A 54,376-nucleotide genomic window follows, 5' to 3' on the forward strand; every position below is an offset into this window, starting at 1 on the left:
TAGCTTTCACACAGCAAATGACCAGAATGTGTATACGTTTGGTCTCAAATCCCAGTTTATCCTCGAAAATAAGCCTTGAATGATGCCTGCCACATCTGTTACTCAACTTAATGAGAGTCAGCCTAGGCTTTTTTCGGACAAGTAATTCTCCAGCCAGTGGTTGGGCTTCTGGCTGGAAGACCGTCCACCTGAGTCTGAACCCCTCACCTGGCCATCATAGCCAATGGCACACCAGGCAGTGACCCTCCTCTTCCGTCTACAGGCACCATGTGGATGGGGTTTTCCAGACTGCTTGGAATAAGGCAATGCCTTGGGTGGAAGAGGCAGAGCTCTGATTCACACTGAAGACTTCAAAGCAATTGGTATGCTTGTTTTCACCTGCAGTTGGTGGTCTCCTTGGTGGTCATTCAGTGGTGCCTGAATGGCTTCTGAAGGGCTCAGGAGGGACACACAGTGGGAGGAGGGGGAGATTTTTGTCAGTTTTTAAGGATTTATTCTAAGGAAGGGATGAGGAAAGCTCTCTATAAATCAAATTACATGGTACATGAGCTGTGTGTCATCAGCACGCCTCAGATCTGTCGGGACGTTCCAGTGAAGCAAGCAGGACTTCCTGTGCGTCTCTTACCTAACAAACTATATCGCTTGTGTTACCCACCACAGCATGGGTGCCAGCCCTTCAGGAGGCCACTTACTCTGCAGGTTCTTTGTCATAGAAACATGGGGAAATAACTCCTAAAACTAACCCCCAAACTTCGTTTATCTTGACCATCGCACAAAAAACCTGCTTATGTACTGCTGGAAGCGGGGTAACAGCACGCAGGTAGCCCAGGCTATTGTAACGTTCAATTAGTGCTCGCTTACACAGTGCCTTGAATAATTCACATGAAAAGTTGACATTATTATTATTATTGTTATTATTAAGCTAACAGTATATTCTCTGTGGAGCCCATGAAGAGGAGCTGACGCACAAACAGCACATACAGTAGCAACTGCATCTGAACAGTGCCCCAGGAGTTATAAAGGAAAAAATTACCTTAATAATGGTTCCTCTGCTGTGGTGGGATTTTCCTCTCTTTAATTATAGTTGCTGTTTTCATTTGAAATTGATTAAGTGTTTTAGAATGTCAAACAGAATTGGTCCTTTTCAAAAGAACACTCAAGAGAGCCAGCCCCAGCTAGGAACATAGCATTTTTCTTTCTTTTAAAGGGACTTCTTGGAGTCTCTTTCTTCCCAAATGGGAGGAAAAGGACTGGATTTGGTGCTCTCCCTATCACCTCATGACTTTTTAATCATAAGGAGAGGTGGATGCCTGTGCCATGGCACTGTCTGAAGAGTGTAATACCTCACCAGAGGGCTACACTAAGGGGAATCCATCATGCTGATTTCAGTTATGTGCATTAGATGGAAGAAGCAAGAAGAACTGGCAGGCGTAGCTATGTGTGGAAGTTACTTGCGTACTTACCTGAAATCTCTAGTCCAGAGGGTGGGGTATGTACCACTTCCGCAGTGGAGGAGGGAGCTCATGCACTGCATAGTTTTCAAGAGATTTTAAGAGTTATAACGCTATTATATGATATATGAGAGTTAAATTAAAGACTTCATGTGTCTATTACTCTCAGCAACATTTCGGTATTTCTCTTCCACTTCTGTACATGTGGGTCATAACAGTTTCCAGCAGTGCTGCTCAGAAGTAGCTATTGCACAGTTTTGGTAGTGTCATAATTACATCGTTTTTCTACCAGTTTCATTATGAATTGATACTGTCAGGGCATTACAAACCTTTTACACAATCACGGTTTATCATCATCAAAAGAGGTCCTTCTGTTGGGAAGGTTGATGCTTTTGCAGTTTCTGCTTTAACACTTCTGCTGCCCTCTGGTGTCTTGGATATCCTGAACGAGGAATCTCCTCAGAGAAACACCCATGGTTAGGAGAGAAACAATTACAGAGCAGGCTTGTACCTGACGAGAGTAGAAAAGAGAGGAAAGCAGAGAAGTACTTTCCAGAGCACCTCCACAAGGAAGTTCCTTGATTTCTCTAGGAAGAGGGAGAAACTGGGAGGACACAACACCTAAGTTTTCCCATTGCAGCAGTCCTGTGCTCCCTCCCTGAGGGTGGCATGGTCAACGGATGGGAATATGCATGAAGACTGTTGCCTTACAGAATTCCTCTTGCAGATATTTCCAGCAATTCAATCTTTAGTCATTTCACTCAGCATTTTCGATCAGTTTCAAAACAAACTAACAACAATAGCAACTTTCTTCCCTTGGCAAAAAGAACACAAACCAGAGAAACAGCAGCATTCCTTTCTACCCATTTCACCCTCCACAGCTGTAGTCAGCCTGGTTTGCTATGATAGGTTTCCTGTGGTATTACTTGCAGCATAGCTGTAGTTTGGGTTTATTTTTCCCCAGGAAACACCAGTGTAATTATTTTGAAAATTAGATTTGTTGGAGTATTTTCAGTGTCCTGTCATTCACACAGTTTAGTTGACTAAAACCTTGCTGAAGCGAATAGAGATGTTCCTGGTCCAAGTCAGACTCTGGCCTAGAAAAAAGTAAAAAAGAAGATGCCATGTTCCGAAAAGTAGAGTGACATTTAAAGAAGATGAGATAACCAACTAAAATACTTGTACGCTTATTTTAAAGACAAAAACACTATCTTGGAAAAAAAATAGTGCATGACTATTTCTAATATGACTTCAAAGTGTCTTTGAATTTGAAAAAATCCAGGCTGCCACTGCAATCTTGGCAAGAATACTTAAAGGTTAGCATATCCTCACTGAGGCACCACAATGGTATCCAGAAATACATTTCAGACCACTGGAATGTCTTTGGTCATAACATTGCATCAGAGTTACATAATTATGATCGCAACAATGATCTTTTGTTGTTAACATTTATGACATTTCATAATTGATGTGGCGATGACATTTTACTGACATAATACATTGAGCTTGTCTTGCAGAGTAAGGTACAAAGACCTCTTCAGCATTCATTTAGGGCTATAAAGTAGCTTTAGGAAGGGTCACCACCAGGCATGTTAGGGTTCTTTACTTTCCTAAATACAATGTGCTGCAAAAGCTGCCATTGATACCAAGCCTCTGACTGGTTTTGTTTGTATTAAGGGAAGTACAAACACAGAACAAACAAGGTGGTCTATGCCCTTGAGAGTGTCTTTCTTTTATTGCAATCATTTCCCTTCCGTGTTTGTCACTCTGATAGTGCTCCACTGTGCTGGGGCATGTGAACCTGACTGACAACTGGCAACAAACACATGAAAAGATTATGTAAAAAGATAAGTGGGCCAGGTTATTTCCATTGCCCAGGATAGATAAAAGGCAGAAACTAAACAACTAACACTGAATAATGGCTTTTGAGGTAGGGTTTTTTTTCAGTTGCTTAAGTTTAATGACCAAAGGTGGTGATAGTAGTAAAAGCAAACACACACCTATAATCTAGCCGTGCCCACTTAAATTTAGCTAAAAGTAATTTTATAGTATGTGGGCTGATTGTCAGAGAGTAAGCATTCACAGTTTCTGCTGAGTTTACTTGGAGGCTGCAATTGCTCAACATCTCTTAAAACATCCATCTGCAAGGTGTCCTGCAAGGTAAAGCACGTATTCTGCTGAAAGGTTTTGACTAAAGAGGACTCCAAGAATCTCTGGGTTTCAGTATATCTGTGTTAAGCTACTGTTGCTACTGGCATCAGGATTAACCAGGTAGGCACATGCCTGGGGCAGAGCCACGTGGAGTTCAGATGCTTATAGACCAACACTTTGAAATGGTACTTTCCCACTGAGTGTGTGTGATCTTCTCAAGCAAAATGGATAGCAGGTAAGGAAAAGATGTAATTTCACCCACTTTCTATAGCTACTTTACTACTGGAAGGGCAAAAGACTGCAAGATAAAGTGTTTTGCCCATGGTGGTGATGTGGCAAGTCTGTGGCAGAGCAGTGAAACACATCTCTGTGTCCTGAACCCAGGCAAAGTGCTTTAACTGCAAGAGCAACCTTCATACTGCAATTAAGTGATTAATTTTAATCTTGTAGCTGGTATAAATAGAGCTACATACATACTGGGTTTAGTACAATTTAGGCAGCTCATATATGTGATTTTTCACATCAGGCTGGACTATCTGTAAGATTAACACTTGTACTTTAATGTTAGCCCCCTGCTTCCAGCTGGAGTGTGGACAGAGATGCAGGTCAAACAGCAGGAGCTAGCTTTCTGGTGCTCCAAGGCTTTGCAACTCATTGCCAGCAGTTGCTGCTGAAACTGTGTATGACTCCTCACTGCTCCCTGAAACATCCTACACACAGTAGCAGCTCATGTGCGATTTTGTTGTTTGGGGCTTTTAGGCCACACCTGACAGGGAAGTGTTAAGTGCAAGCTCAGTCAAGCTGCCAGCTCCAAAGCAAAAAATAAATGCTAAGTAGACTTCAGATATGAGAGCAGAGGTGAAAGAAGGATGTGTCCACAGTCCATGTGACAGGGGGCTTGGTTCCTATGAAATGATCCTTCCCTTGTCTGGCTCAGCATCCTCCCTGCTCACTGCTGTATGCATAGCTGTAATTTGAGGCTCTGGGTCCTCCCAGGGCCCCAGACAGAGCTGGAAGCTGAGAAGGCTGCAAAGGGTCCAAGACAGAAGAGGCTACAGACAGGATAAGATGGAAACAACAAGCAGCAGGCAGCAGCAGGGAAGCAGCACTGGAAACCCCTTGCAGTGGTGAAAGAAGGAAACCCTCTGACACTGCTGCTGGAAGACTGGCTGTGTGGAAGAGCTGTGCTGGGGCAGGGAGGAGCTGTGGAGGCTGGGTCCTGCATGGGTGCTGAGCCGTCAAACAAGAGCTGGGACACTCAGTCGACCCACTGTCCATGTCCAGCAGCTTCACAGCCCCAGGGCACCCCCAGGCTGAGGCAGGGCTCTTGGTGGGAGCTCCACATTCAAGCTCTAAATAAGCTAAAACTCAAGGCTAAACTCTCCTGCACTCCTTTTCCCTTGACTTGCATGGGACCTTTTCTCTTTGCGATCCCATCTTCCAGCCTGATGGAAGTAGTGGGAAATCAGCCCCCATTCCACAGGTTCAGGAACCTTCCCGTGGTCAGGCCAAAAGACAGAAGGCTGTTGCCCTTGGCTTTATGTCTGCTGGGGTTGCCATGAGGTGTTCCCACCTGGGCAAGATCTGTCGGTTATTCTCCAGCCAGTGCAGAGGCCCTCACTGGCGACTGGATGTCTGCCCCCATGCCTGGCCAGGGGGACAAGCTGCGAGGGTGGGAAGGTAATTCAGCCTTGTTCCTTTTGGCCTGACCTTCACCAGCGTCCTATTGCTTTTTACAGATGTGCCAAAGGAAGCAGAGGTGCCCCAGCAGTGCAGCTGTGGGCGACGTGGACACGTGCCCAACAGGAAGTAGCCTGAGACAATGGAATTCATTGCACACGTATGTTCTTTGTTGATGGCTGTGCTAGAAACAGTGACCCACATGTGGCAGTTCTGATGTCCCCTCACTCCAGCCTCTGCTCCCCTCCCCTCAATTGTGAGTGACTCATGCAGAAAGCTACACATTCTTCCCCAGCGACAAAATGAATTAACGGCCTCACTCACCTTTCTTCTATATCAGTGCATTAGTGCCTGAGATCCACTGTGCTCTCACTGCAGCTTAAAATGGAAAGGCTATTGCTTTCCCAGTGTCCCAAGTAATTGCTTCATCTGCTTATGCCTGCCTGTACCTCTGCTAGGCAAGGCAATATGCACAGGCTCCTTTGAAGAGGGTATTAATGGTGTTTATCTACTGCATACTGAAAAATCAGGAGCTTCTCCCCTCCCCCTTTTGCTCACTCTGAAAGAAAACAGAAACAAAATAAAAGTCGCGTTTGCAGCACAGTGCCACTGTTACTGTGATTCTATGGGGAAAACCTCATATATCCACCTATTGTCTGAGCCACTACTAAGAGACCTTCATGAATGAGCAAGTTACGAAAACAGGTATCCTTCCTTAGAGATTAATGTGATTATTTGCGTCTGATATTTCCTGCTCTACAGCACAGATTGTTTGTGCCGATGGACAACTGAGAAATATGGCTTTCCACATGGGGGGAAGGACTGTTGCAACACACCTTTATTGTCCTCCTCTGGAACATCATATTAAATTTGTTTTCCATCCATTCCTGTAAATACATTTCCTATAATTGCTATTATGTCAGATGCACTGTAACCCGTCCCCTCCTACGTCAGCTGCATTGTTGTAACCCCCTCTCCGATGTCAGGAAAACTGTAATCCTCCTCTTGCGTTACAGAGGAGCTGCATCTCTGACATTCAATTGCATTCACCCAAAGTCAGACAGAGCAGGGGCAGAGAACAAAACACTAGTTTCTGGACCATGAATTTAACGAGTTCTATGGCTTTTTGGGCATGCACGTGGGTGCTTGAAAGTAAGGTCAAATGCACTTTACACACTCAGGAGATGGCTTTCTCCAGTCACAGACCAGACAAAGGTTACTGTCGGTGCCAAACAGAAGAAGCTCAACAGAATTTCTGCATGGCATTGAATAATGCATCATGCATTCTTACACACTGGTTCTGCATGTAAGCTGTGGTAAAGGGGAAAACAAGAAATAATATTTCAGAGCTCCAAGGGTTAGCAAAATTCTTGCTTCATAAGCCCCAACTGATGAAATTACTCCAATGAAGAAGGAATCGGGGAGGTGGGTTGGCTCACAGTTTGTGAGTGGGACACCAAGGCAGTCTATTTTCAAATGTGTACATGCATGTTATGCTTCAGTCCCAGCGGCTGAGCAAGAGCTCAGTTTGTGAGTGGGACACCAAGGCAGTCTATTTTCAAATGTGTACATGCATGTTATGCTTCAGTCCCAGCAGCTGAGCAAGAGCCTATGAGCAATAATACATGCAAGGCAAATTTCTTACCTTCAATTCTTGGCACAAACCAAACCTGAGTTTCCAGAGAAGCAAGTACAGGGCATATGTTACCAGAGAAGCAAGTACAGGGCATATGTTATCTAAATATATGTGATCACGGATGACAAGAAACATGGAAGAATTTTTTTGGATGGAGTTGTTAGTTAACATCCTGGAAAAATCTTTCACAAGATAGATAGATACTGACAAGACAACTCAAACCCAGATGGTTTTTCTATGATATTTCAGAAGAGCTTTGAGTTTGGGGTGAAGTAAGCAGTTTGTGCTACTGGAGAAGATTGATTGTGATGCCTCAAACAGGAAACCAGATGTTTGTAATTCAGCTAGAACTACTCCTCTTGTTATGCAGCTGATATAACCAGAGAGCCCAAAGCTTTGTGCTCGCATTCAGCAGGATGTGTTATCTTCAAAGTCTTGATGTTGCATGTTCTAGATCAGTTTCTGGGTTGGCTCAAACTGTTTATTTTCTGTCAATAGAGATCACCTCTCAGAAGTTCAGTGATCTAGCTTTTCTTTCTCTGCTCAGTTTATGCTTTTCTGTTTGGCAAATGGTTCCCTGGTCTTGTAGTACATACTGGGAGAAAAACTTTACAATTAGATCTGCAACTACTAATCTTGCTGGTTAAGATAGACAGTGTCTTTGTTTAAAGGCATGCCCTTGTAGAAGGTTTGATCATTATGTGAATATAGCAAGATCATATTCTATAGGTATTTTAAAGAACAACACTACTAGATGCATAAAACATAGAGGTCAGACTGGGAAGAGATCTAAACAGCAATTCTTACTGCAAGCAAGGGTGAGAAAGTTGGGAGCTGAACTCAACTGAAGCTTCTGGTCACATAGATGCCTGAATAGGAGCTGAGCTTTGTGGTATGGATTCTTCCAGTCAGCGTGATCCTACTTCGGTAAGTCACTTATGTCAGCATGGGTTTTAGAGCTGAAAGCCTCTAAATTCTGTCATTCATAATAGAAAGAGGAAGAGCATGAAGAAGGAGAACAAAATGGGTATTGATTTGCACTGGGTTCCAGTACAAAACCCCTTCTGGCTGGTCAGTGTGTGGAAGTGCCTATGCACTGCTCTGTAGCTGCAAATGGTGCATCCTGCCAAGGGTAATGGTCTGGGACTGTGGTAATTGCATGTATCTTGCTTCACTGTGTGTCAATAAAAAACAATGTGATGGGCAAACCTTTCCACAGACTCATTCATTATTGACAATAAGAGATACTAGATAAGAAAGTCAATATATTTTCATCTTCGTTGCCTTGACAGCATGGAATTATTCTGGTGGTTTTTCCTATCAAATGCAATCTGACCTGGGATTTGAGGCTTTAACCTATTAGTGATACTGATAATACTTTCCTTGATCGAAAAAGTAAATTTCTCACCTTTGAAATCAAAGTGCTGAGCCCTAAAGGAATATGTGCCTTCTCTGGTAGTCTTAGAAGGTGCTTCTGATGCTTTTGGGAAGCGAAATAAGCTGCCTTACAGAACACACATTGAAATGGATAAACACAAGCTTGCAGTGTAGGATGGACAATGAACGGGAGAGAGCAACACTCATCATCACAAGTAGGATGGGGCTGTGGTGAGAACATCTATTACCACATCGTTGCAAGACAGAAAGGTATTATGAAGAAGCCTACAACAGACTCCTCTGTTTTCAGAATCTCTCTTTTTCTCTCTCTCTCTTTTTCATAAACAGGAGACTTGTTAAATAACACAGCAGCCACATGAGCATTTAGAGAGAGTGTACTAATGCAGCAGCCTTTATGAAAAGGAAATATTGGTTTGGGAGTCAAGGGTTAGAAAAAAATGCCAAGACCAAACCCACAGAATGCTCAAGGAGTATTAAAAGCATGAACGGCAGTACAGTTCACCAGGACATCCAATGCCGGTCACTGGAACAATTCACTGAGGAATTTCCAGTGATAATGAACTCCCAAGACTCTATGTCCAGTCTCAAAAACAGACAGAAAGACAGTTTCTGTTGAACACATTGCTAATGGCAAACTGTTTGCCCAGCATTGGATAGCAGAGTGGGGATATGTGGCTCATCACCCGTGAAGAACCTGGGACTTGGGATCTGACTGCTCACTACATCATGAGGAAAATGTGGGAATGCCTGAAGGTGAATTGAAGGAGGTTATCACTGAAGCTTGGATGGTGGAAACATAGTGATAGGAAACAGCAATACTGAACTGGCACTGCAGATTGGGGGGTGTCACAGGCTCCTGAGAAGAGTGATACCTGCAAAAATTTGATGCCAGCCATCAGAGAGACAATTATCAAGGAGAGGGCCTATTTCTGGTGATGGAAGTGCGCCTTTTCCTGACAAATGAGTCAGGGACCCACAAGAATTCTGTAAGACAGGCTGCTCCACCTGGAAGCTGCATCTGGAATCACCAGCAGCTCTCTTTACCCAGGGCTTCACTCTGAGGCCTGCCATTGTGTGTATAATGTGTGTGTGCATCTGGAGGAGGAATCTCCTCTAAATCACCTTGAGCTGCATGCATGGAGGCAACACGCCCAACGCTTGGCATTACCTACCCCTAGCAGACTGCTGTGACCCAGGACAGAGGGTGAACCATGAGGAGACAGGTGCAGATGCCCTTTGTATGGTGGATGTCCACATTTTGATGGTTCACATTTCCATTTGGAATGAGCTCTCAGAGGATATGTTCTTGCCAACTGCATGGTCACAGCATCACGTCCTGACACAGAGGGACCAGCAGTTTTGTGCTGCCCTGGCAAATGTCACTGGAAAGGACAGGGAAACTTTGCAGAAATACCACTTGCGTAGGCTGCTGGCCTTTACGGTCTCGTTGGTGAATCGTTTTACATAAAAGCCATTAGTGGACACAGTAGAAGCTCAGCGAGTCATAAAACAGTTGTCCTTATAAACCCAAGGCAAAAAAGGCCTGGAGTAATGACAGCAACTTTTTGTCACTGGAGTAGTATGAAAAAGCTAGGGACTCCTGCTGAATACACAGCAAAGAATATGCCAGAGCAGGGAGCAGCCAAGCACTCCTGGGGAAAAAAGGATAGTGGAAACATAGTGATAGGAAACAGCAATACTGAACAGGCGCTTCAAACCCACTGCTTCTCAGACCATGGGTACCAACCATCCCCCTGCCAGATGGGAAAGTCTGAGGAGGGACAGAATCAGGCACGCAAGCCTTGACCCTTCCCTTGCTGCATGCTGCTTCTGCAGGCTCCATTTACTTGCTGCCAAGGTCAAGTGTGGGAAGGTTTATATACCTTGCCAGCTCCTTCTCCCAGGAAAAGCCCTGGTCTCTTGCCTTCCACTATTGGATCTCTTGACACTAGAGGTCTTTGGGCAGTATATAAGCTGCATGCCTGAGGCAGGAGGGACTCCACACTCTCCTTCACAGCTTTTAAAGCCAGCTCCGGATGTCCATACAGAAGCCAGGCTTGCTTTGTGTCCTGTCCTCCATCCTTCCTGGCCCTGGGGGCAGCCCAAGGGGAAGGGTTGCTCCCAGGGTTCCCAAATGGCTCAGTTTCATCTCCCAGTGGTTCCCAGTGGCAGTCGATTATCCTTGAAAGCCCTCACAGCTGTCGAGTCTTTCATTTGCTCTGGAGCCAGGATAACTGGTGTGCTCCAGGTCCAAAATAGTTTAAGACAACTGCATCCTGTCCATCTAAAAGTCACCCTGCAGGTTCTTGCAGACAGCCCCCAGCAGCTGCTTAGTGTTTATGCACACTGTTTAACAGCTGTATTTTGGAAAGGGAGAAGGGATTCCTGTAACGTGTGCAGTTATCTCAACTGCCTTGGAAAGAAACAGCACACTGTCTGTCCCGGCTTGACTGAAAATGCCCTCAGCCAGTGTTAACTGTGCCAAAACCATAATTACCTCATCTTCCTTGTTCTTCTGGGCTGAGAGCTGTTTTTTATAGGGGATAATAGCAGTGCTGCTTCTTTTCCTAACAACCTCCTGTGAGATGCTTCTGATGTCTCTGTCTTGAATTCGCAAGTGCAAGAAAAAGAAATCCCCTACCTGCTCTGTAACCACCTGGCACAGAGGCAGGATATTCTGCCTGCTTTGAGGCAGATCAGCTTTTGGCTGCAGCATCACCTGATGTTGAGAGGTAATGGAAGAAGGTGCACGCTGCCAATACAAGACAGATTGTGGTGGTGTGGTCTTCCGTTTCCAAAGCTGCAGTGCTTTTCTGCGTAAGCAACCCCACACAGTCAGTAGATCGGTGCATCCTCATTATTCACCCTGCAAAAAAAATGAAGCCTCTGCAAAATTTGGATGAGTGTGTACAAAGGATTTGGACAAGCTCTGGTAGCGCTCCAGGTACCCCACAGAGTGGACATGGTGAGTCTGGCAGGGTTGACTGCCCACCCACTAGGTTAGATTTTCTGCTCAGCGACCAGCATTAAGGTTTGACTTTAATTAACAAGAAAAGGGGGAAAAAAAAAAGGAAGCCTTTGCATCATAGGCATTTTCTTCTCTCTAACGGCTGTGATCCAGCATTCACCTTCCTCCTCTACTCGCTCCTGGGGAAAGACCCTTTTTATCAAACAGTTGTGTCAGCACAAAGATGCATTTGCCAGATCAGTAAACAGCAGTGACATATGAAGCTGCAAACAGGCTGAACTTCTGTTTCAATGACTAGAGAGTTTGAGCAAATGCAAGTAAAGGAAGGTATTTGACCCTCGGCTCCTACCATCAACCCCAAGATCAAGGGTCTTGTTGACTCAAGAGACCAACCTATCAAGAGATCAACAAGAGATCTGTGAGTAGGAACATCCTTTTTCCTCCACACCATGAAGGAGTAAGTCATGAAGGAGACTGATTCACGATGAAGATTTCTCTGACATACTGTCTTTGCAGAAGGAACAAGCCCCTCAGTCCTAGGTTGCGTGGAGGAGCCCGATGCAGTAAATGAGCCACAGATAGTTACTTATGGTAACCTGCATTAGTAAGTGAAGGAGGGCACACAGACCTGCTTGTCTATGCTGCCTAACTGCTAGCTCATTCTGTGGGTCTGTTTGAGCTGCTCCAACCAGCTGTCTCCAACACAAGTTTGCTCAGAAAAGGCCTAACCCTGCACAATGGAAAAGTGAGTGAACAAGTGCTACACAGGGTTGGTCTGTAGGCTGGGGATATTTTGACTAGCAGGATGTGAGTTTTCAGGATCTGGCCCTTGGGATCTGATGCACAGCCCAGTGAGCATACACACTAATTCAACAGGCCCAGGACAAACAATTCTGACTTCCCCGCTCCTGCATATGAGGCATTTTTAATGTCTACATTGTGTTGAACAGTGAAAATGAATGCTTTCCTAATAATTGTTCTCAGGGAGAAGTGGCATTATAGTCAAGGCATCCTTCAGAAACGCTATGAGTCAGAGGAGAGGTAATTCCAAGACAATCTTGCTGTTAGCTGGGGTCCAAGCTATGAAGATTTTGCGCAGCTCTGAGCAAACAGAGCAAACAGAGATCCTAGTAGGACTGTAATTTTGAGTCTGTCATCCTTTATTTTCCCTTTTTCTGTGAAGATGTGTCTGTTCTGAACCCCACGCCAGGCTTATTGCATTGCCTGTGTTTGCAGGGGTAGAAGTACCCTTTGGATATGTGGCTTGCATCATTAGTCACAGCCTTTGATCCTTCTGCTCCCATTTCCTCTGTGCCAAAAGCCCAATATCTTTCTTTTTGACACCACTCTGCAGGGCTCAGTCCTTTCACTGCTGCACTGAACAGCACTGCAATGTTTTCAATAGGTCCTCAGGAATCCAGTGACCCAGCTGCAGCCCAAAATATTCTTGTACATATGTGTTAATAACATCCAAACACTGCTGAGCAATAAAATGCAGCAGGGCTAATGCAATGCTTCTAGAGGACTGTGTAGCCCTGTCTGGGGAGTTGGCACATGAAATGGCCAGCTGTCTATAGCATGCAAGCTTTGCTAATGAGTTGGACACGTCAGACAGGTGGGTTGGGCATTCAATCCCTCATGCATTTAATCTGCCTTCCAGACCAGAAACTTCCCGTGCCATGGATTGTGTCTCCTAGGTAAAGAGTTAAGCACATCCTTGGCTCTTTGCAAATACCACATTAACAGCTGGCATTTTCAGTGGCCAGAACTTAAAAAGCACAAGCCAAGGAACTGGAGTTCTCTGGGCGTGAGCTGGGGGTGTGCTGGGGGATGCACAGGGACAGGACAAGAGGCAACAGAAATGGGTTGCAAGAGGGAAATTCGGGTTGGGTACTAGAAAAATGTCTTTCCCTGTGAGGGTGGTCAAGCACTGTACCAGGCTGACCAGAGACGCTGTGTAATCTGCAGCCTTGGGGATACTTAGAGCTCAGCTGGATGAGTCCCTGAGTCACTTGTTCTATGTTGGCTGTGCTTTGAGCAGGGGCTGGGACCATATGTCATCCAAGCTCCTGCCTGACCTGCACAAGTCAGTGGTTTAATGACTCTATGGTCAGTGCTGGCCAAGTCACAGTGATTCAAGGAGGCACCCCAAGGATGGAGATTAGGCTAAATTCTCCTCTGCTTTATAACTGTTAAATGAGAAGGTGCAAGAATCCTCTTGCTCACCCGGGGACTGTGGGGAGCTACTCTACATCAGGGACTTACAAGACTGTATCTGCTATTGCTTGTCTCTAAGCTACAACTTTATTAAAGCAGGATTTCTCATCTGGCTTATAGCTTATTTGCAAGACGCATGGTTCCAATCAGCCGTGGAGCACACTGTTCCTGCTCAGCAGATGACATTTAAGCAGGGATTTCAGTGCCATTGGGACCCTGCAGCAGCATTCTGTGGTCAGGGCATGAAGCTGAGCTGTGGGAAACCCATCTGCCTCTTTCAGACCAAATGGTGGGAGTGGGATGTCCCACCAGACAAGGAAGTCTCTTAACTCCCAGGTCATCCTCTCTTTGTCTCCAAGCTATGTAAAGAGCCTGTGGAAAGTGGGAGCCTGTGGAAAGCAGAACAACTCCAGCACAAGGGACTGAGAGCAACTCACCCCCAGAGAGCACAGAGACGCGGTCAGGATGCTGTGGAGGAGGCTGGAGACATGGGTTTCCCTCAAGGGGTGAAAAAGTTGGCTTTGCATTGCCCACATCCTGTGCGACAGCCCTCAGCCCCGGGCATGGAGGCACCAGCATCCACATGCATCCTGCCACTTCTGTGAGAGCAACCACAGCAGGAGGGGAACAGGCCTCTGGGGGTGTTTGCTGTGGGTCAGACAAGGGGCTCCATACCTTACAAAACTTACAGCTCTATATTGCTGCCAGAAGGACAAAACAAACAGTAGCCCCAGCAGGAAGCGAGTGGGGCATGTCAGTGCTCAACACACCTTAGCTAGAGAGCAAACAAGAGAGAAGGAGGTGGGCAGGATTTGTGACTGGCCCTTGAAGCTTTCAGCACATCTTACTCTATATAGGGGTAGTTTTCTGTGACTGTATTGCAACACCATAACCACCTCGCACTCAGAGGGGAGGGTGTGCTGTGCCTGTGCATTTCAAAGTAAAAATCAAGCATTAAACTGGTGAGAATAATAGACCAAAAAAAAAAAAAAAGTCATAGAAAAGCAATAATACAAGAACTGAGCACAGAAAGCATTTTCACAGGAACTGTCTGCTCTTTCCCTTTGGGTCAGTGTATTTGCCCAGCACATAAATAACATTGCTCACACAGCTCACAAGGAAATCTGACCAGCAGCACAGGCTGCCTGGGTGGGGAGATATTTTTGTCTTAAGGCCCAAAAGAGGAACAAGCAATATTGAGCAGAGAGCATAGGTGAAATGCAAGCCGAAGGAAGCCAGCTCCAGGGCAGCGTGGTGATGAAGATGGGCAGGTTGCACTGTGGGTGAGCAGCCTGGAGAGGTGGAAAAGTGGGAGGTGGGAACAAGAGCCAGAGGTGGGAGAGTGAAAGAAGAGATGAGCCTGTGTTGATCCCATGAGGTGGGGAAGAGAAGGAGGAAGGCTGAGCTGAGTTGTGGGCAGAGGCTGCTCAGCCCAGAGTTCTAAATGTCAGGATAAGGAGCTTGATAAAATGTAGAAGGGAAAGGGAATGGGATGGCAGTGGAGGGAAGGGGCAGCCGCGCAGCTGGGTAGGGCGCTGACACTGCTGGGTGTTGAGGGGACCTGCTGTGCTCAGCACAGAGTGAGTGCAGAACAAGAGGGGAGGAGAGGCAGCAGTGCCAGAGTCCCAGGGTGGCGGAAGGTGACCTAACATCCCTGAGAGGCACTGGGTGCTATGACGGTGGGAACAAACAGCCCTTTCAGGGACTTCAGCAGCAAACAGGAAGGAGGAGATAAAGCTGCAGCCAGAGAAGCCACTTGGTTTCGAGGGAGATTTCCTCCGTCTTAGAAAGACCAAGGCATGCTTGCAGCTAAATGGCTAGACCTGAGGGAAATGCAGCCTATGGATGGAGAGGAGAGCCCCACTGACCCCTTGCGGGTAGGCCCACACTGGGAAGCAACACAGTAGAGTGATCTGGGTGCAGCTCCCCCCTCTAATGACAGCTTCATTCCATCTGCCATGCTGGCATCTTCTCAGTGCTCAGGTCCTACTGCCACAAGCTTCCCTGATCTTTTTCCCCAAGGAAGAGGACCCCCCTCAGCATTTTGAGTTCAGCTTCATACATCCCAGCACCAGAGGAGAAGGTTTCCCTGTGATGGCCTCCTCTGGGGAGCTGCCATCCAGATGTGGTCACTCAGCCTTGCAAGAGAGCAGTGCCACTCACACCTTGGGCTGTCTCCCTCTGCATGGTCAACTCCTGTCCAGCCCCATCCCATCCCACTTCCTCTTATCCCATCCTCAGGAATGAAGCAGCAGCCATGGGAAGAGCTGGCTGTTCTGAGGAGGCAGCAATGCAAAGGAGTTGCAGGAAAACACAGACTGAAGATCAACCATGAACCCATCAACAGATTGGGGGTGCAAATACCTGGTCCCAGGGAGCACATCTCCATTGGGTCACATCTCTGACCCTCTCTGCTACTGCCTCTACATCAGTGCTATGCAAGGTGTGGTAAATTGTGCTACATGACCCAGGGAAGCCACCTGTTAATGGTTTTGAAGAAGAACTGTCACACATGGGCTTTCTTTGAGCTCTTGTCCAGATTTTTTCTCTGACACTGACAGTGATGGCTGCTGTCAGCATGTCTGTGCTGGGCAGCACTGGCAGGGGAGAAGGGGCTGTGGGTACCCTCCTTACTCTGAAAAGTATCCTGACCCGCTGGGCTAGGAGAAGTCCCCCTGCAGCCTTGTCTGCCATACTGCTCTCACCCCCACTGTCAGCCAGCAAAGATAATGGGGGGAAGTGTTGGTTTTCCAGCATGGATTATTTTCCTAAGGATTCCTAGCCCTTATGAGTCACTGGAGGTTTTTCTGCTGACTGTAAGGAATGAAATCCTAGCACTGAGACATTCAAAAAATGTGTGCAGTGGTCAGGAATGCTGCTTTATCAGCTTTTAGGATACCATTTGGTTATAAGATAACTTTGATTAAAGTGGAAATACAGCTCAATACAATTTAAAGGCTACATGTTCACATGAAACAAGTGGGAACAGTTCTCTCTGTCTGAAAGGTTTGTAGTACTGCAAAACGAAGTGCTAACCTGGCGTATGTTAGCCCACTATGGGCTTAATTGAATCCTTTTGTCCATGAAAAGCATTTAAAGTTGGGCTTCAGTGCTAGATGGCCATGATCCCACCATGAGGTTTTGTACACGATGGTGCTTTGCCTTTCCTGGAGCTGACCACATGGGGTAATGTCAGTCACTGCACAAGATTTCAGAGTGCAGAGTCCCTGCCTCCCAGCTTTTCCACATGTCAAGCACTTCCATCCCACACCATCAGAGTAGCAGATCAACATATTCTCAAACAAATAGACAGCAAGTAAAAGCAAAGTTCAGGGTTTTATAAACCAACAGTTTGTGTGAAGCTGAAGGAATTCTCTGGGTGGTTACGGCATAACTTTAAAATAGCCAGTCTGGAGGGAAGGGCTGCATTTACCTAGAAACATCCATTTTCCTGCAAAGAGAGTGCTTTTTCTGGGCTTTCTTGGAAAGAGCCTTCCAAATGGGACCATCCCAACCATCAAATGGGAAGGATTTTTCAAACCACACTAACACATGGTGAGATAGACACTAAGTGCTGGTTTAGACCTTCTGGAGAAAGTCAGGACCCTGTTTAAATTCCATTGATGTCACTCCAGTCACTTGTGATTGTACTGAACAGCAAAGGGAAGAAAGATAAAGAGAAAACAATTTTAAGCTTTTAAAAAACACCACGTTCTTCAAGAAAGTGGCATTTGCTTTAGAGTGACTTTAAAGGGAAAGAAAGTGTGAAAGAACAAAAGTTTCTTCACTGTTCCCAAATTATGGGCTGGACACAGGGACAACTGAGATGTGATTCAGTACTTGTTAGACACTGAGACTGACTGAGAGTCGCCTTTAGTACTGCTGATATGGGAAAAAAAGATGGTCAGATACCAGTGGGGAGCGTGGGGTGGGAAATGCCCCAGGTCCTCCTGCACCTCGGGAGAGCAGAGTAAACAGGATGGAAGTCATAGCAAAGAAAAGGGCTGGTGAGAAAGGCCGTAAGGGTTCCTGTTCAGAAGGAAAAGAAACAGCGGTCACAAGCTCAGATACACCACAACTGCTTTCTGCAATGCATAAATGTCACACTGAGTTTAAAATATTTGATCAGCCTCGTTCAGTCAGCCTGGCTCTGCAATAAATGCTCTGCACTACTTTTAATGTGTTTCCCTCAAACAATAGGAAAGCTAAGGCCCAGCTAGAATTAAACTCGGCTGGGGATGTTATGGATAACAGGAAGGGATTCTACAGGTACATAGCAAATAAAAAACAGACAAGGGAAAATGTAGACCCCCTCAGGAAGCTCTCGGGAGAACTGGCTACACAGGATTTGGAGAAGGCTGAGGTTCTGAATGACTTCTTTGCCTCAGTCTTCACTGGCAAAGGCTCTGACCAAACCACCCAAGTCTTGGAAGGCAGATGCAGGGACTGTGAGAATGAAGACCTTGCGCCCACTGTAGGAGAGGATCTGGTTCGAGACCATCTTTAGAACCTGAACGTGCACAAGTCCATGGGTCCTGATGAGATCCATCCGCGGGTCCTGAAGGAGCTGGCGAATGAAGTTGCGAAGCCACTGGCCATCATATTTGAGAAATCATGGCAGTCTGGTGAAGTTCCCGATGACTGGAAAAAGGGAAATATAACCCCCATTTTCAAGAAGGGAAAAATGGATGACCCGGGGAATTACAGCCCAGTCAGTCTCACCTCTGCGCCTGGCAAAATCTTGGAGCAGATTCTTCTGGAAGGCATGCTAAGGCACATGAAAAACAACAAGGTGCTTGGTGACAGCCAGCATGGCTTCACTAAGGGGAAATCCTGCCTGACCAATTTGGTGGCCTTCTATGATGGGGCTACGGAACTGATGGACAGGGGTAGAGCAGTTGATGTCATCTACCTGGATTTGTGCAAAGCGTTTGACACTGTCCCACACAACATCCTTGTCTCTAAACTGGAGAGACATCAATTTGATGGATGGACCACGCACTGGATAAAGAACTGGCTGGATGGCCACACACAAAGAGTTGTGGTCAATGGCTCAATGTCCGGCTGGAGACCAGTAACGAGTGGTGTCCCTCAGGGATCGGTGTTGGGACCGCTCTTGTTCAACATCTTCATCGCTGACATGGACAGTGGGATTGAGCGCGCCCTCAGCAAGTTTGCCGATGACACCAAGCTGTGTGGTTCTGTTGATACGCTGGAAGGAAGGAATGCCATCCAGAGGGACGTTGACACGCTTGTGAGGTGGGCTGATGCCAACCTCATGAAGTTTAACCATGCCAAATGCAAGGTCCTACACCTGGGTCGGAGCAATCCCAGGCACAGCTACAGGTTGGGCAGGGAAGAGATTCAGAGCAGCCCTGCGGAGAAGGACTTGGGGGTGTTGGTTGATGAGAAAATGAACATGAGCCGGCTTCAGTGTGTGCTCGCAGCCCAGAAAGCCAACCGTATCCTGGGCTACATTAAAAGGAGCGTGACCAGCAGGTCGAAGGAGGTGATCCTGCCCCTCTACTCTGCTCTCGTGAGACCTCACCTGGAGTATTGTGTGCAGTTCTGGTGTCCTCAACATAAAAAGGACATGGAACTGTTGGAACAAGTCCAGAGGAGGGCCACGAGGATGATCAAAGGGACTGGAGCACCTCCCGTATGAAGACAGGCTGAGAAAGTTGGGGCTGTTCAGCCTGGAGAAGAGAAGGCTGCGTGGAGACCTTATAGCAGCCTTCCAGTATCTGAAGGGGGGCTATAGGGATGCTGGGGAGGGACTGTTCATTAGAGACTGTAGTGATAGGACAAGGGGTAACGGGTTAAAACTTAAACAGGGGAAGTTTAGATTGGATATAAGGAGGAAATTCTTTACTGTAAGGGTGGTGAGGCACTGGAATAGGTTGCCCAGGGAGGTTGTGAATGCTCTATCCCTGGCAGCGTTCAAGACCAGGTTGGACAAGGCCTTGGGTGATATGGTTTAGTGTGAGGTGTCCCTGCCCATGGCAGGGGGGTTGGAACTAGATGATCTTAAGGTCCTTTCCAACCCTAACTATTCTATGATTCTATGATTCTATGATCATCCAGCAACAAGCACAAAAAGCTCCACAGTTGCAGTTTGAGATTTATTTTAACTTTTCAGGAAAGCAAAATCTCAGAATCAAAACAAAAAGAGTGAAGGAACTGTGGGAAACCTGTTCCTAGATAAATGTGAAGTCAGATTATTTTGCTTTTTCCATCCTGGCAGGGCTGTTGGGATGCCACCCGGAGAGGACAGAGGATGTGTTGGTCTAATGACTAACAAGGCCAGAGGAGTCTGAGTCCAGACACTGCTAGTGTACAGAGACACGTCAGGCAAATCTCTAATTGCCTGTGACTTATTCCCATTTATACGAGGGGCAGAGGCTCAGTCCCGGGAATGCGGTGAGCATTTAATCAATTAGGGCTCAACTGCTGCTTTGAAATCCTGGCTTCTGAAACATGTGGGGTAATTGTAGAAAGTCCTTTATTATTCCCATCAGCAGGGTCCGTGCCACAGTTTCACACATGAATAAGACCTTTCCCAAGCCTGGCTGGTCCTGCTCCCCATCTGGGTGACCTGCTGATGTGATGGTTCACAGCTAGAAGACATGGCTGTGCTGCCCATCACGAGCTGTAGTTTTCTTTGAGACCTTCCAGACAGAGCTGTGAGAGAGGGACCACAGGCAAGCTGAGGACAGACAACCACAAGACTGTGGTTGTTTTGCACTGATGAGAGAGGGCATTCAGTTTACAAGCACATGCCCCCGGGATGGCACTGAAAGGAAGCAGGGGGCATGGCTGTGTTCCTTGGAGGAAGGAAGGGACTTGCCATGGAGATGGAGATGGAGATGATGGAGATGAAGATGGAGACAGAGGTGGAGCAGACTGTGGTGACTATGATCAATGGAAATGTCACTGGCCTTTAAAACCCCTCTGTGCTCCAGCCAGATGGCGAGCTGGCGGCAGCAGTGATCTCTATGCTGTCCTGTGCCTCTGGCAACACCCGTGTCCTGTGCTGCCCAGCGAGGAAGCAGCACCACCTGCAGGGACCCCAGCTGCTGTCCCAGGGTGCTGAGGAGTGAGCCCGTGCCCCCCAGGCAGTGCCTGTGACAGCAGACAGTGCAGCCAGCGCGCTGCCACAGGGCTGGAATGGGGCCATCCATCAGCTTCATGAAGCCAAGTAAAATTTCTTAGGCGTCTCAGGTGAGAAGAAGGTGAACTATTATTACCGATAAGGCGTTTTCCATCCAAGTAGGACATTTTAAAATGCACCATTCCCAAACAAGCATTTCTCAGAAGCCTGAGCAAAACCAGAACCCACTGGTTCGAGCTCCTCCCGCCTCCTCCCCCAGCCTCGCTTCCCCATTTGCCTTTTTTCAAGGAAGAAAGAAAAAATGTTGAAATGGGAAGCCTGCCATCAGGACTGAGATTTCATGTTCCAGCAGCCTCAGTGGCCACACCAAACCCTGTGGGACCCTAGTGCCGAGGTTGTTACCCATGGGGGTGGTCATGCTGCACCGCAGCGCTGGTGGCTGCAGCCACTGCTGGGCTCTACTGGGACCCAGCGGCTCCTGGAGGTGGCACCAAGTGGAATAGCATCTCTACCTACTCACAAAGTGGCGGGAGCTGTGGGGATTGGGAGTGCTATGAAGGGCACCCTTCTCTTCCTCTAGGGGCTGTTCACCCTCAAGTGTGTTAAAAGGGAGCTGATGGCTTGAACCTTTTTCCCTGCTGTATTTGTGCTGTTTGCTGCTGCAGTCAATGCCCTTGGATATGGTTTCCCTTCTGTGGGACCGTTGCCCACCTTCAAAACTAGCACCCAAGTGCTCATTCTGCCCGGGGCAGCCTCAGTTTGGCAAGTGCCCAAGGAGGACGACCCTTCTACCGACTATGAAATGTCCTACGTGACATTTTGCCATGGCTCGCTGTGTCCAGATCACATGGCTGGGTCCATAGCTAGTGACTCAGCCTTGATGCAAAATCACTGCGGCCAAAGCTCTTGCTGTGCTCTGCATCAAAGCGAGGATGTCAAAATAGTGACAGAGCTCTCCAGACCTGATAGCATCCACGCTCCACCACGCATGGCCAGGGTCAGCATAAATCAACCTTGCCCAGGAAACTGCTGATCCAGAAGAAAATTGTGCCTCCCAAGAGCAGAGTAAAGCTGCTCTTCACAGGCGAGGTGAGGTGATGTGGCAGAGCTCAGGTGAAGCGAACACCCTGCTGCTGTCGGTGGTTTTATGGCAGTGATGACTCTTAGGCTGTGAGGCAGCACCAAAACTGCACGTGCCTTTGAAACACCATATGTGCCAGGGCTACCTTCTGCACCTTTGCTGGGCAAGATGCACAGACACAATGACTTCCCGTATTGCAGAGCTGCTTTCGTGCCAGTCCTTGCTCCTGCTGACGTCTGACGACAGGCTTGTCAGATAACCTCAGGGGTCAGCCTGCGGCCAGGGTAGAAAACACCGGCAGAGCGAGCGCTTGGTCGCTCCATTGCCTCAGCCCTTGGTGTGTGCGAGTGCGGGAGCGGGGAGAAGCCAGTTGAGAAATACGAGGTCTCACAGAGAACTGCACTGACTCCCTGGGGAGCATGCAGCAGGGAAATGCCATCAATCCATGTTTTCTAGTGAATGGCACTGCCACATAGCTGCAAAAAGGAGAGTGGAACAGCGTAGAGGCTGTCTGATTACCTTCTCCCCATTTCTCCTCTCCCCTCACTCTCTCTAGTTCATCCCAGGAATGCTGGGATTCACTTATTTCTCCCTCTGACCAGGCTGTGACTGTCACTGTTTCTCATGGTGGAAGAGGTACATTTTAAGATGCCATTTACTCCCTGTTAGCTTTAGCAATTATTCCCCAAGGTACAGAGGAACTTTCCCTGGTAACACCCTTTTTTCCAGCAGCTGAGCCAGGACCCCTTTACAGCCATGATTACTGCCAGGATCCATCAGAGGGCATCCCCCTGCTGTGACCCGTTTGTGTCATTCCCTCAGCAGACATGTGCCTCAGTGGCCTGGGGTACCCAGGGGGTGGCTTTGCTGTGCTGCCCTGGGGAGAGACACAGCTCCTGTGTGAGGGTGGAGGTAGCTGGGTCGCCTGGAAAACAGCGGGGGGGTTGAAATTTGTCAAAGGGCTGACTTCTGAGAGCTCAGGCAATCCCTGCATGCTCCAAAGTGTTTCCAATGCTGTCTGTCAAGGCAGATGATGCAGCCCAAGCATATTTAATATGATCCAGAGGGCAAAGGGGAAAATAGTTCAGTGACAGGCAGCAGTTACTGCTATAAGTACCTCTGACAAAAATGTCCCTGTGTGACTGCAGGTCTTCATTTCTCAACCCTTCTTACAGCTGTGGGCAAGAAAATCATCCCACCTTTTCTGTTTCCTCCTGAAGGATTGCTGGCTGCCTCAGTGGAGAGAGGATTTGGGGGATTCTTCTTCTGGAAGAATAATTTTGCTTTTGGGGATATGCCACAAGCACAAACACACACATGCCATGCATATGTGAATAAGATAGTCGTGATTGCAGCTACCCTTTTGGCTGTAAGCTCACTTCTCCCACAGCGTGCTTTCTCCTACAGTTCACCCCACACCCTTTACCCTTCATCCTGGCTCCACAGGGCTTCCCTCCCTCCTCTCTTAGCCTCAGACATGTAGGAGCTCCCCCGCACCTCCTGTGTCCTCCATAGTCTGCACTGTGTACAGCATCCCACAGCTTGCCTCCTCACTTATGCACTCACTGATACTTATGCCTCACTTATACTGCTCACTGATGTTCACCAGGCCCCAGTGAGACTGAACTGAAATGCCTTTATAAGCCTTTAAGGGGTATCACTCTACAGCCTGCAGCAGAAATTGTCTGGGGGGCCAAGGAGACCAAGTCTTGACTTGTCACCCCCCGCCCCCATGTTGTCTGTTACCTACCCCCATATAGGTAGCAGACAACAGAGTTAAAAAACTGGTTATGAAAAGCCCACTCACAAACCCAAAGGCAACGAAGTACATTATTCTCCTTTAGGAAAGGTGCTCCCAGCCCACTAACCAGGGCGGAGGACAGTTACCACCCATGGTAAAAAGCATGGCTGCCACTCCATGCTGGAGGCATCCTCTCCCAGCCAGCACTGAAAGTCATGTCGTGCCCCCTCAGATAATGCACCTGGGACAGGCTGAGCTCTGCTGTGATCCTACCACGAGATAATGCTGGGAGGAGCTCACTGGGAAGAGGTCGTGTTTCCACAGTGCCCAAGTCAGCACTATAAAGCCACTCCTCAGGGAAGATTAATAATTTAGGGAAAAAGATAAAGTCTCTATTGTGTTCTGAGTAGAGTCTCATATTTACTTATCACAATAATGTCTGAGCCCCTTCCGGTAATGCACTCAGCTATCTGATGCACGTTTGGCATGTTTGTTCTCTTGCCCTCTCCCCAAAAAGAAAAGCATCAGCCTGCCCAATTGCTTGGAGAATGGCAGGCACTCGCTCAAGTGCTAGGGTCATGGTTTATCAGGTACAAGATAGTCCTATTATAGGTATTCAGAGTAGGATCTAACAACCCAAGGTAATCATGAACAGGAACCACCCATGGCCCTTTGAGAGCTTAGAAACACAAACCCTTGGAGAAGGATTGTCAATCGGTTTGGTAGCTCTCCCTGCAATCTGACGTATTTGCTGAACCCACATAGATCACTGGGACTGATTTAGGCTCTTCAGCTTTCCACAGTGATTCCTGGAACTGTTCTACGGTAGCTTTTCCTGGACAAGCCTGTGTGCAGCACCCCTGTCCCAGAGAACGTATGACTAGTTCATTCATCTTGGTTGAAGTGCCCAGAAATAGAATATTGTGCTTTAAATTCACAGCTGGCACTAATACCAGATGAATTTTCTGTGTGGACAGGCAAAAACCAAGAGCACCCTGGAAATGTTCATAGTCAGCTCATAGTGTCACGAAGGGGTAATAAGACACACCTCAGTTCAGGAACAAGACCCGAGGTATGAACATAGGTACAGACAGAAGTTAAAAGCGAGACATGCTTTCCTTCCTGTTGGCTAAACCAAGGGGCTGCAACTCCTATGGGAAGTGCTTAATGAGAAAGGAAAGTGTGACTGATATCTGAGTCTGTATTGAGCATATTTCATGAAAGCAGCACACTGAGAGATCCCTTCTGAGAAGTCGTGAAGTAGGATGACCCAAAGCCGGCTGGTTTGCAGGAGTGCACGGTGCATAACACAGTTGCTCACTCTCCGTTAGCTGGATGGAGGGAACATCTTAGTCACAGTTAAGGGAACCATTCACAGGGAGCTGAAACCTTTACCTCCTGTTGCAACAGAGGAGCTGTTGTTTTTTTCTTGTCCACCACTTATGTCACCACTTGTGCATGGCAGACAACTCTCCCCCACTTCCCAGCAAGCTTTCCATGTCATTGAATCACACCACTGATGTCCCTGCGGGGAGGTGCCCAAAAATTGGTATCTCACAGGGCGCATTGCAAATACCTTGGCTGAACAGCCACTGTAGAGCGAGTGAGTACATATTCATGAGGAGCTGGTATCTGGTTAATGCTGCTTTTTTTTAACTGAAACTGCAGCTCTTTATGAGAATCAGTAAGGGTCCTCCAGGGGCTTGACTCACTGGCCATGAGGTAAATGCCTTTCATCAGAGGCCAGATGAAAAGTTCTCTAAGATCAAAGGAGACTCACACCGATCCCAGTGGGTTTTTATTTGGGGGTTAAGGGTCTGGGGTTAAAATGTTAGCTCTGTTCATGAGCTAAGGGTGGGTCAGTTCTGTCAAAGTCCTCCTGGCAGCAGAGCTCTTGTATCCAAGGGTTTGAAAATTAAAGACCTCTGAATAAAAGGATTTAAACCCACATTTCCCATCCCATGTGATACTGCATAGCACGCTGGGGTCAGAAGAGATGATCTCATTCCCTCCTGCTGAAGCTGTTCCGCTTGACATAGATAAATTAAGTATTGATGCAAGTATTGATTACTGTTGTGTTACATATTGGAAAACTTACCCTCATCCTTTAGTGGACGTTTTTCCATCTCACTATAATTAGATGCCCAGGCGGATACTCTTCCCACTGAGGAAGCAAGGCTGTCTTGACTCAGGCTGCTGGGGTCAAGACTCAGGCTGCTGGGCAAGGCAGTAGCAGAAAGCACAATTGCGTTAGTATGCAGAGGGAGAACACTGCCCAGGACAAGAAGCACTGGCAGCGAGGTGCTGGGTTGTGTTTAGAGGCTGCATTTGAAGAGCACAGTGAGTGCAAGGGGGAGGAGATCCTCTGAGAGGGTTACTGTGCATGGGAGATCACTGGTTGGGACTGGGAAGATCACAAGTAGCATGTTTCTAAGGAAAAGGCTCCTCTGGCACTGTGACTCTGGGTGTGACTTTTCAACAGTGTTTATGAAGCCATTATATGAGGCCATATCTACAATGGGAGTATTTTACCAGCCTGGATTCAACAATACTGGCAAGGTACATGGTTTGTTCTGCACTTCGGGTCAACATAGTACAGCCGCATACATCTCTCTGGGCAAAGCGGAGCAAACTGTTCCAGTGAGTTGGTCACTGTGCTTTTGCTTAGGGAGTTTGCAGCTGTCTTGGTGAAGATTGCACCTCTTTATACCCTAGCTTTACCCAGCAGGACTGTAGGATAGACATGGTCTTCACGAATCACATCCTCTACCTGCGTGCCTTTTGAAAACACCTTAATGCTTCTACATTTTGGAAGCCCTTCATGTGGAGAATGCATACAAAGTGGAGTTAAAGAGTCCTACAAATACTAAAGCCCCCAAAACAGAGGAGGGCCAAACAGTTCCTCCCGCTATGTGGTTTGATCTATGTCCTTTTCAGATTTTGCTCTGAATCACAAGGTTAATATAGGTCTCATAGCACAGAGACGTTTTCAGTAGAAACTGAGTAGTTTCAGTTAAAGTGATGTACAAACACAGAAGCTTCATATCTATGAGGCAAAATTAAAAGGAAATGTGGTTTGGGTCAAAATACCTGATTTTGATAGATTTTTCAATGCAATTAAGGTACACCTACATGGGAGGTGAATCTGCCTGGACCACTTTCAAAGCCTAGCAGCCATCTGCCCTGTGGTTCTGACCTGGTGTCATTGATAATCTCTGGGCTGTTTGATATGGGTCACGGGGCTGTGTGCCAATGCCGTTCACTGGCATGGGGTGCATTCACTTCAGAAATAGGAAGTAAACAATAGGTCAGATAAGAACTGTCACATGTTATTCACAAACAGAGAAAAGAAAACTTAAATAAGCCTCTTTTTTTGTAACATAATGTAAGCTAAAGCTCTGCTTTCTGCCAATAAAGCATCCTTGAGTGTTTACTGGCTGTGAGGGAGACAGATGAAACATTTTGCAGTTTACCAGCCTGTCTGTAGGGTTAATATTTGCACATGGTGGAGCTTTTTTCTTTTTTTTTCCCTTTCCCGAAATCAACTGAGAAGTGCATGATTTCTCATTGCAAACATCACCGTCTTCTGCAATCCTGCCAGAATCAATAGATTCCAGCAATGTTGCTGATGGGGAGATGTGTTAGTGAAACAAACTCACTGCAGTCTGTTTTCAATGCTTTTGGCGTGTATGCTCTCATTGGAGAAGAGTGCAGGGAGGGATATGAAACAAAACCACAAAACTCATTTTATGTGACACCTTATCCCACCCAGAAGCAAAGAAGCACTTAAATCCTCCCAGTCGCTCTCTGAATGGTGCTACTGTCAACAGCTGAAAGCAACATTGCCTAAAGTGGCATTTATCTTTGGGGCTATCTATCAGATTCCTTTCTAATTTTGTTACATGCATACTTCTTGCTGTTTACGCCGTACATGGTTAAAGGGAATCTTTGTTAACTCTCCACAGGTTATGACAAGGTCAGGACTGAGCACTGTACATCCTTTCGCTTCCTAAATATCAGGCCTTTAATCCCAAAGGCACCGTCATGAAGGTGGAAATGCACTACAAGAATACCTTCTCTCCAGTCTGCCCGTAAGGTTACCTCTGCAGACAAAACCTGGCAGACACAAGGGAAGCCTTCTCTGGAAGACTGCCCTGAGGTCTGCAGCATAAGGATGAGTTTATGTGGGATTTCAGGCAGAAATGAGCCACTTTCTTCCTGCTATAGGTTTATGTTTAAAGAGCATCAAGAAGGGATTTATCCTTGTGCTGACCTATCCTGGATTTCTGAGACAGACAAAGCACTGGAGTGACCTGGATGGTTATCCTACCTCTGGCCAGGGCTGCACAAGGTGTCCTTGTCAACTCACAGCCCTGCTCCATTTCCCCAGGATGTACAGGGTTGTCTCTTTTGCTGGCCATTTTGAGAATGACCACACAGTACTTACACATAATTAATTTGCAGCCCGTTAAAACTAGAAGGCAAATCCTGCTGCCATTGGTTTGTCAGTGGACAAGTTTTGGCCTACCTATGGTGGCAGAGAGACGTGTTATCATTTAGGTGTTCGATAGTTTCTTGTCTCTGGCCCAACAGACAAAAATTAGGACTTTGATGAACAACATCAACCATTCCTAGTGCATTACAGGAATGTATTGGTGTGCCAAGGAGGCTGTGCCTCCCTTCCCTCCAGTGCCCCTAGGAGGAAAGCCCAAGTGCTATGCGGCGTCACAGCAGTAGCAGTAAGTTGCTTTAGAAGACAAGCCATCGTCTGCCACTGCTGTTTGAGAGGGACAGTCTCAGTATGCAGACCCACAGCCAGCCTGGGAAAGCACTTGGCAAAGATGGAGCAAGCCTACCCTTTATGCCAGCACACAGGGAGCCGAGTCTCTGTGGTCAGTTCACCCTCAGGAACTCCTTGTCCTCTGCCACTGAGAGGCAGAAAACTGAAGAACTGAGCAGGGAATCAGTTACACAAAGAAAAGCCATTCAAAGTTGAATGCTGTCCCAGGCTTCTTAACCATCTGATACACAGATGCATGGAGAACCCCTTCTGTAAAGATACCTCCATGCGTGCCCCACTCACCATGCAAAACCTCAGGCTACAATGAACTGTCAGAATAGGAGAACTGAGTCTAGATTTGGGGGCAAAAGTTTACTTATGATCCCCCATCTGAGGAGGCAGATGAATAACCCATGTTGACAAAAGATCTGCAGAAACAAATTAAGAGAAAAGGAAAACACCGTGGATGGTTGAAAGCCTGCATGTTCCTCAGCTATCCAAACTTCTCCATCTCCCTGAGGGACCATGAGAGCTTGATTGATTCCTCTGGCTGCAGGAGAGGAGGTGAGGGGGGAACAGCTTTAATACCTCTGACTCCAATAGGTGAGCAGTCATGGTTTGCATCTCATGAATTTCAGTAGGAGTCTGACAGAAACAGAAAGCTCTCTAGCTGTTTATGGTGCACAAACAGCTGCTCAAGAGGAGAAACATCTCTGCAACATATGAGTCTGTCATAAATGTCATCCCTAGATTTTCAGGAATTTCTGGTGGTATCCCTATAGAAATCCCTTCTATACCACAGCTGTCTGAGCCAGGCTGAGAGCAAACATACACCCTCTATCTCAGATGCCTGTAAATCTGATAGAGAAGGCAAAATTAACACCACGCTGACTGAATTAACTTCAGTGAAGTTACTTCTTTTGATATATGCCTGTGTGCCCAGGAGAAGAATCAAGATCTCTAAGCTCTATTTCACCATGTCTTGGTTTTGTAGCACTAAAGAAGATCAATGAATATGCACTAAACAAGGAACAAATGTATGTGAACAACTTCATGGATAAATGGTTAAATTCTTGTCTGTTTTACAGTGCTGTAAGTCTTATAGACAGCATGACCACTGGTGGCACCTCTCCAGCAGAGATTTGCTGGTCTGACAAATTTCATACTTACACCAAGGTAAGCTGGAGCAAAATATGGACAGCACAATCAAGCAAATGGCAAATGAGCTGAGACATCCCTGTTCCATAGCCACTTGCAAAGGATAACATTGCCAGCAATTCCATTTATTCACTCCTGTGCAGTAGGCACCAAAATCTTGTATGAGCCATTAAAATCTGTCAAGGGGCATTTAATGGGCACCAACAAAATGAGATGACTGCATTTAACAATTAGGAGAACTATTAATCCACATATGTCATGGGGAGGAATAGCAGCCTTTCTCCTACGTGAGCAGTCTCACAGAGTTTTTCTCAGCCCTTTGAAATGTTTATGTGCACACTGATGTGCCTATGTGGGTGTGTAATCGTGCCTCTGCGCAGAGTGGGACATACAGTGAGACACGTCTTCATTGAAGACAGGGTCACTTATAAAGGGATTGAGTTTTCTTTCTAATCTTTCACTGACCACAGCAAACATTTCAGGGCTGTGAGAACTTCCTTTGCTACTCGTGTGCCTGGTAAGGACAGTTCTGAATAGCAACCACAAGGGAGAATCGCTGTCACCAACAGGCTTGCCCCACCAGTGCTCCGTTCTCCTGCATAGTCTCTGCTATAGCACTTGTTGGCAACTGGCTTTTGCTACTTCATCCCCCAGGAAAGCCAAGGCAACATTTTACTGCAGAGCCCTAAGTGTGCCCGTGGGCAGCTGATGGAGACTTCTTTCTGATGGGAACTGGGAGTAGGATGGGTGAAAAAGCTGCACAGCCACGTGCTCAGGGCTTGCAGGAACGACAGTGGTGGGAATCAATAAACAGAACAGGAGGATGAATGCACATGTCCACGCTCCCTGGAAATCCCCAGGCTGCCAGTACAGCCTGCTTCGGGAAGAGTTAAAAGCAGAGCTCTGGAAAGTTTGGCCAGATGACTTCCTGATGGAGTTTATACAAGTATAGTGTGCACAAGGATGTATGTGCCTACGTGCCACTTCTCCCGGAGCAGCCTGAGCTGAGTAGAGGGATGAAAAAAAAAACCAAAACACATCACAGATGGGTTCAGGGTGGAAACAAGCGCCCTGTGCAGGGTCATCACACCCCTGTCACTGCAAACCTGCCGGACAAATCTGTGTGATGCCTCCTCTGCTATGTAGCCCCCTTGCCGCAGAGCAAGAGTGCAGAGGGCAGAGACAGGGGTGAGACAGGGCAAAAGGGAGGCAGAAGAGAACATGAGAACAAGGAATTTGCAGTATCCCAAACCAGCTGGCGATTGCTCAGCTCTCAGGACATCATCAGTATTTAGGGAGATAATGCACTCACTGGGATGGCCGGACAATACAGAGATGATGCAGAGGTGATGCCAGGGTGATGCCAGGGAGACTGCAGGTAGATTCCAGGTTGATGTTGGTGTGATGCCTGCAGGTACAGTCAGGAAGTATGATGGTATGCAGGTACATACACACGAGCTGGTGTCATAAGACCTAGCCTGGATAAAAATGTCAGTCAAACACTAGCAAAAGGTTGTTAGCATGGATTGTGCAAACCTGTGCAGGACTTTGGTACCTAAACTATCCCCTCTTCCCACTAGCTGTGCATGTGCTGTCTAGATGGCAAGTCCTCGGGGTTACCTTAATGCGCTCATTTGCATGTCTGACTATGGAGTTGTGATAGCCAGAGCTGCTAACCACAAGGAAAATGAGCTTGCATAGGCACAGGAACCTAGTTCTCACTACCACGATTTCTTCCAGGGAAGGACTTGCAAAGATGGCTAATGATGTCTTTAGCTTTCCTATAGCTGGCTATCCTGTACCCCTTTCAGCCTGGGCTGTTCCCTGGGAATTAGTTGTTGCACCCAAGTGGACAGTAGTTCATGCAGTGATTTACAGAATCACACAGAATCACAGAATCCTAAGGGTTGGAAGGGACCTCAAAAGATCATCTAGTCCAACCCTCCTGCAAGAGCAGGGTAACCTAGAGTACATCACACAGGAACTTGTCCAGGTGGGCCTTGAATATCTCCAACGTAGGAGACTCCACAACCCCCCTGGGCAACCAGTGCTCTGTCACTCTCACAGTAAAGAAATTTTTCCTGATGTTCACATGGAACCTCCTATGCTCCAGTTTACACCCACTGCCCCTTGTCCTATCACTGGACATCACTGACAAAAACCTAGCTCCATCATCCTGACACTCACCCTTTACATATTTGTAAACACTGATGAGGTCACCCCTCAGTCTCCTCTTCTCCAAGCTAAAGAGACCCAGCTCCCTCAGCCTCTCCTCATAAGGGACATGTTCCACTCCCTTAATCATCTTTGTGGCTCTGCACTGGACTCTTTCAAGCAATTTACAACAGACTTATCTTCTAACTCCTTACTCCAGCTTTGTTTTAGAGCTAAGACTTCAGTATTGTAGCTATATGGAAGTGGAGGCATCTCCTAAGAATTCTTTGGCGTGTGTAAGAGTAGAGGAATGCAGAACTGGCATGGGACCCAAAGCAACACCTGAGATTATCAGCCTCAACTGCCTTGAGACCGCGAGCCTTTACTACTATGCGTGGATCAGGGGCCCTTGCTGGCCTCTCAAAAGAGAGGAGCAGAGACAAGGAGGCAGGGAGAAATCAAGGAGTATGTAGAGTAGTGTAGACTGATAGACTGGCCTGCTCTAGACCAGTCAGTAAGGAGGCAAATTCCATATTACTCACATTTAGCAGTCGATCAACCTTACTCTCAATTACACCATTTCTCCAGAGTGCATTTGCCTCCTCCTCCTTCAAAGCAGGGTTAGAGGGCACCATCTATGAAAGGATTAAGCATCAGCCCCATTAGGGATGCTTAGTCAGTGAACCCGTGCTTCTCATTGCATGCTTTCAACCTGCTGTCATTTGATAATCTTGTGGAAGGGTTTACAAGTTTGTGCTGTCTCAGAAATCTCTGCCTGTTCATTGCAGCTGTACTCAGAGGGGATGCTCTGTGCGCAGTAAGTCTCTTAGTGAAACCATGACTAATTGCACCAAGAGGTCAAAAGGAAGGTCTTCTGAAGAGCTCTGTTGCAAACCCTGCCTGCATTCCCAGAGTCAAGCCAGGCTGCTTACAGATCCATCACCAGTAACTAAGAAGCTGCAGACAGAATTCACACAATGTGAAGCAAAAATAAAAATTAAAGAAAATTCTTTTCCCAGTAGTTGCGCCGACTTTGGAAAGTAAAAGTTGTAAATAGTAGAAACTTGCCATTTAAATAAAGTGAACATATTCACTGGTTTCTTTTCGATCAAAATACTAACACTGAATGCTATCATTTGAGCAACCAGATTCCAAAAGTAATGTTACTTTATTCAGCTGGATCTTATTTTATTTTTTTAAATTGAGCCCACAGCCTTATCTTTGACTGGAGCAACCACAAGTCTTAAATTCTGAAGTGTGATTCTCTAGAAGGCAGTTTTGACTTCTGACTTACTCCAACCCTTTCCTGGGTGTTCCCATCTTTACACTTCTATCAAAGATCTCTGCCATTTCCATCTCGTTTCTCTAATGCCCAAAGCAAAAGAAACTTGTTGTGTTACAGTCTGCAGTGCTAGTAGGAGAATTAGGAGGAAGATGTGTTACATTTTGCAGGGGTAGCAAGACACCTGCTACAGATGAGAAGTCATGGAGTTGATTTTTGCATCAGATTGCATCAGATTCAGAGCTGATTTTCTGCCTTTTGTCACCCTCCCCACAGATTAGCACAGGATCAAGCCAAGATAATTATGGTTATGATGAAATGCGATAGCAGAAAAGAAGCGATTTCATCTCAGTGCAAGCATTTCACACACTGGGTTGTCTCCCAGTTGAGCTGATGTGTTAAAGAACAGAGGTTGTTTACCTGTGTGTAACTTAATCTACTCTGGGTACACAGCCTGCATTGCATTGCAACCAGCAGTGTTCCCGCTCCCAGATTGCAGCCTGAAACACAAGTGGGGAGCAGAGAATGTGTTTCAGACTCCCTACCAGAATGACAGACACCTAATGCCAGCCACCACAGTAGTCTCCCTGTTTGGGTGGGAAGGACAGGCAGCATTAAACAATGAGCAGATTCATACCAGATTTATTCCAAACCCTAAGAATCAGATCCATCTTTCCTAAGAGACAAGCTCCTTTTCCAAAAAGAAGAGTGAATTAAGGTCAAATACTTTCAATCCTAAGCAACATAAAATGGAGAATAACAAAGTTTGGTTGGCATCCCGTGTGGTTTACCAGTGGTGCCTGGGTTAGCAGGAGGAATGCAGTGTTTGCCTGCACAATGCAAAGGCCAGCAAGCCCTGTTGCAACACCGCGTGGCAGCGGAATGACATCAGGTCACATTACATGGGAGTTTGCCACGCAGAAAAGGTCATACCCTGGGCTTCGACCCAGCCTGCCCCACTTGGAAAGCGCATTTCTACACCCAGGGCTGGCTGCCTTACTCTGGAAAATGCCTGCTTAAGCTCAGCTCAGGCTCTGGGCTGCAGGCAAATGCCACCTTGAGCCCCTGGCAGCAGCTGATCTCCAGCAGGAAAACTCTGAGTAAGCATAGGCAGAAGGGAAAAAATAAAGGAATTGAGAGGGAGGACTCGTTTCTTAGAAAGAAAAGGGGAACAGGTCACTGTGGGTCTGGCCAGCTGATACAGGGTGTTTCACAACCACCAGACCTATGTGAACTAAAGTGGGTGCCAAGGCCTGTCCAGAAATGAGCGTAACTCTCCTAGGACAGCCACAGCTAACAGCCTCCCTTGCAGCACAACTTCTCCTTCTCCTTCTTCCTTTTGGGGTATTTCCTGAGCTGCTGCAAGCTAAAGGTAGATGCACAGGGGATGGCAGATATCAGTAGTGCCTGGCAGTGCCCCCATGGATATAACCAGTCCTGTCTGTGTCCTCCCCACCTGCTACACATTGCTGTGTGTCACTGTGTTATAAACCAGCAAAGCTGTGCCCTTGCAGGCACCAGCTCTCTCTGACATGGCTCTGTGTCCCTTGCCCATCCATTAACCCCTTGCAACAGCAGTGAGGCTGGTTTCTGCCCAGTTCCATAACCCCTGGGGAATGGTGAGCAATGTGGCCCCCAAAGCTCTTCGGTTCACTCAACCATTAGTACCCAAAGGAGTGCACTCCCTCTGCCCCGCCTAATTTGTTAGCTTTGTACCACCAGAGTCTTACTAAGGGATAAGCTTTGGCTTATCCCCATTTATTAAAATGATTACCAGTTTGAATACTTGCAGACCTGCTGGTCTTGCTGATGCAGCAGGTTGGAAAGGGAAGCACATCCTGAATTCCCCTAGTTTTTGGGATGTACAACAGGGCTCGTATGGCTAGCAATGAGGTCTAGTACATCTAAGGAGTGGTGTGGTTCAGTGCTCAACCTGTAACACATAAAACCTGGCTTAAGGCAGATAAAGGAAATGTAGGCACTAAACCCCTCATGCTGCCTGTCTAAAACTGCCGCATGGCTTGTCTTTCAGACAAGGTGCAACACAGTCATTTGCATCTGTTAGTGAGGCAGAGGGAGGCCACCTGAGCGTCTCACAAGGGCATGTTTCTCACCCATTTGGCACCTGTGCAAAGGGTGATGCCCTGACAGAGTGACCAAGCCATCAAGGAGACACATTGTCATGTGGTCCGACCCTAAAATGAGATATTGGCTCTCTACATGCCACACAATCTAGCCTCTGCTTTCACACACTAGCACCTTCCACATCCCCTTTTGTCTTTCTTCGTACAACTGCTGTGGCAAGCACAGCATCCGCACCCCAGTATCCCAAATGCATCTGCCTTCCCTGTACTGGGCATTTAGACTAGGATACTTGGTTCAAAGCCTAGGCTGCTTGAATTGGGCTGCAGATGAGGTCCTGCCTCTGCTGAAGCCAATGGGCATTTAACTTTGGTTTCAACAGGGAGCTCATTTTTCCCTATACAGTGATGACTTGCTGCTTGGCAGCAACCCTGCAGGACATCAGGAAGAGCCTACATCCATTCTCATCCCCATCCTGCTCTGAGAAGCAACTTTTTCGTTCCTCAGTTTCCCCCTCTGTATCTCAAAGGAAGCCCAAGTTGAAAATGTACCTTCCCCTTCCTTACGAAGTTCTTTGATACAGAGATCTAAAATACAACATAAGAGCTAACACTGACCTTCACTTTCCTTTACTGTGTCCAGACCTATTTAATGCCTATTTATGGCAACCTGGTCATTAGCACTACAAGAACAAATTCAGCACAAAGAAAGCTTTAAACCACTGAAGTGGGGTGTGCCGGGCTGTCAGGACAGCTATTGTACAATACTTTCCTCCTTGCCCTATCAAAAGACAAAAGCTGCATTTGATGATTAAAGACACAGAGACCAGAAAAGCAACAAAAAAGGAATTCCTCTTGCAAGAAAGGAATTCCATATTTCCTAAACCGCACATTTCTCCTTTCCCCCATGCTGCTGCGCTTCACCACAAGGGGATCAGAGCAGGGCTCTTCCCCCATCTTCCAGTTCACCTCTTGCAGCCCCTCAAGTCAGTCCTGGGCTAAGCTATCCCAGTAGTGTTAAGAAAGCTTGTGATGTGTGGTTTGTTTTTTGTTTTTTTTTTTCTGTTTGGTTTTCAGATAAACAACGGAGCAGGCAGCTGATGTGGGATGTGGACAGTCTCTGTGTCAGGCAGGGAGCTGCTGCCACTTGCTGGCATCCTGTCATGTGGAAGTAAAAAGGTTTTTCCCTCTGCATTTCTTCCCATGGAAGGTTTCAAGGATGAAAATGCATTGAAAGGAGGTGATGCACCTTCTGCTGAGCCTGGCGTTAATTGTTCATTTATGTTTTCAGGTTCTCTCATGGCTCACTTAGCATCCAAGGGCCTTACTATTGCACATTTCCTTTTATTTTCTCTCCATCCCTCTTCCTGGAGCAGGACTGCTTAGTTCTAGCGCTAGAGCCAGGGGAAGACCAGACGCTTTTGCCTCACTGAAACTCAGAGACAATGAGAAGATCTGAGTTAACCAGATCCTTCATAACTCTCCCTCTGAACTAAAATCAGGCTGGAATGTGATATTCATGTTCAGATGTGCATCTGAACAACAGTGAGATTGCTTCAAAGAGAAGAAGTACCCTAAGAATCCTATTATGAAAACATAATGTCCTGGTGGGTTTAGTGGTAACAGTTTGATGTCCCTTGAAAACACATGCACAGGCTCCCACTGTATGTACATTATGTATTTATTTTGTCACTACATCATTTCTTGTCTTTCATTCAATTCCATTTCAAAATGTCCATCTGCATACACTGCCGGCAACACAGCAAAGCAACTCCAGTCTTGGTCTTAGTCATCAGTCCTAGGGATGTACTCACAACTCTGTATGAACAGTGCTGGGGAACACATGGGGTTAGTAGTATTTTCTAGCTTGGATATTACAGAAATGAAAATCCATACCCTCCTCAAAGAGTCATTAGGTTGGGCAAGTGGATGCAGAAAGGAAAATAAAAATGCAAAGTAAGACTAGATCTTACAAAAGAAGTACTTTATTTTGGGTATCACGCCCTGCAGATATTTGGAGGATGCTGTGCTGTCCCAACAGACATCTTATGGCACCCACATTTCCTGGGAGAAGAGGCTTAGAGTTTAGGCTTTTTTCAACCTAAACGATTCTATGATTTTATGGTTGACACAAATAAGCTGTAAGGAGGGGATTCATTCCTTCCAGAAAGAGCACGACAAAATGACTGGGGGACACCTTCCTGCTGAGGAGGTGAAACTCCTGTGGATCATGTAAGCACAAGGCATACCAGTCCCGAGAAAAATGATTGTTTTCTGACTGTTGGTTTAGCTAGAGATTAGATAAAGCTAAAATAATGCAGTTCAGTCATACTATCTAGGTTAAATTCTCAACACAAAGATAAAAATTATGACAGAAAGTTACAGACTTACTCCAGCAGAAGTCAAGGGAAGGGAGAGCATTTTAACCACTAACTCAAAGGGTCCTTTTTTACAAAACAAATCTGAATTGCAAGTTGATATCTGGTCCATGCTCACAACATTCTTTGCTTGACAGACCAAGAGTATCACCCTGGGAAAAGACCCAGAAACAATTTCTCAAGCATGTCCTTTTATGACCCCAAATATCTATTTTCTGTATTCATTTGCAAATATTCTGCAATGTGTTGGGGCTGGCCTTTTATCATTGGGGGAAAATATCAATCTGCTTACATATATGTTCACAGATCCACGATAATTTTGCAAATGACTTACCAGAAGCCTTCAGGGTCACAGTGACCCATAAATAGGTATTAATGGTAGCCTCATTCACAAAAATCTTATCAAACCCTGCTTACTTTCCAAGCAGATTCTGAGCAAATAAATTAATGCATCATGAGCCCTTTTTGACTTTCACCCAATTTACAAGCACAAAGCCATCTTCTGTGTCAGAGCAAATAATTCCTGTTTCGATTACAATGATCAACCAAGCTCCCAGTGAACCCAGAGTCTAATTCTTCCTGAAGCCTTCTTAGAAGTCAAAGTCCTGCCTGGTTATACCACTATAGCTACCCAAAACTTTTGCATGGTCAAGTGGCAGCCAAATGGAAAAGAAATGGACTCAAACCATGATGGTGATTGAGGGAGAGAATAATACTAAGCAGCAAGAATGACTGCCTCATGCTCCCCAAAACACCTCTGGAAACAGGATTAAATAATAAAAAAGTACCTTGAAGTCTGAAGCACCTCAAGACTGTGAACCAAAGTGGGCAACATGAGGGAGAGGAAGGGAGCTAGGTGATGGCAGAAGCAGTTTGTTGAGCCCTTCCCCAGAGAAAACAAAGCCCATAACCCAGGACTGAGGACAGCAAGGCAAAACGCAGCAGAAAGAAGATGAGCAAAAGGAGAGGCTGGGGCCAGCTGATGTCCAGAGCTATGGCCACAGTGTCAGTGGGAGTGAGGCCAAAATGCCATTAAAACTGCAGAAGTGCTGTCAAAACAGCATTCCCCTGTCTGAAATGCCATGAATCTGAGGGTCAGCTATAGGCCAGATACTGCAACTGAGTCAGGCGGCTCCAGGGACACATGTTCCATGTTCCAGCACATCCAGCAGATCTAACTTTGGCTACGCTTCCTATTATTGCACCCAGTGCTTTTGTCAAACCACCCAATGGGTCCACAGTGCTTTTCTGTGGGACAGCAGCATCACTGGAAGAGCATGGCTTGTGCAGCACAAGCCAGGGGACATGAGTTAGTACCTGGCAAACTACCCCTGCTCTAACTCTGCTGCATTTGTAGCCAAGGAGCCAAACATGTCCCTCCCAGCACAGCAAAGACAGGGCTCTCAAGGAAAAGGAGCATCTGAGAAGAGGAAGGCATTCAAATCGACCTGACAAGGCTGTCTATGCTGCCAGTGGAGTTGGCTAGGGGAGCAGAAAGGGTAAATGGGAAGAAATAATGATCAGTTAAAGTATTTGTAATACATGTGGAATAGAAGAAAATAGAAAGGGGATAAATTATAGCATGCTAAGATTGAAAACAGTAATTTCCACTTTCCCTTTATAACATACTTCCTCACACACACAACTTTCTGCCTGTTTTCCTACAGAAACAAAGCACTCCGATCCCCTTTCCTGCAACTTCAATAACGTTTGAACTTATTGGACAATTTTTATTAAATTTACTGAGAGGCAATGATATCAAAGATATTTCAATCCCATAAGAGTTCATTCCCAGGCAGAGAAAAGGATTTGTCTTATTTGAGAGACCAGTATAAACTCACTGTTTGCCAAGCAACAGAGACCTCAGGTGTGTACATGCTAATGGGTGAGGAAAAAAGAGGATGAGAGTGGTGTCCAAACACCAGTAACAGCTCTGGCCAAGCTCATATGATCTTAAACATTGAGGCCAGTCAAACACTAGACATGCTGTCTTGCTGGTAATGTGTTTGGGAGACATGCTACTTGCAATGGCACAAGACAAGCTCTCCTTTTGCTTGCTTGTGCATCACGAGTTTCAATTATGCCCTCAGGTAGGGTCAGCGCTTGTGCTGAGGTTGGGGGAGTGCTGCCCTAACCCCTAACACCCACCTGCAGGAACCTGCCTGCCCTTTCTCCCTGGGGGCAGAGCACTTTCCTGCTGCTGAAGAACAAATATGAAGCTCCCACCTTCAGGCCATTTGACATGGGTGCTCTCCTCCTGCTTTTTGGCTGTATATAGGCAGTGCTAAAAAACAGCCTGCATAAAGCACCAGAATAGGAACGGAAAACGTAACTGAATGATCATATGCCTGGTAGGAGGCCAAATGCTGACAGCGAAAAAGCCTATACAGGCTTGTTAACCTACTAAAATATCATAACTCTTTCTCCACCAGCACATTCATACATGACTTCTGCTACAACAGGTCAGCAAGGATTTATTTACCAGGTCTGTGGCACAAAGGGTAGGCAATGCTACTTGGATTCTGCTGGGAGGTTGGAGAAAAATAGTAAACAGCAGCAAACTGTTGTGCTGGTGGTGAGCATAAGTGCTTTTGTACTTCTCCTCTTGCTGATTTATAGCCTCCAATGGTGGTTATAAATCTTTTGCTGCCACTTGCAGTGGGTATTTACTAATTACAGCATCAGCACGTCTTGTACCAGCATGTGTGTCCTCGGGATAGCCTACCAAAGGAGCAGAAATAGTTTTGCAATGAAGGCAGGTTCAGGGAATGAATGTCTCAGCACTGATCTCTCCACTGCTCTGGCAGAAGGGCTTGGAAACTAAGGATCACAATACAGAGAACAAGGATGTTAATTCTGCCTAAATAACAGACTGCGTTTCCTCTACCCGGCTGTTCCGGGGAGCTAGTTACACAGATTCCCAAATCAAAGAAATACAAAACAGTCTGCAAACGATTGCAATGTTGGTGTGTTGGCAGTCCAAACCATGACATATGGTTCTCCAGTATGCCATCCGAGGGAACAGGCTCACAAGCAATGCTCATTACGCAAAATAATGTCATAAATAACAGAAAGCAGCTGATTTTAGAAATGTACTTGAGGTGTCCTCCCCACATAACCCCACAAGAAGGCAGTCAGTGTTTCACAGAGCTGCTGCCAGCCTGGTGATAGGCTCCCAAATGTACCTCCCTTGAGGGGGAAGGAAGGTGAATCATATCCAGGCAGGATCCCCGCTCAGTCAATACCCACACACAAACTTTGTGAAAACAGCACTAAAGTGTTGCAAAGTCAAGATTTCGGCACTAACGTTCACTGAGTGCACTCTGTGTGTGTGTGTGTGTGTCCCATCAGCCCTGTCTCAGAAGCACCCCACAGTGGTGTGCCAGCCTTCCTGTCACTCATCAGTGGGATTTGGACCCCGAAGTTCACCACCCGAACCCCCGTCATGGACCTTGTGGAGTAAGGGATGCCTGCATAGCCTGTCTGTAGGCCAGGACTGGAGAGCCATGAGATACAAATGCCCCAAGGACTTTCACATGCTTTTGCCCACAGCAGCTGCATGGAGGTTCAGTGGTCAGCAGTCCCAGTTGAGGTGAGCATCACTCCCGGTGGCACAGGGCTTGGGCCATTTCCCAAAAGTGAGAGTCTTTCTCTCTCCACCTCCTTCACACTGCCCTTGCCCCAGCTATTCCTCTTCCTCCACCCTGGTAGCACCCCACTTCATGCCTTTGAACCTGACCCATTGCCACCACCCCAGCTCTGGTCAGCTCCCCAGTTCATCCTCTGTCCCCCATGGGCACCTTGGCCCTAGCCCAGCCAGCACACCTAGCCTCGAGCAAAAACCCTGAGGACCACACCACTCCTCCCTGGCAAGTGCAGAAGTGAATTTCCCTGTGCAAAGGTTAAGGCTAGAGCTGATTTATTTTCCCCTTACCCTTGGGGCTACAAAGTTCACCTGCACAGAGCAGCATCCCCACACTGAGAGGCTCAGGGCATTGAGATTTTGGCCCTGAAGGCAGGTAACCCAGGCTCCCGGGCCTGCATCCTCAACCCATCCTTCTCCTGCCCCATCAGGACCCAGTTTATTATTCCAGGAAAGGCTAAAGGGGCACAGTGCCATCACACTTGTCTGCCCTGCTGCACACTGAAATCCCAAATTCTGGTGTGCTGATGACTTCAGGTTGCCTTCCTCTCACCCTGCCTGTGTCTGGCCTTCAAAAAGGCAAATAGAACATCAGTATCAGCACAGAGGAAAGCTCAGAGAAGCCACAGAAGCCTTGTGCCTCTTGGGAAGGAGACAGCAGATAAACAGGATTAGGGAATTTTGCATAGCTTAACCTGCCAGCTTCTGTAGAAAGGAAATGCAGGCAGTGACTGCATCCCTAATTCAGAGGAAAAGCTTTTGAAATGCCTGCCAGGTGAAACATGTTAAGATACAGGCTACTTTTCCTCTGTAAGAGGGTGCAGTGCAGGGAACATCCCTCCTCTGCAGAGCCCACCCTGCACCAGGCAGAGTTTGTGGTGCATAGCTGGACAGTGAGAGCCCTGGAGCCAGGTAAAGAAGGCCTGATCCTGAGCTACAGGCTCCAGCTACTGCTGGGATTCAAACAGGGAGATCAGCTGCAAGATACTCTGTTACAGACCAGACCAAAAGATGTCATCAAGAATTGGTTTCCCAGCAAAATCTGGATTTTTTTTTCTCACCTCTTTTTTCTTTTTTTTTTTTTAATTGTTGAAAAGAGCAGACCTGAAAGCTAAAATATCTGAAATGGGGTAGAAAAGCGTCGTATTTGGGATTTTCTCTGGAGAAAGCATTCAGCTTTTCAGATGAAAATGGCTAGTTTTCAGCTTTCCAACAGAAAGGCAGCTATCCCATGGGGAATACCAACATAGATCTGCCAGCTCTGACACCTAGTCTCACAGCAGCAGGCATGTTCTGCAGTAGTGAGGGCTTTGTCCTGCAGGAACATGATATTAGAGGAGCCACGCAGCATTACATAACTGTGCTCTAGGGAGTCTCGCACCCCTAGGAGAAGAAGACATGCCTGTCACTGTCTTCTGCTCTGGGACAAGGGGAGCTGCCAGCATCTCTCCCCTAAAGCAGAGTCCCCAGCATCCTCTCCCTGCACCTGGTCATGGCACCAGAGGACGAATGCTGATTTTTGAGTGAGCTCTGTGTGAGCAAGCACACAGTGAATCTCGCGAGGGCTCTGCTCATTAAACCCATGGGAAGCATACTGGGAGAAAGGGCAAAAGCACTGTAACACTAAATTGCTGCTGTGTGATCAGCTCCATGATGGTCCAGCCCAACTCGTACAGTGTCACCAGACTGCAGTGTTGGTAAATACTTGGTATTATCACTAACAGCTTTTAGCTAACACTGACCTCAGGTTTGGCTGGGGATGGTGCCTTGAAAGCACAGAGCCAGGTGTGGGCAGTTTAGTGGAGCTGGGGAGAGGGGGGAGAAGAAAATGAGAGCAGAAACCACCACAGTCTAAGCACTCCTTGTGGCACACCTGTAGGGTGCTTTGATAGGGACAAGGAGTCCCACTGAAACAACAGCAGCATCCATCATCCCAATGGATGAGAACAAACAGCTCTTCCCACTGCCTCTGCCACGAAGCAGAAATCTTGAGCGAAAAGCTGGGGTAAGCACATGGGGACAGAAACCGGCACGAAAAGATGGAGCTGTTTGGGAGCATGGCAAAGCCCAACCCTGAGGTAGGACTGATCCATCTCTTGGAAACACGGAGGAAGGGGTGCACACACAGCAGGTCTGCAGCAGTGTGCAGATCCCCTGGGTGGGAATAAGGCCACAAGTGCAGGGGGTGGTGGTGTAAGGTGGTGATTTCCTGAGTGCCCAGGGTACTCATATAGGTTTTGGCCATGTCTCTTAAATGAGGGGAGCAGAGCAGCCCTCGGGCAGCTGTGAGGACAGAGCAAGGCTGGTGTTCCTCAGCAAGGAGATCCAGTTCAGGGCAGCTGGTCCCATCTTTGCAAGAGGGCTGAGTCTGCAGGTCTTGCATCTGCAGAGCCAAATCAGACTCCAGCACACACAGACACACAAGAAGCTGGGCTCCTGGAATAGGTAGTACTAACCACGTCCAGCTAAAATGAAGAAACTCAAAGTTTTTAGTTGGTTCGTTATTTCTTTGCAGGTAGTGATTCAGAAAAGCCTTTTTTCAAAGTTGGTCTGGACAGCCTTTTGTTAAAACTTACTTTTCCCCTGCACAAGTGGCACCCATCGCTAGCGAGTTATATGAGCGAAGAATTAAGTGAGGAATCACGTCCATTTTCCTGCAAATAATTTGAATTTTTCTCTCTTTCACATTGTATGATATTTGTTCTATCCCTCAGGGTACTCTTGTCCTTGGATGAGAATTTAGTGTTGCTCTTAAATCCTGCTTGGATGGGCTTCCAGCAAGCCCCAGACAGATGAAAGCTTGGTTGCACAGCATGTGAGATGAGATCATCTGTTTCATGGCTCATGGAGTAGGCATGCAGAGAAGCTGCTTCTTCAGACGTGTGGAGGGCAGGTTTCTGAAGCAGCCACCCTCTCCCTTCTCTCCTGGTCCTGGGGTTCTGCAGGTAACCTGCTTTGTTGGCCCACTCCACAGGGCCCTGTGTCCAGCCACATCAGCCATCTGGATGGCCCAGCCATCGCAGTGTGTCCAGGTAGGCCCTGTTGAGCCAGCAGGACAATGCTGAATCAGGAGCGGCTGCAGCACCTAGAGGCAATGCCCATGGCTGGGAGAAAGGTGGAAGACCTGGGGCGGAGGAAGGGATGGTGGTCCTGACAATGCAGTTAGATGACATTCCTATGGAGATCCTGGCAGCAGCCACACTCGCTAGCAGGACAGAGGATGGCTATGCTGGTCGGCAAGATGGGCTTTGTCCTGTGCTGTCCTGAGCGCCAAAGCAGTTGGATGCTAAATGTTCATAAACGTTGGACCTGAAGCTTTACCCTGGATCGTGCCCTACGACTAAACTGAACTCCCTCTCTGAGACTTTCTCTCTCATGTATACTGCATATCAAGTTATATCTACGAAGAGATTGCTTAGGCCATTAGAGACAAGCAAGAGAAGCTGTAAGTAAAGAAAATTTGTCAGAGAAAAGTTAAATATCATCTAACCCCTAGCAGCCTGAAGTAATAGCTGAGCTGCTATAAAAGGTGAAATTAAACAAGTCAATCTGTAAAGCTGTGCCATTTTATGCCAGATAAAGGAGCTAGCTTCTCATCTGCTGGACTGTTTCATCATTTGCTTTTCCAAGAATCTATCTGTCTGCTAGTAATGATGTCAAATAAATCTTCACTAAAATGTAAAAATGTTTATGATTATACTTACTGACCCGTTCCTTTATTAAATGAGGACAATAGGATGATGCCCTGATATTTGCTAATGGGCTACTCCCATCTAACCTTTTCTTGTTCATCCAGATCATCTGTTTTCATTTCATCATACAATAGTTGCCAATAAAATTAAGTCGATTAAATTAAAGGTCTATTATGTTCTTCGAAATCAGGCTGAGACCTTTTTTTTTCCCTCAGTCAATGCACTGAGAAGATTTTTGATAGGGCAGCTGGGAAATCTGGAGCAGATTCTCATCTGCTCTAAATTGGTTTAGCTTTCCAGAAATCAATAGAGTGGCATCATCTTACCCCAGCTGAGGGCCTCAACCCTGATGTATACAAATAAGCTTCAAGCCTGTTTGGGGGCCAAGATTTTGATCTGGAATTACTCCCTCACACCATCTCAAAGACCTTGTCTACTCATCAAAGTGTTGTAGCAGTGACCTATAACATAAGTGGCGTGGTTACACCATGATCTCTTCCCTATGTAAATACCCCTATTCCAGTATAATTTAACTTTAAATGTGAGCTGTTCCCAAGAGGCATAAGTGAAATCAATAAGTGTCTAATGTCGCACAATAGTGTCAGTATGAAGCTGCCTGCTTTGGTTTTCTGATATAAACCAGCTTTCTGCATTTTTTTCCAGTAGAGACAAGACCTTAATATCTCATTCAGTGATTATTTAAATAAGAAGGCAAATAGAGGAGGAATGTTCTACATCCTCACAAAATCCTATGCTCTAGCTTCGAAATACCATTCAAGTATCCTAAGAATTAGTAGTGGATATTACAACTATGAATGGTTTTCATTTGTGGACAACTCTTTCACTTTGACACATCTTTGAAACTGACTCTCATTTCTGGGCCAGGCTTCCAGTAATGTTTTTCCCAAATCAGCTGTGGCTTAGAAAATGACATTTAGCTATCCCATCCTTAATGAAAAGGCTAAGGCTGATAAGGCAGGCTGCCCATAGCTTATTCCCCTGCCTGACTGTGGAACAAATGCTTTGTAAAGAGCTGAGCGTGCTCCCCACACAGTTGAGGGGAGCTTAAATATCCCCGGCATGACTCTCGGCTGGTGTGGTCCCCAGTTCTGTCTCATCACCTATTCACCCACAGTGCCTCTGGTACATCTGATAAAAACACAACGGGGAATAGCATCTCATGGTGGGGCAGGACAGACACCTCCAGTCAGTCAGTGGGAGATGCTAGGTTGCAGCCAGGGGCTCCAGTCCACCCAAGCGAGTGCCTTGGGGCAAGACATCTCATACAAGACATACAGATTCACTTGCATGTCCTAAGCAGTTGCAACTAGTAGGTAAGCCATTAGCAGCACTGGGGATATGGCTTGGGAAGGTTTGGGAGCTGCAGGAGGAATCTGGCCTCTCAACCACCAGGAAAACTTGGACTGCAGCCTCCAGCCGCTGGAAGCATGCCCTGCCTGGTGGAAACTCTACACTCTGGCAATCCCCACAGGGTGCTGGGACTGGGGAGCACCTTCTCCAGGCACAGAGGAGTGGCAACCACTTGTGTAAAACATGTGCTGCCACATGGTCAGGGGAGAAAGGGGCATCTGCCAGAGCGGCTGGGGACTACCTCGAGGTTTCCCAAACAGCATTGGGCTGCAGTCCCACAGATTCCTGGAACTTGCCAAGTGTTTTCCTTCAGTATCATCTCATAAGGTGGGGATGAGACCTGCCTTTCTACAGCCTGAAATGGCAGGCCTTGAGAAGACAAAGGGTATCGTGTGTGGCTCAGAGTCCCAAGATATTCTGATTAAAACTTTGGATGGCATAAAGAAGTGGGCTTGCTCAGATCATCCCATTTTCCTTTTTGTGTTTTAGTGTCTTCCCCTCAGTAATAAAGACCACAGTTTTTTCTGTAAAGTTCTTATAGGGCTAGTGAGAATGTCAAGAATAAACTTAACCAAAACACCATCATCTATCTTGGGTGACAGTCTTGGATGCTTTATTCAACTTGAAAGCAGTGAACCTCCCTTAATACTCTCTCTGAATGTTCTGTCAGAAATCATCTATAAACCCTTAACTCATCATATCAGTACTGCTGTTATATTTGAATCTCCAGCCCTTTGTTAGCAATTATCCTGAAGAGCTGGTGCACAAGTAGGAAGTGTTTTAATTGTCTTCCTGAAGACTTGATGGCAAAGTTAGCACAATCCCCACCAAGCCTAGAAAAACTGCTGTGAAAGGAAGGCAAATAAAGATCTGCAAGAGATCCTTCACAGAGACTGAGAGGGCAGAAAATATTTACCCAAAAACCTGAAGGCAAACTTGGGAATTAACACTGAACAGCTTTGTGTGGATTTCCAAGTGAGAGACTTTGTAAGCAAAGCTTTATTTAACTCTCCGTTGTCACCATTTCTAACAGTGAAACAGCTCCTAACCCTAATTAACTCAAAATGTTTGATATCTTAGAAAAGCTTTCTATCAGCCAAACCTCCAGTGCAGGTCAGAAGTTTCCCTCTTCTTACTTCCAAGTTTTTCAGTGTACATCAGGCATTGTATGAGCTACATGCAACCTCACACAAGATCCAGCAATGGTTTTGTTCTGAGAGTGCATTTTTCTAGCATAAAATCTAGAATTAAAAAAATATCTACAAATTTCTAGCTGTAAGCAGAAAATCCCAAATTCTTTTCAGACTCAAGGGATCTGAAAATGAATACACAAGATAGGGTCACACCATCAAAAGGCAAGGCAAAATTGTCCCTTGCATGGTGTTGCAAGGTGTGTAGGATGAGAGGTCAGGGTCAGACCTTCCTCTCCTCTCTGCTACCGAGCAAAGACAGACCGGAGAAGGTTTCTTGCTATGGCAGTCCCTACTCAGGCTAGGGACTGGCTAAGGATGGAAAGTTTAACACTTTTTCCTCAAAGGATCTTATCATTCATATTTGGGTTTCCAACCCTAAACAGTATCCAAAACGGTGCAAACAGGACTTGGTTGGCTGTTGCCTGTTAATGATCCCGGTGCATGCAGTTTCATCAGCTCTGTGCAGAAGTTGTTTTTGCTGAGCAATCGCAGCTAAGGCGATGGAAAACCACACGTCATCAATTTCAAGAACCATAAAGATGAGCTTCCTCCCAGGAGATCCACACCCCTCCTGTAACTGTCAAATTAATGGAGTTACATTTGGGTAAAAGTGATGTAAATGAAGAGAACACTTGCTTGGCAATTTATGTGCTGTATCAGGGAAACATTACCACTTGTGACATAGAACAGAATCATAGAATGGTTTGGGTTGGAAAGGACCTTCATCTACTTTCAAACCCCTGCCATAGGCAGGGACACCTTCCATTAGACCAGGTTGCTCAAAGCCCAGTCCAACCTGACCTTGAACATTGCCAGGGATGGAGAAATCACAACTTTTGGCAGCCTGTGTTCTTGCTTGTACAACTGGCACCTTTGTAACACAACTGTGATTTTGATGAAATCCTTAGGTAACGATGACATGAGGAGAGTTACACCACTGAAAAAAAACTACAGCATTTTCTGCCTGCAGTGCACATTAAATATCAGCGGTGATGACTTCCATGGGGTTATCCCTGTGTAGAAGTGAAGCAGTAGAGCTCAGAAGCCTGCATTTTTGTCAGGGCAACGCATAGCTTTACAGTTACTTCCACTCACACAGAAACAGCATCTTGAGGTGCTTTACTACATTACAGCTTACAAAGCACAGTGGTAATCACAGAGTGCCACAGGTAACTACTGCTTCTCATCATGTAAAGCCTCAGAGCCACAGGCAGGACACTTTGGTGTCAGTGAGAAAGGGAAGGAGATGCTTATACCCATACCTGATGTGCTCACAGAAGGAACAGGGTTTGACCAACAGACACAGCAGCAGAATGACTTATTCGTCTCTAGATATGCATCATTCCTACAATTCACTGATTCGCTCATGAGAGTGGGCTTTAACAGGAAGTAGAAGAATAAAAATACAAACTTGCTGAACAAGATAATCTGAAATACAACCTTTGCAATCCAGCTATCCTTTCCTTAAAGAAAGGTCTTTCTTTAGATCTTTAGATCAAGGCCTTTAGATCAAGGTGCCCCAAGGAGATTTAATGATCCCTTTGATCAGAACTGAACTGTTGCTGTGATAAGGATTACCCTGGGGGCTGTGGAAGAAAGTGCACCATGCTCAGCATAGTCCAGGGCGGCATGCTCAGCCATGGGGCTGCCTGAAGGGTTTGCGAACAAGAGACATCTGGACTGCTAAATCACATGTGTGGATAGAGCCTCCACTGCAAGCAATGGCCAGATGGCAAAAGCATACAAGAAAAGCTATGTCTCATGTGCTTCTCATACAGTATAACACAGGAGAGCTGTGTTGGAAGGGGTGGCTGTGAGGCTTAGCCCTGACTGCTGGGCAAGGGGTGCCCCTTGCTAAAAACAACAGAGGTGTGTGGTTCTGTGCAGGATGGGCCATGCAGCAGCAGCTCCCACCCACAGCACCCTGCAGAACCTGTCCACCACCCAGGCAGCACCCCACATTTGCTGAGGAAAGATGCTGCAGAGTATCCCTGGGATTTCTTCAGGCCAGACCTGCCAGGGAGATCAGTGACCTGTTTTAAGAGGTCTGCCTTGGCTGGTCTCCTCCCCTGGCTGTGGAAGCTCAGCCTGGGCCCTGCTGCATCTGGCTCCAGGGAAGGGAGTACTGTCCCTGAAGGCTTTCACCTGGGAAAGTGGAAAACCATCAGCAGCTCTTGGCAGGAAAGTGCAATTGTTGTGGGAGAAAAGAACTATGATCTCATTATTTAATGCATGGACAGGGGTGGGTGGCAGTGACAGAGGAAAGCAGTCATTTGATAGTCTGATTTACTGAGCAGAGATTATTTACAACAACATCCACAACACAGTGATGGAGCTGCAGCTTTCATGGGAGTGACGTGTTTGAGCCCAGTTCGAACAGCCAGGGGGTTCCTGTGTCACAGGACCTAGCTTTCCTTTCCTGCCAGACAGACGAGACACCTAGAGTGCTTTTTTAAACCCCCTCCTCTTGCTTGCTGATGGGAAGAGGAATTCCGTTGCATTAATCTGGGAGCAAAAGCCAAGAGAACAAAAAGCAAGTATTTCACGACTTACAAAATCGCAAGAGCTGGCAGCACTGCATAGATTGGTCTGTATGTTACTCATTCTACAATAACTGGGAGAAACTTAACCAGCTCACTGGCAGAGACAGGGACACATGGTGCCTTGTAAAACCCAGAGCAGAGAACAAAGTGAAAAGGTAGTGCAGCCCAACTCTCTGCAGACACAGAATGGCAGCATTAAGAGTCTTGTGGATGTAGTCTCTGCATGAATGCCCTTGTTCCCTGCTGCATTCCCAAATCCCTGCGGGTTCCAGAACAAGCAGGTACTCCTTGAGCCTTTAACCAAACTGCAGGGAAAGCAAAGTCCATATGATAAGAGCATGAATTAAGAAAAAGATCTTATTAACTCCAGGCAGTTGTGAAGTTGATGTGTCCAGGCTGCATCCAATAAATGCTCCCTGTGCCTCGTGGGCAGACCAGCTCTGATTCCCACTACCGCTGGCATTTCAGTGGCAAGCAGCTTTTTGCGGTGTAAACATGTCCTTAGCTCACTCGCAGTCCTCTGTGGTTCCCTTGGGACTTGCTTGATATAACATGATCTTCTCAATGCCACCACAGTAAGGACCTGTGAGCCACATCCTGTGTTCCTCATGCATTTGATCCTTTCAGAGCTACAGAAATACCACTCTAAGGCTAACATATCAAAGAAAAAGTTAAAGATGCCCTTTCAGAAAAGTATCGTGGTTGGATGCTTGGAGTCTTCTCTCAGGTCTGGAACTTCAAAAACAGTTCCCTGTATGGAGTCATGGTTTAAAGGGAAGCAACAGTCTGCATCTTGTTTCTAGACACCCATTTGTTAAAAATGCCAAGACAAGCAGCTTTCCAGGGAAGCACACTAGCCCCATTTCTGCTTGCTGAAGGACAGCTGTCTAAAACAGTCACCAGTCAGACTTTTCCCTATGGAAGCACACCAAGCCTAACACTGCACACCTGCAGCATCTCCTCACTCCAGTTTGATTTAGGAAGCAATGAAAGAGGTTTTACTAATACAAAACTGTAGGAAACAAGGTATTCTTAGACAGAGTGGTTATGGAAATGTAGTACCTTTGCGGGACAGAAATAAGGCAACTTCTCTTGACAAGAGCCAGCAGCAACAGAACCACTGACACCGGCAAAACCAGACATGGTGAAGGAGTGAGAGACACCTGGCAAAGCTAAGTAAACACACTACAACAACAAGATAATCCCAGCAATGTGGCAGGCAAACAGAACAGGTTTTTCTCTGTCTATTCATATATACATGTGCATCTATATATACACATGCACACATGCAAGCATATATATTCAGGTAGAAGCATTATTCAGCCAGACATCTAATTTTAAGCTGATGATACCCATTAGAGCAAGGAGTAACCAGCAATTTGGAAGCACTTGGAAGCATTTCCTTTTGTGGGTGTAGAGCTGCTAAATTGCATTGTAGAGTCAGCGGTGTCTTTCTCTTAGGCTGCTGCACAGCCCTAGAAGGCAGGCTGATGCCTCCACTTCCCCATCTGCCCATCTACTTACAATGAAAGTCAGAGCTAGTCCACAAGTAGGATTTGCTGCCTTATCACCTCTTCTTGCCCCTTTCACTGGAGTTAATATCAGTCTGAATCTGGCCTGGTTCATTTAAATAAAGCCACCAAACAAAATATCACTGTGCTTTCCTAAGCACAGATGGATTTAGAGAGCCTAGCATAGAAAATGGCAATGTAAAACTCACTTGTTTTACAAGTACAATCTTGCTGATGTAAACCTAAAGACATGCCAAGGGAAAGTTTATAATAGTCACCTGGAAAAAACATTAACCTGAGTTACATGGACTTTCTAATGGCATATTGTGCATGTAACAAAACACCCACAAACAATTTTGGGACCAGGGATGTTACCCCTTCTAATTGTTTTCATCATGGGGACCGCCAGGGCTCTTACGTGCGCTTTCGACTGCCGCTGTGAAATATGTGTTCCCTGTTTGTTCTTGTTCTGCCTCTGCAGGAAATCAGAGACTCTGGCTTCCTGTAGGCTGCAGATGCTTTATTCTTTGTATTCCCCAAATAGGAAGTCCTGGGGTCATTCTGCCAAATATATGGAAACTTAATTTCATTTCAACACAGGATTAATCACTAGGAAGTGTCAGGACATTGATGGTCTGATAACAAGACAGTTACAGCAGAAACCTTTTATGGGCACCAGGGCCAAAGCATTTGGCAACAGACATGAAGCTGTAAGTCTCTGCATTGAATGGGGAAGGAAGACTACCTGATGAGAATTCATGCCGGCAATTGTAATAGCGGTGTTTTTTTTAATGCCCTGCAAACCTTACCAAACTTTTAAGACTTACTATATTTTAAGAGGAAGGTAGATTGTTTTTGATGACTAACCCCTCTTTTTGATGACTAAGCTCTATGTTTTTTCTCTACAAATCATAACAGTCTGCGGTGAACGTCCTCTCGCTTATCACAGCCCGGCAATGGCATACCTCCGCTCAGCTGAAGGAAAGGCTCCTCACTTGGAAGTCACAAATCAGTCCCTGCTGCCACTGCATGTCAGAGGGGGTGCAGATTTCTCAGGCTAATGGATACAATGAGAACGCTGTAAAAAACAGTTGCTAAATTTTAGTTCATAAGCAATTAAACGGAGCTTCACCAAGCGTGCTCAGACTTTCTGTTTAGAGCACTGTTCAAACACAGCCAATACCACACTGCTGGGAGGCTAGTAACTGTTATTACTAGCATTGCGAGGGCTGAGATGAGGTGCAAAGATAAAGCGCTTGTCCTGTACCCATTGAGTTGGGCTCTTCATCGGCACTCAAGGATTGACAGCATCAATCTTCATGCAGTGTCCAGCTTTTGCTCAGGGTTCAAGATAGTTTACAGAAGAGATGCTTTACCTTGGTTACAGTTTGAACTGATCAGATCCAAACAGCATGACCTTCATGAGGCCACCAGGTGTGTGGTACCATGCCTAAATTGCTCTTGTGCAGCATACAAATAGAATTGTTACCTCCTCTCTTCTAAAAACATGCTGCAGCAACTGAATACTTCAATTTCTACCCTTTTGAGCTGTGTGAAACCTGCTACGGAAAAGCAGTCAGATCAGCCTGCTGTGTTTCATGTGCCTCCTCCATCTCCACCATCTGAAGTGGTGATGAGAAGAACTGGGTGTGTAGAGGGATGTCCTCTGCACACTGTATGGGATTATCCAGCTGCCACCAACTTCCCATGCAGCAAAGCTGAGATGCCCAGCAAGGCCTTGAGCAATCCCATAGACCACTTCACCTGACAAATCTGACACTACAGTAATGCCCCTTGATGAGCAAGACAAAAAACATCAACACTGCGTCCTGGGAGTAAACTGCTGGAACTGGGGAGCTGTGCTGGCCTTGTCTCATCCTGTGGCTGGGATGAAGCTGGGTCAAGGTGGCAGTGGCTCTCTGGGGCTGCCTGCTCCCCAGATTGGCACTTGTGGTGCTGAGTGGGCTTGTACTGATGGGAGAAGGCATGAAAATCTCGCACACCAGTGAAGTGCACAAGAGGATGGATGCTGACAGCCATAGGGAACCTGCCTGACTCACACAGCCGCTCTGTGCCTCAGTTTCCCGGTCTCTGCCTTATGACCCCTAATGTTGCTCTTTCTCAAGGGACAGGGACATCTACATGCATTTGGAAAGCAGTTGGGCAGTGAAAGTAGGGTCCCAACAGCATCCCCCTCCCCATGTTAGTGTCTAATCACTGCTGCCACCCACTGAGTACAGGCTCAGTGCTCAGCTGTGAGAGCATCCTGGCCCTGGGAGCATCCCAATCCTGTGGGGTGGAGTAGCTCTGGCACGAGGAGCTGGGGGAAGCTGACCCACAAGCAGCGTCTCGGTGGGGCAAGGGGAGTGGGGCAGAGCAGGCTGCTGGTGCCAGGCTGTGTTTGCCTCCGTGCAGCCACAGCACAGCAGGTATGATTCATTACTTCTTCTGCAGAACAGTTTATGTAAAGCTGCACTGTATAAATAGCCAGATGATACATGAACGTCCTCCTGGCTCTCTAATTAGTGATGCTTCTGCTGCAACTTTTGGGTCCAGCGGAGGTGAGAGGAGGCTGGTTCATTGCTGAGCACTGGATGAGTGGCTGGCAGCTGTCAAGGGGAGGTACTGACCTGTCAGAGCCGTCCCCATTAACCTGGCTGTGAGCAGTGGGAGGGGGTGGGTGGCAGGTAGGCTGAAGGGTTGATCTTGGGGGTGAAAGCAACATTGGTCAACTTCTGTATCACTTGACCACCCTGGGTTGGGCAGGTCTGCACAACACCTGCCCCGAGCTGGGGAGCATCTCCTAGAGTATCCCTTTTCTCCCTGCATCTTCCCCTGCAATGCCATGCACCATGCCCCAGAGCACCCAAGTGGCCTCTCCAGCCCCATCAGTGCACCCTGTCCCCAGAGACTAATGCTCCTTCATTCCAAGCAATGTCACACATCACCCTATTTTCCCCCTCACAGCTCTCTTGGTGGATTCTGTTGGCTCTATGAGCAAGTCTGCTTGGGGCATGTGGATGCATTGAGTAAATCTCCTGGTTGTGTAATTCATAGAATCATAGAATCACAGAATCTCAGACCGGTTTGGGTTAGAGGGACTTTAAAGCTCCTCCAGTTCCAAGCCCCTGCCATGGGCAAGGACACTTTCCACTG

General features: G+C 46.7%; 2 long non-coding RNA genes across 2 annotated transcripts; one reads left to right on the forward strand and one right to left on the reverse strand.

Annotated features, from left to right (window-relative positions):
* Positions 1-2,225: 2,225 nt before the first annotated feature.
* Positions 2,226-23,776, reverse strand: LOC130596940 (uncharacterized). The gene is made up of 3 exons (XR_008971644.1): positions 23,676-23,776; positions 5,607-5,841; positions 2,226-2,548 (listed from the first exon to the last, which is right to left on the reverse strand). It is a non-coding gene; the product is annotated as an uncharacterized LOC130596940 (long non-coding RNA).
* A 1,148-nt stretch (positions 23,777-24,924) lies between these two features.
* LOC130596980 (uncharacterized) lies at positions 24,925-32,508 on the forward strand. Its single transcript, XR_008971659.1, has 3 exons — positions 24,925-25,041; positions 29,303-29,390; positions 32,315-32,508. It is a non-coding gene; the product is annotated as an uncharacterized LOC130596980 (long non-coding RNA).
* The last annotated feature ends 21,868 nt before the right edge of the window (positions 32,509-54,376 follow it).

Source organism: Pezoporus wallicus, unplaced genomic scaffold, assembly GCF_028554395.1.
Source record: "Pezoporus wallicus isolate ANWC-B61680 ecotype Strahan unplaced genomic scaffold, APGP_CSIRO_Pwel_v1 contig_1739, whole genome shotgun sequence".
NCBI lineage: Eukaryota > Metazoa > Chordata > Aves > Psittaciformes > Psittacidae > Pezoporus > Pezoporus wallicus.